The sequence below is a fragment of the Tasmannia lanceolata genome, unplaced genomic scaffold (assembly GCF_043159265.1).
Source record: "Tasmannia lanceolata isolate RefF3 unplaced genomic scaffold, GAP_Taslan_0.1 ptg000003l, whole genome shotgun sequence".
NCBI lineage: Eukaryota > Viridiplantae > Streptophyta > Magnoliopsida > Canellales > Winteraceae > Tasmannia > Tasmannia lanceolata.
The window spans coordinates 44,204,195-44,276,283 of NW_027518680.1; the positions used below are offsets into that span (position 1 = coordinate 44,204,195).

The 72,089-nt window shown below is 39.5% G+C and overlaps 2 long non-coding RNA genes and 2 pseudogenes across 7 annotated transcripts; 2 read left to right on the top strand and 2 right to left on the bottom strand.

Annotated features, from left to right (window-relative positions):
- Nucleotides 1-12,360: 12,360 nt before the first annotated feature.
- Nucleotides 12,361-24,686, top strand: LOC143854813 (uncharacterized). Of its 4 annotated transcripts, none has more exons than XR_013237599.1 (2): nucleotides 12,361-13,092; nucleotides 22,924-24,686. It is a non-coding gene; the product is annotated as an uncharacterized LOC143854813 (long non-coding RNA). The 4 variants fall into 4 exon arrangements; XR_013237595.1 differs by having other exon boundaries at nucleotides 12,361-13,052; XR_013237596.1 differs by lacking the exon at nucleotides 22,924-24,686 and adding an exon at nucleotides 21,505-22,710 and having other exon boundaries at nucleotides 12,361-13,052.
- On the top strand, nucleotides 13,101-16,757 carry LOC143854804 (nudix hydrolase 10 pseudogene; annotated as a pseudogene).
- A 3,972-nt stretch (nucleotides 24,687-28,658) lies between the features above and the next one.
- On the bottom strand, nucleotides 28,659-50,132 carry LOC143862431 (uncharacterized). 3 transcript variants are annotated; one of them, XR_013240307.1, is made up of 5 exons: nucleotides 50,075-50,132; nucleotides 49,928-49,957; nucleotides 31,175-31,279; nucleotides 30,929-31,056; nucleotides 28,659-28,747 (listed from the first exon to the last, which is right to left on the bottom strand). It is a non-coding gene; the product is annotated as an uncharacterized LOC143862431 (long non-coding RNA). The 3 variants fall into 3 exon arrangements; XR_013240308.1 differs by lacking the exon at nucleotides 49,928-49,957; XR_013240309.1 differs by lacking the exons at nucleotides 49,928-49,957; nucleotides 50,075-50,132 and adding an exon at nucleotides 31,407-31,527.
- Nucleotides 50,133-55,491: 5,359 nt separating this feature from the next.
- Nucleotides 55,492-56,097, bottom strand: LOC143869809 (putative LRR receptor-like serine/threonine-protein kinase At3g47570 pseudogene; annotated as a pseudogene).
- Between the last annotated feature and the right edge of the window lie 15,992 nt (nucleotides 56,098-72,089).

The window sequence follows — 72,089 nt, forward strand, 5'->3', positions numbered from 1 at the left end:
ACTCATTGCACCCTACTTTCAAAGCATAAATCATAGAATTTTCAGTGGGGGGGACCACAACATTTGCACATCTGCAGTGGCAGACCCCTATTTTCAATCCAAAATACATGGATTCTCCAGGGGGACCACAACATATGCACCCTACTTTCAAAGCAAAAAAAACACTGAATCTCCAGTGGGGGAACACAACATGCTTAATGTGAAAGACAGATAGCACAAAAAGCCCTAAAAAATGAGGACCACACTAACACCATATGCAAGACAGATAGCACAAAAAGCCTTAAAAATGGGGCAAAATGACATCTTTCTCACAAATTGGGACCACAACATAGTGTTTCTCCACAAAAAAATTCGACATTCCACAAAAACCAATAAAATACTCATAAACCCTAACTAATATTACACTTTACATCGAAAGAACACCTAACCCGACAATTTTCCATTAAAAAATCACAGAAACTTTGTTTTAAGTGGGAACTTTGGAATCAAGCCTTTAAAACTTCCTAAAATATTTACAGACAAAAGGGTTTGTAAATTATTTTAACACCTACCAATCATTTTCTACAATATTCCCACAACACGACATTAAAAGACAGAAATCTTCCAAACCTGAAACGCTTGGAGAAGACGAATGTTTTAGAAACCCTCGAATCGATGGTTCCAAGGTTGAAGATGACAGGAAATAGTCGTTCGTCTTCCACAAATTGCAAACCCTAGTTCCGTCGAGTAAAACCCCAGAGATAAAAAAACCCAAAGATAAAAAACCCAACTGTTGTCGACTTAAAACAGAGGGCAAATGGGTCATTTCACGCGCGCCGTTTGCACCGTCCAGTTAAAAAAACTCAACGAAACTAGAGGGGAGGTCTTTGTCACTTTTTAAACCACAGGGGTAGAAGTGGATGTGTCAGAAACTAGAGGGGAGGTAAATGTATTTATCCCTAAAAATAAAAAAGAGGTGAATTTATCATGGCCCTACTTTTAATCTCTCTACAATAACAGAGCATCAATGAACCTAACACTCTTACCTCTATTAAAATATCCTAAATAAGAAAGTCACTCTACACTCATTTTGCCCTTATCCGCGGCTATTTTACCGAAAATTGCCTTTTACGAAAGAGAATTACTAAACAATCATACTCCATCTCAATCGAAACCCAGAGAACTTATTTTTTAGTCATTCTGTTAAAAACCAATCCAAAACTCAAAATTTTCATTATTCTCTCCAAAACCTAAAATAAGAAACAGCACTCATCCTTGTTTTCACCCAAATACGAATAATTTTTCACCCCTATTTTTTAGTGGAGGTGGAAGATTGAGAGACCAAAAGTCCGAATTACAGATTAAACCTGTAAAGAAGAAGAAATTAGTGAGTAAAGTAACCTGTAAAGAGAAGCAAAAGAATGGAATGGAAATAGAGAAAACCACAAACCCAAAATTACAAAGGAGAAAGAGTTCTATGGAAAATGGGAACTACAGAAGTACATATTGTATATTGATTAGAACTGGAACGCATGGCTTTTGGGTGTGTTTGGAATTCCAAAAAAGCTACCGTTTCAAATGGTGGAGAGAGACGAAAAGCCATGCGAGAGAGTGAGAGTTGAGAGAGAGGGAGAGATTTTCCGAGGATTTATTTGCTAAATTAAAGGGATGTTACAGCCTAATTAAAGAAAACGTGGAGGTGAAAAGATACAGAGGATTATTTGCTAAATTAAATGACCAAATTACTTGCTAAATTAAATGACTGCTTAAAGCCATTATTGGAGAGGGGCTGACACGTGGCACCACCATGGCTTAGAGGATTCCGCTTTTCTTATATACTAGTAAAAAACCCGTGCGATGCACCGGCCGACAAAGAACTGTATGAACCACGTCATAGGTTGATCCAAACCGTCCATGTGATGGAACACAACATAAATAGGTTGTGCCCCAAAAATCATTTCCATAGGCTGATCCTAGCCCTCCAATCTAGGATCATAATTCCTCTTAAATCGGATGGTTAAGATCACCCTATAGATTTTTTATTAAAAAACCAACGGACCACGTCATAGGTTGATCCAAACCGTCCATGTGATGGAACACAACATAAATAGGTTGTGCCCCAAAAATCATTTCCATAGACCGATCCTAGCCCTCCAATCTATAGATGTTTCCATAATTCCTCTTATCTTAAATCGGATGGTCAAGATCACCCTATAGTTTTTTAATTAAAAAACCATAAAGGAGGGGGGTAAGATCGAAATTATATGGCTTTAATGGGTGCCTTTGTTAAAAGCATAAAGGAGGGGATAGGATTGAAATTATATGATTTAATGGGTGCCTTTGTTAAAAGCATAAAGGGGGGGGGGGGGGGGTAGGATTGAAATTATATGAGTTGAATGGGTGCATTTGTTCAAAAAAGTCAAAAAATGTGACATGTAATTCTCCCGTGATTTTCAAAAAAATGGAAAAAACTCTCCTCTTTTCATCCCAGCTTATTGTATTAGATATAGGATGATTGGACCATTGAATAAGTAGGATCCCCTTGTACTAAAAGCCACTCATATTTGTCCATGGAAAAATATGCATATTCATTAATACATCCGAGTTATCATATGATGTATATACATATTTTAAAAAATATTTTAGCAGTCAAAATTACAATTGAGGACTACTTGTCCAATGATCCAAATCATTTATCTACTAGAACTTATAATGGATGAGCTCTGCACCAAATTCCAGTGGGTAATTCTAACCTGCCAACTGGTGGGAGTCTTTTTGATCAATGTAAAACGTTGCCTACTTATTTTCTAACTAATCATTTAAAATCCAAAACTAGAGACTTAGAATCATCCGATGTGACTTGTGAGTGACTTTTGTTCATGACCTGTGCATAAAGGCGTATTATATAAGAGAAATTATATGATGCCCGACCGTCAAAATAAAGGGCAGAGAGAGGCAAACCCTCCCCCCTTGATTTGTGTTCCAGCAAAAAGTCAAAAAAGGCAGCTTTTGCTGGATTGCAAATCAAGGGTGGAGGGGTTCTCTATCTCCGCCCTTCATGTTTTGACGGTCGGGCACCATATAAGTTCTCTTTCTATAAATGGTTAGGATCACTGTACCACTTAAACCCCTTCCAAATAGCAACCACCTCTTTGGATGCTAACAAAATTAACTCTAATTTGCAAATAAAATTGTTTTAACCTTACTTTAAAATTGGTGCATTAAGGCACCTTTGGAAGCCATCAACCATATCATTTCCAAAAACTAATATTATGATTATTTGCAAAAACTCATATTTGACTTCAAAACCATTTGCATATAAGATTATGAGAAATTATGTGATGGATGGCCTTACAAACCCATATTTTTCAAAAAGTATGGTATGGCCCACTCCATAGGATGATCCAAACCGTCCATTTGTTGGGCCACAATGTAATTAGGTTGTGCCCCAAAAATTATTTCCATAGGTTGATCCTAACCCTCTGTTCTATAGAAGTTTGATCTATATAGTTTTCATGATGTGCAGTCCCTCTGTAGATCGGAGGGTTAGGATCATCCCATGGAAATGACATTTGGGGCACAACCTATTTACTGCCAACAAATGGACGGTTTGGATCATCCTATGGAGTGTGCCGTACCATACTTTTTGAAAAATACAGGTTTAGACGCCCACACACCATTTAAAATATCCTAAGATCATCATTAAAAAAAAGGCCGAAGTTTCGAAACTCAACAACCGTTTCTTGTGTCGTCTTCTGGTCCACGTATTCTTTGTGGCACATTCCCCTTTGATTCCAACAGAAATCTTCTGTTTTGTCACTCCAGTGTAAACGGTTTCGTAGTCTGCATGATGGCATCAATTGGTGGTCCTGCGGCATTTTTGTGAGACCACGTTTGTTACATGGCAATTCATTTTTGGGATTTTTGCTGATTAGTCCTTTCAGCAAAATAACTGCTTATTAGTCCCTAAGAAAAGTATATTTTGCTTAACGGTCCTATTTTTAGAAAATATTTGCTAAAAGATCCCTAAAACTCACGAACTTCAATTTTCTCTGTTAAAAATTTTAAAATGACAAATTTACCCCCCAACCCATTTAATCATTTTTAGCATTTTTGGATTTCCCTTCCATTTTTTTAGGAAAAAATCTAGGAAATAAGCAACAATATTATCTCTTCCAATATTTACTTTCCCTTTGACATTCTCCCTTCTTCTTCTCCTAAGATTAGAAGCCAAACCCTAGTTCTTATTCCCAAAACAAAACTAAAACCCTATCATATTGCAACCGGTGGAAGTGATCAAGAACACCGAGACCTCCAACTGTTTGAAATTTTCCTAGTAAGATTGTTTAGTGCTTCTCTTACAAAATGCCTTCTACTTAGGCCCTGTTGGATTGTAAGAATTTTATTGGAAAAGTTCGGATAGGAAAAAAAATCTAAAATTTCTTATTTCTTATGCATAAAAAAAAGACAAGGTAAACCAACCCTATTCAATTTTTCAGTTAGGGACCTTTGTTTTATGATGTTATCCCTCTAAATTGATGAGACATAATTCCTCAATGAAAAAAAATTCCATAGAAATAATTTTCCATGAGAGATATTTTCTTGCAATCCAACCAAGATAGGAATTTCTTAAAAAAATTAGAAATGAAAAATATTCATAAAATTTCTTACTTTATTTATCTACGAAGAAAAGATAACTCAAACCGGCCGTATTTCATTTATTTTAAAGGGATTTTTATTTTTTTTAATTCCTAAAACAATTTTTTTGTTGAAGGTTTTTTGACAAGAATATTGGAAGAGATAATACTGTTGCTTATTTCCTAAGTTTTTTCCTAAAAATTTGGAAGGAAAATCCAAAAACGCTAAAAAAGATTAGATGGGTTGGGGGTTAAATTTGCCATTTTAAAATTTCTCACGGAGAAAATTGAAGTTCGTGAATTTTAGGGACCTTTTAGCAAATATTTTCTAAAAGTATGACCGTTAAGCAAATATGCTTTTCTTAGGGACTAATAAGCAATTATTTTGTCACGTAGGGACTAATCAGCAAAAATCCCTTCATTTTTTTTGGGAGAAATGATATATTCGCCCCCTTTTGTTAATGGGATAGTGCCACCTAATCATAAAAACTAGGGTTGGGCTCGGGTTGAGGCCAACCCGACCCGACCCGAGGAACCCATTAGTAGACAATGATAGGGAAACACCTAGGGGAATCCTGACCATCGGTTCATTGATCTTGAAATAAACTATCAAAGAGAAAAGCAGTATGCGATTCTATTCAATAAGTAGAGGTGCATTGAATTGAATGGGCACATCAACCAATCAATGTGACTAGTTTCAACAAAGAGAGGTGCTAGAAAGATGAGTCGCAAAATAGCAATATTGTCCTTCAATCTGCCTTTCTCCTTTTGCAGCTCAAACTGTTTTTGTTCAGTTTAAAATCGAGCAACAACCACACAATGACACATGGCCTCTGGGCCCATGACAGACTTTGAAGCAAATAGTGCCACATGGCAAGACATGTCACACCCTAGTTATGATGACCCTTCTGCAAGCACGGCAGCTCTGTAGGATGAATGAGGGATTCAAGCGCGGCAGAAGAAGTCGGGGAAGATATGGAAGCAAAAAAATTTCCTCATTCTTTAACCCAGAATCCTAAATTACTAGATTATCAATGGTGACGTAAATAAAAATACAGGAGATCAATAAAACTTTACCAATTTGGTTACCTGACTAGTAACCTTTGCTTGATCCACTCCCGGCTAGGTTCTTTGAGTGCGAACACCCCGAAAGATGGAGTGATGGCTCCTCTAAATCGCACAACTAGAATATTTGAAGAAGAACACTTCTTCTCTAGTTACCAACTAGAAGAAAGAGCAATTCTAATTGCAAATAAATAATGGAGAGAGACTTGAGAGAGATGGATTTTTTGGGGAAAGAGAAAACATCCAGAACCATTGCTCTCCTTCTCTTTCCCTTTTTATAAGAGAGTAAACTACCAACAGAAGTCGGGCATTTTTCTCCCTCAATTTTAGCAACTTTTCAATGTATTAGCTGACCTTTATCTTTCATTTTATGATCTCCACCAAATTAGAATTTCCTTCTAACTAAATTTCTCTTTAACTAATTAACTAATCTAATCTAATTAATTAATTAGCAATATACATTGGATATCCACAAGAGTGCATACATCATACATACGGTACAAATCCTCCCTATATCTAATACAGTAGATCTGATCCGTCAAAGCAATCTATAAATTTGGGACCCCGATCCTCCAAGGATCGTAATGGGTCAAGTGAGTTATGAGTGGGATCGATGCAAGGATCCAATGGCCAATCCTTTTTTTTATCGGTTGCAATGGCCAATCCTTCAAAGCCTAAGATGGGCCCCATTGTGACCCCACACAATGCAGTTCAACTATGGTCGTATAGGAAAGAGGTTCCCCTCAGTACATTACCCGGAAGATGACCGCCAGATCAAATACCCATAATCACATCTAAGGTGTACGTCCTTCCTCCAATCTACATTCACTGGGTTGGGCCCTATGACAGGGTGTGGGGGTGGGGGTGGGGGTGGACATTAATTACCCCTACGGCCACCATGTGTTATACCTTCCAATCTATCATCTTAGGCCCGCAAATGCATTGCAAATCCTTTGAAAAACAAACAATTGTTTTCATAATCCATTTAATAAACACTTTATCAAATCTGTCTGGCCAGACATATTTCAAAGGCTTAGCTAAGATAGAAATTGTAAATGACTTTCCTCTTAAACAAAAGTGGAGGATTCCTTGTTGGGCATCCCTATTGATCCCATGGGTTACCCTAAGACCGAGTACTACCTGTAAATCACCTGAAACCCCGAACTACTCTGAGATAGACTAAATCCACAAGGAAGGCCCACGACCAATATGACCCCTCAGGTCTAAGGAGATATAGAGGGTCTCGACTAACAGAATAGCCTTATCCATATCATTGTCCACAGGCTATTCTGTAAATGATCCAGTTTAATGAGTGAACCATTCACTACACCCATACTACCTGCTAAGGGTCAACAGCCCCGGTGATCGAGATAAGCCACCCCAAATCATTATGAAGGCAGGTCTGATGCTGGTTATGTACATGAAGAGATGTCCAGTCTTAACCCTGGCCAAGAATGTTTTAGGTCTGCAAAGAGCTGGAACGTCATATCTCCCGCCCTTAGGATCTATGAATCCATGGGCATGACCATTCCTACGATGTTGCCTAAGGAGGGACGTGTGTCAATAAGCACATCACACTCCAGTAAAGTACGCAGTAGATGCCATGAAATAAAATAAAAGAAGGTTCAACACACCAAACACCAACTTTTATGGCATGCACTCTAACAATCTCCCACTTGCACTCAAAAGCAGTTATGCATATATCTAAGAGACATGCCCTCGAGATGTTTCCCAAACATTTTATATGTAGAGCCTTGGTCAATGGATCCACCGCTTCATCCGATGAAGCTATTTTCTTGATGGCTACATCTCATCTGCTGATGATCCCACATGTCCCATAATACTATCGAAGGTTGTGCTTCAACTTTGGGTGCGATAGCCTTTCCAGAGTCAAATGGAGGAGAGTTTTGGAGGTGAGCACTAGTGAATCCGAGAGCAGTGTGAATCCATGAGAAGAAGTTGTACAGTAGTGACAAAGCCTAGTATTTTCATTGTGCGGTTGTTTTAGAGGATGGTTATAGCACATTATGATGTATTTATAATTTGGTGTGTGTTGTGTAAAAATGAATGATGAGACCACTCTAGAATATACCTACTTGTATATGATGTATAGTATGGGTTGTTCTCATCGAAAGTTTTTTTATTGTTTAGATCATTAATATACTCTGAACCATGGATTAAATGTTTCTGAATATCCCACTCCGGGGTTCAGGTTAACATCCAGGTCATGGGCGTAAAACAATGTGGGAGATGTTTCTACGGCTAGGGGTGGAGGTGCAAATTATAGCTAGCGCTCACCTTTATTTCTGCATTTCTTATAGATAGAGAGACAAGGTAAATGACACCCTGCTGATCGTTCGGTTGGAGGACCTCTTTCTTAATTAAGATATTCTGACTAAACCTGCATGTGAAATAACGTCGAATCACTCACCCCTCTTTCACCCTAGGGAACTAGATGATTAACAGTTGACTGGGTGTGGCACACAACAGACATGGTTCATTAGTCTTACAAGCTATTAGACAGTGAAGGTGAATAATTTCATTTTATTTCTTCTAAAAAAATATTAGGTATTCAAATCTCTAAGCCATCCACTCTGTTGCGAAAGTGTCTTGTTTCCCTCGTAGTTGGGTTTTTTCTTTTAGTGGGAAACCAAAATGGGAAATCACTCTCTTTCACCATTGACTATAAAAAGAAAATAATGTTAGAGTAGGTGCCCTAAAACCCAGTATATTTCGCATGTTAATTAATAAAAGTTTCTTTTCATGACAATTAATGAGTAACTAAAAGTTAAATATGTGTGAAATGGTACTTGTTGTTGACAAGTATTTGTCCTTAATTAGCAAAGTAGGAAACCCATGCTCATGGATTCACAGATCCTTGGGAGCAAGGAGATATGGGATTTTGGTTCTTTGCAGACCATAATTGTTCCTAGTTGGGGTTGAGGTTGGACACCTCCTTTTATATACAACTAGCATCTATCTTATCGACATGCACGTGATGTGGAGTGACTTATCTCAATCACTGGGGTAGTGGACCCTAAGCAAGATAGAATGAGTATGACAATGAGATTGCGTACTGAACGAGATAATATTAGAATAGCTTGTGGACAGGAGATAGTTGAGCTATTCTACCAAACAAGATCCTTTACATGTCCTTTGACCTGAGGAGTCATATTGGTCTATTGGCTAGTCTCTCATTCTTGGTCTATCTAACCGTGATTATCTTGGAGTCACTAGAGGGTAGTACTAGTGTTGGACAAACCTTCGAGGTCAATAGTGGTACCCGACATGAAATTCTCCACCTATTTCATAAGATAACATCTACTGTTTTGGTCAGAGCCGTAGGCCTAGAAAAATACCTGGCCAGGTGGATTTGATAAAATGTTTATCAAAAGAATTTCACAAAATAAGTTTTGAAATATTTTCAGCAAATGCATTTGCGGGCCAACACTGCTTGACTGAAATGTATATCGTGAGTGAGCACAGGGGGTAGTTGATGTCCACCCCCCGTAGGACTCAACTCAATAGATGTGGACTTGGAGAAAGGACTTGCACATTTGATGTGATTAGGGGTATGATTATTTGACGGTTATCTTCAAGGTTACGTCTCGATGGAGGTCACTGACTCAATCCGATTGTAGCATTGACAACGGAGCAATAATCACAATAGGGCCCACTTGTGGGTTTTGCAGGATCTACCTTTGAATCCATACTACGATGCCTCTCACTACTCGATTGACATATTATTATCTATTAGATAGAGGTCCCGCATTTATTTGGTTGCTTACACGAGCTAGTTTCGTGGCATTGGAACGTATTAAAAGGATATATACAATGTATATAGTGTATATGCACTATGGGATACATTGGGAATACCAAAATGGTTAAGTATAAACCATAAGGGTATTTTGGGAATTATAGAAAAATATGGATGGAGCCTTTTATCCCATTGTGAAATCCCAAAGGGCAACACACGAGAGGGGGTGAATTGGGTGTTTTAAAAAATTTCTACTAAAAAAGATAGGGCTTATGAAATTAACCTAGTTAGTTCTAACTCTTGTTCAAAATTATATACAAATAGAAAAGGAAAGAGATTACCAAACACCACAATAGAGAGGAGGAAGAGTAAGGAGACCACACAATCATTTTTATAGTGGTTCAGTCAAACCTTGACCTACTCCAGTACCCAAGTACTTGGTATTTCCTTGAAATTTTCTTCACTACGGTAAGACTCCTCAATGCCACCTCACAAAGCGTATACAAATTCACCACCTCAACAAGGGGACACACCCTTGGACACACTTCGCCTCGGAGGACGTTCTTCTTCGTTGTACCACTGCCTTGAAGAAAGAAACTCCTCTTTGCAACTCCAAATACAAATAAGGAAATAAGAAAAGGAATGAAAAGCTCTCAAGCCTCTTTAAGGCATATACAACTCTCAAGTTCACAATAAACTTCCAAGGATTGAAACTAAATGCTTAGGGGAGTACCTCTTGGCAAGGAATGAATGCAAGTTTAAATGCTCAAGAGATTTGAAGAAGAATCATTTTGATTTCAAGAAGAAAAGTTCTTATAGTTTGATAAATGTTCAAAATGTGTGAATGGAGAAGGTCTTTGATGGGGTATAAATAGCCCTAGTTCATTTGAGAAGAATCAAGGGCAAAACTATAATAAAACTGGGTGGTTGTACCTACCCACTAAAACCCCAACGTCTCTTTTGCGAGACCGGCGCGGTCGACTGAGCCACCGTGATCGCCCACCCATATCTGGCGCCTCTTTTTTTATTTTCAAAATTCAAACCGCCACGGTCGACCGGGGTCACCGCGGTCGCCCACCGAGGACAACCTGTTTCAAAATAATTTTGCTCGAAAAAGAGTTCCGCGGTCGATCGAAGGGATCGCGACCGCCCGCCAAAACCAACCTGGATGTTTTCTAGATTTTCAAAAAACAAATCCGCGGTCGACCGGTTTGGAACGGTCGACCAGCTCGATAAATTTCGAGATGCCCTGGAATTCCAGGTGACATCATGCGGTCGCCCGGCTTAGCCCAGTCGACCGGCCCTGCTTTAAAAATCTTGTTTTAAAATGTTTATGTGAGGGACTTTGGGTCATGGTCTTTGGGCTTTAAACATGTGTTTTCAAATACATTAATGCACTTAGAAAAATAGTTTTAAAGATGATTTGAAAACATCAAAACATGCAAACATTAAATGCCAAGAGGACTCCTATGCATTCTAAACATATGAACATTGAGTCTTCTTGATCTTCAATCTTCTTGGGTGCTTACATGAGCTTCTTCTTGTCTTGAGATAGTCTTTGAACATGTTCTTGCACTTGTGGTTCCTTTGATTCTTTGATATACCATACGGCTTGAAGGATAACCACTAAGACTTGACTTTCTCCAAGACTAGCCCTTGTTCTTCTTGCTCCAAGTGTTGATATGAATGAAACCTGTCTTAATCACAACACCAGAGCAACCATTAGCAAACTACCATCAATTTAGGTTTGTTGATCATCAAAACAAGAGTGGGATGTACCCTTGGGCTTACACATTGGATGGGAGGAAATATGTTTATTTAATTAAAAGAATTAAATAAATAATTGTAAGTTTAGCTTATAGACTGGTTTTACTAAAATAGTCATAACTTACTCATCTCTTGTCAAAAAATAATGTGTAAGTACTCGTTCCTAATTGTGGCTAGTTTCCATGTTTTGTGAGATTTCTCTAGAAGCTTTGGGTTGTGTATATGGAAATTGAGAAGTCTATAAATACAAGACAAATGAATAGAGTTTGCAAGAGCTCTTCCATAATTCGCTCCACCTCTGTATGTGAAACGCTCCACCTCTTAGCCTAGCACTTTTAAGTGTATAAAACGAGTTCTGATTCGTGCCCACATACCTTAATGCTGGGATTCTCGGCTAGTATATCAGACCATGAACTCGTGCTAAGAGGTAAATTTGGGCTGTCCTATTGCATACCCCAGCATATTCACAAAGCATTATACCATGCCCATTTAGGGTATGGAGCCAGACTAGGTTTGCCATAACCCATGTTGAGTGATGTGAGGATTTCAAATGATAGGGGCACACCTAAGCCTCTGGCCCATGTAGGGCATGTCCATTGAGTCTAAAAAGGTGTCCGCGGGTTACCAGTTCTCGCTAAGGATTTCACCACCATAATCTGAATGCGCACTCAGTCGTAGTATTTTGTGTTTTGCCTAGGTTTGGATCCTGCGATTCGGGAACAAGGTTCGCAAGGACACCCCACCCTCAGACCGCCCCACGCGGTCTTGTCACTCGTGGCGTGTCGTGTTATTTGTCTGTAGACACCCCATTTTAACCAGACCCGTGTTCGCGGTATTTGTGCGAAGCCTTACGCAATCAATGAGTTAGGACCCCAATTTCTACCCTAAGTTAGGTTAGGGTCTCACCAAGGCTCCCGCCAAATTTCATCAAAATCCAATCTGATTGGTCAAATAAGACGAGCCAGGAAAGAGGGGGTATCCATGCATAAGGGGAGTGATTTATCCTGCAGTGGGCCAACCTAATTTATAATAGGACAAGAATGGCGGGCGCGCCTTATCAAAATCCGCGCGCCTCATCAAGTGAGGGTGCGGATATCAACCTGTTTGTTTTAATATAAAAAAATCAAAAAAAGAAGAGGCACTGTTGATCTTTTGTAAAAGAAAAAAGAAGAAGAAGAAGAGCAGAGAGCGAGAGCGGAGAAGGATTTGGGGTTTTTTTTTTTATTTCTGCCGATCGCTTCTCCGATCGTTGGTCGGAGATCCAAACTCCGGTCATCTTCCATCTAAATTCCGACCGGTTCACCATTTCCGGTAGGCTTGATCTTTGTTCAGACCTTATCTCCTTCTTCTCTTAGTGCTTAAGCATCGGATCTAAGATTTTTAAAACCGAAGATCTCCAAATCTTTTCATCTCTTCATCTTTCCTTATTAGAAATCCTATCTCTATTTCTTAGATCTGTTACAAATTATTTGAAAAATCTCTTAGATCTAAGGTATTGGAGGAATTTCTGAAGTTTATAGAGAAGAGTGAGAGAGATCTGAGATCTCAGATCTTAAAAAAAATATTTATAAAAGAGCAGAGAGAGAGTAGATCTGAACTAGAAACCCTCGTCTGAAACTCTAACTCTCAGTTTTTCTTATCCTCCGATCGATCTTGCCTGAGATCCGATTTAGTTCCGATTTTTCCTCCTCCAATCTTCAGATCCAGCTACCTCTGTTGCCGCGGCTAGGATCCGACCTCCTCTTTCTCCAAGTGTCGTTTCAAAGTTTCCTCTCCGGCAAACCTCACTGTAAATTGGAGCTTAGATAACGGAGGGAGTGCGAGAAAGCTAGCTATCTTCTTCCTCGGTAAGATTATCTTGAATTTGGAGAAATCATATTAAATTTGGTAAGATTCTTATCATCATTTTGCATGATTTTTAGGATCCATTTGATCTCCTGCTTTAAAAATTTCTCTTATGATTGTTTAATGGTTGATCTAGCTTGATTTTGCTTTCCCTGATAAAAATTATTAAATCAAGTTTTGATAATCATTCCCTCTATATTCGAAATGTTAATCTTATTCTTTAAAAGCCTACTTACTCATTGGAATGATGGATCTGTGGTTCTGTTTATAAGGATTTTTTTATCACAGAGTCATGACATGAAGATCAACTGTGTACATGATCTCTTTAATTTTGAATGTGTTGCTGTCTGAACTAGAATATTTACATGACAGTGAGGTTATCAGTGGTGCATGTCTTTCTTTTGTTGCCATATTACCTAAACAATTACTCTTAATTGTTGATCTACTCTGTGTATGAGAATATATACCTGTGTAGAAGGGTGTGCGCATGTGCAGAGGTATGTGTTTCAAAGTCTAAAAAGTGTGCGTATGCGTATCCATTTTCTGTGTGTGTCTGTACATGTTTATGAATGTATCAATGTCTATGAGAATAAGTATATGTGCATAGGTGGCTGTACATGTGTACATGTATGTATATATGTATAGAGTTGTGTTCATTGCATGTGTAAGACTTGTATAAATGTGTCTAGATATACAGGGGTGCATTTAAAGTTTATGTTTTAGATCCCTGTTATCATAACACCATCCATGTTTTCATCCTAATTTCTGGCACAATTTAGCCTAGGTTACAAATTCTTGCGGGCACAGTACAAGTCCATGATTTGATCTCAGTTTTATACAAGATTTAACCCATGTTTTAATCCCTATTTATTTCAGCTTCTGTTTGAATCAATCTTTGTCTCAGCTCCTGTTTGAGTCAGCTTTTGTTCTAACCAAATGCTCTGATTATGATAACATTGAAAGGCGAGATAGTAAGTTTGTGTAATTACCAGAGGATAGGTGCATTAATGCCATCTCTTCATATTCTCATGTGTATATGATTAGATTTTGAGCTATGTTCACTTTCACACAGACTAAATGGGCACAAGGTTTAGTTTTGAGCTGTGTTTATGTTCCTTCATAAATAAAGACTAATTTTGAATTGTGTAGGTTGCTATAGCCAAAATAAAGTGATTTTGAGTCATGAGTAAATTATCAGGGGTATAATTTTTATCTTATGGTTGTTGTGAAAGTTGAATTATAAGAAGTTGTCCAGATTATCATGTACGCTATTTTAAATCCTACTGTCTTGCACACTTATTACAGCTCTATTTGATCTTGGAACGATGAAAAGCGCTTCTATGCATGTTTTCTTATTGATTGCACAACACAAGGTGGAGGGTTTCATACTATAAAACTGTTTTCTCATCTTTTCTCATGATAAAATCACTTTTGGTGTGTGAAACCTTTTGAGAGCCCACTTCTAGTGGTGCTGAGTTGGGGGGAGGTTTTGTATTTAGTTGATCATTTTGAATTTTCAGCTTATTATAACTGTTGACAAGAGAGATTTACCTCCCCTGTTTTAGACAAGAACTACTTTTAGTTCTAATAGGATATTCTTAAAATGTTCCAGATGTTAGTGTGCATGTTTGTGATGACCTCAATGAGGAGTTCCTCTAGCTTTAAGCTTTGATTTAGTATTACCATTTGCATGGCTGAACCTGCCATTTACCCAAAAGTTTCATTTGCTTTGAGAATTAAGCATATTCACATCATTTATAATAGTGTGGATATGATCGCAACTTAGGTAAACTATCTCATCGCAGGTTGTGTGTTCTATAGTTGTATTTTGGTTGGGTTAAATGATATGTAGTTACTAGTCATTAAGTATAGAATGAATATGCTCTGATATTCCGTGTACTTGATGAGGCTGATGAAATGCTGAGGATAGGTTTCGTTGAAGATGTTGAGCTTATTCTTGAAAAGATTAAGAATATAAGCAAAGTTCAGACGCTTCTCTTTAGTACTACCTTACCTCCGTGGGTGAAGCAGATTGCTTATAAGTTTCTTAATTCTCAGAAGAAAACCATTGATCTTGTTGGTAATGAGAAAATGAAAACTAGTACCAGTATTAGACATATTGCCCTTCCCTGCTTTCATTCAGTGAGAACCAAGCTTATCCCGGATATTATTCGTTGTTATAGCAGTGGAGGCCATGCCATTATTTTTGTCGAGGCAAAGAATGCTGCCTTTGGGCTTGTTCCCTGGAGCCCGAGCATTGCTTGGAGGCATACAGCAGTCTCAGCGTGAATCTGCCCCTGCTGGATTCATATCTGGCAAGTTTCAGGTTCTGGTGGCCACAAATGTGGCAGCGAGTGGGTTGGACATCGATCATGTCCAATTAATTATTCAGTGTGAGCTACCCCGAGATGTGGAAGCCTACATCCATCGGTCAAGACGCGCAGGGAGAGCTGGCAATACTGGAGTTGCTGTGCTACTCTATAAAAAAATGATGACAGGTTTAGAGGTCAGATCTGTGGGTATCAGATCCATGTCAGCCTCAGCATGTTCAGTTGAAATTCTTACCGCTGTAAATGACAGATATAGAGACATCGCTGTTGGCATAAGGGAGCCTATGGATATAGGAGCCTTTGTTTCTTCACTAAGAGTGTCAATATCCAAATGGAGGCAGCAGGGAAAGAAAGGTGTTTGGATCAAATTGCCCATTGAACATACAAACCTTGTTCAAGCTGCAGTTCAGGAAGGGTTTTAGTAACCATCATGCAGAGCCAAATTACTTGATGCTTGTTTATTGGATTCCTGAGATTGTTCATTCTCTCCCTGTAAATGCTACGCACACAGTGAGTGTTGGTGGTTTTGTGATGAATGATAGAAGAGAGGTGCTTGTAGTACAGGAAAAGTTTGGCATTCTCCAGGGCACTGGTATGTGGAAGTTTCCTACTAGAGTTGTTAACCAAGGTGAAGATATTTTGCTGGCGCAATAAGGAAAGTCAAAGAAGAGACAGGAATCGACACAGAGTTTGTGGAAGTACTTGCGTTCAAGCAAAGCCACAAGTCTTTATTTGGGAAGTAAGATTTATTCTTTATATGCACGCTGCACCCTCTCTCCTTTGACATTGAGAAACAAGATTTAGAAATAGAGGCAGCCCAGCGGATGCCGATTAAGGATTTTGCATCCCAGTCTTTTCTCCACAAGCGCAAGGCTCTCAGGTTCATAGTTGATATTTGCGTTGAGAAGAGTGGAAAGGGCGATGAAGGTGTTAGCCCAAGCCCATCATTGGAGGGACTTACCTGGTTGTGGTAATGCCCTCTTCTCTCTTCTTCTCCTCTCGGGAGCCTTTAAATCTTAGGTGACCCTTTCTCTGGAAAGGGCAATGTTGGCGATAGTCGGAGCCTCCCCTTTAGAGAGACAATTTGGGTCTCTATAGAGCTAGCCCAGCCTCGTGGGACTTGCTTAGTCCAAATAGTGTTCCCCTCGCTATTTAGTAAGCTTTCCAAGTCTTTTAGACACCCTTAGATAGATCTTTTCCCTCATTTAGAAGACCCTAGTGGTCTCATTAGTGTTTTCCTTTTTAGAGACATTGGTTGTCTTGCTAGGCAGCTCCCCTCTGGTAGCAAGCCTCGTTGTTTAGAGTGGCTCCTTTTGGAGAGTCTTTGACTCATTCCTCCTTTGAGTTGTAGTATTAGAGAGCCTTTGGCTCATTCATTTTCGTTAGTGGTTTTTTTTTTTTTTTTTAGAGAGTCGTTGACTCACTTGTCTTTTAGATAGTGTTATTAGAAAGTCTTTGGCTCAGTTGTTTTAGTTGGTATTATTAGAGAGTCTTTGACTCATTCGTCTTTTAGTTGGTATTATTAGAGAGTCTTTGACTCATTCGTCTTTGACGCTTTCGTCTCTTTAGCGATATTATCGGAGAGTCTTCGATTCCTTCATCTTTTCTTGGTATTATTCGAGAGCCTCTGTCTCAGTTGTATTCCCTCTTTAGTGTTATTAGTTAGGAGTTTCTCCTTTAGAGTTGTCATTGAATACTTTGATTAGAGACTAACTCAGTCTTATTAGAGCTTTGCTTGTTTGAGATCTTAGATTCGTTTTCTCTGTTCTTGGAGCACTTCTTTATGTGTTGTGGTTCGTCTCTTTGAGACGCTTGTTGTTTGTTCGGGGTTTCCCCTTTTGATTTAGGGCTTTGCCCTAGTTTGTGGTTATGCTTGCGTGTCCCCTTGAAGGATGAAAACATTTAAGAATCAAAAAGCATTGGAATATTTTAAAATCCAAAAAACATCAGAAATTCGAAACTCAAAAACATTTGAAAACGTTAAAAATCTCAAAAACATTTGAAAACGTTAAAAATGTCAAAAACATTGAAAACTTTAAAAATGTCAAAAACATTTGAAAAACTTTAAAAACCTTAAATCTTTTGGATTGTTAGGTAGTATTAAGAGAGTTCGTTTCGAACTACGTTGGCTTGATCCTCCCTCACGAGGTACGTAGTGCAGCTTGGGATTTACATCCCAAGTCCAGCCAAACTTTTTGTAAATAATATTTTAAACTTTCTTCAAAAACCTTTAAAACCTTATTTTTCAAAAGATCTCCCTCTAGAGTTAGGATTTTCTCCTAGATAGAGAGTTTTAGAGTTAGGTGTTTCTTTTGATAGGTTGTTTGTTTGTTGTGTGCTTGTTTTAGAGTTAGGGGTCTGTCCTAGAGTTATAGGAGCGCCTCCGTCCGGTCAGTCGGCGATCCACATCGCCGACTGATGACTAGAGTAGGATGCGTTAGTCCACCCTTTGTTTTCCTTAGGAAACACAGCCTAGTTACACATAGGTTGTAGGAACCACCTGCATTAGCTTAGGGCTAATCTGCATTTAGTTAGGGCATATAGGGTGTCCTAAAATCCATAATTCACTGGAATTTAAATAATCGTACAAGAAACTTTAATAACTGGTCCGGTCTTTTAGATCTAGTCTAAGATAGAGGTATAGGTGTCTTAGGCATCCTAGTTTAGAATAGGCGCGAAGAACTACGTTGCCTTGATTCTCGTGGAGGCGGGGATACGTAGGCTTCTTTGGATGAATACCAGACCATCCTATGACTCGGGCTAATAATTTAGAGTCTTAGGATTTGTTGTGTAGTCATCGTATGTTTTGATGTGTTTTCTTACTTTCTTGTACTGATCCTATACCTTTAGCTATAGCTTGCATGTTTGCACATCAGAATTTAGACACCCATTAGGCATGTCACTCATAACCTAGCTATGCTTAGGTGACACATCTTTCATTTTATTTTATGTGTGCTTATTATTTTATCCTCAGGAAATGCATGCTTAGGTAGACGACTCCCGAGGATTGTTCCCATTTCACATGATTTTTACCCAAACTTCTTTGGAGTTAATAATAAATGGCATAAGAGACCAAGTGCTTGCACTCGGACGAATTGGGGGTGCTCTCAGACCTTCTCCTTTCGTAACCAGGCGCGAACCCATATATATTTCTGGTTATCCATTGCACAGAGGATTTGATTTTAGGGTTCCATGGCATATCCATGGATGGCGACTCTGAGTTTATTTTAGGTATGTCTCGGTTTCAAACCTCGGTTCCGGATCAAGACATATCTCTTTCTTTTTATATCGTCACTCGTGCTATGCTATGGGGGTGGCATCCGTTTTGAGAGTTCCTTGGCAGAGCTCTCATTCACGTTGTGGAGATCCAGAGGGTGTTAGGGACCCGTTCCCTCACTCGTCCTTGGATCGGGGTCCACATTGTCGCTCTTGGTTTGCGAGAGTCACGGGTGTGTGTGAATGAAGTATGGACTCGAGTACGGTTCTCTGTCAACCCGTTTGGGCAGATAAGCGAATTGTAATGGTTTCCCCTATTCGTAATGACGAGTGGAAATGTGCTTGCCCCTCCTGTGAACTTGGGATAAGAAACTGAATTCTATAGGATATCAAATTTCAGAGTCACTACCTAGGTTAGGGCCTAGGACCCATAATTAACTCCGTTTCAAGCATGGTCTTGACAGAAATCTGAGTAAGGGATATTGTTACATTTAGGGAAGGTGTCAGGCACCCCTCATGCCGGGGTAAACCCGGTCTCTTAACTTGACTTGGCATATATAGGAAAACTTTAGCAAAGTTGGTTTTAAAACACTTGTTATGATAGGGCTTATTCTCAGGTTAGGGTTTTGAATAGAAAATGAAAAGAGAGTGAAGAGAAGGGAAAATGGTTTTTTGCTGCAAACGGGAAGAGGATTTATATTACATGACCCAGGACTATTGGATCCTCGGATCCTATAACTAACGTAGCCCGAAAGCAATAAAGAAAGCAGTAATACCTAAAAACTGAGAGCCTCATTATATGATTCGAGACTACCGGCCCTCCAAACGTTATAGCTATCCTCAATCTAGATATTACAGAATATAAATAACGAAAAGTAAATGATAGAAATTAAATTACAAAAAGTAAACAAAAAAATTAAATGACAGGAAGTAAAGAAATGGATTCAGTTCTCTCCGTTTGTCCAACACCGTAGGAGTATAGACTCACTTTTGTACCTCTCCTGACCTATAGTGGGGCTTGAGAAAGAGTGTTGGGATAAGGAGAGAGAGAAAAAAACCTATTTGTGAAGGAGAGGATTTAGGCTATAGGACTTGGGGGAAAAAGGTTCCCAAATCCTATAGCAACCTGTTTCTGGTTTTTTAATTGAAAGGCAGAAAGTTGTAAATCATCTAAAAATTGAGAGCTTCACTATATGATTCGGGACCGTCGGCCCTCCAAACCTTATTGCTATCCTCAATCTAAATGGAATGTAAATGAAATAAAGCTGAAAAACATCTAAAAATTGAAACCTTCACTATATGATTCGGGACCACCGGCCCTTCAAACCTTATAGCTATCCTCAATCTAGATGAGTTGGAATGTAAAAGAAAAAGGTTTCGTTCTTTATACTTTTTCATCGCCGTAGGAGTGCATGGCCTACTTATCTAGCTCTCACGACCTATGGTGGGCCTGACATGGAATGGCTGGACCAGCAGAGATAAAAGAACTACTTTTATGAAAAAGGTGAGGATTTAGGCTGTAGGGTTTGGGGCTAGAAGGATCCCTAAACCATGTAGCTACCCGCTACTGGTATTGTAATTGAAAGTACGAGAAGCTTGTAAAAGCACCTAGTCTAGGGTTGGTGTCTCTTTGATTCCTTAGAAATTCGGCAGAGTACCGGCGTCCAAGTTATTTTTGAAAGAGATTTCTACAAAAACTGGATAGTCAAGGGTTTGACCATTCCCGATTTCAGCAGAACCTCAACTAGTTTCTATAGGTTCTCTCTGTAGTTTCTCTCTCTATTTCTCTAGGGTTTCCACCAAAAACTAGGGAAACTAATTAAAAAGGGGTAAAGGGGGATGAAAGAGGGAAAAAGAAGGTGAATAGCCTAAAAGGGAGGAAGGAGGGAGAGAAAAGTTGAAAATGAAGGATGGGGTGGTTCCCTATTTATAGGGGTGAGCCCCAAAATCGGAGGGCATACCCAAAATCGTGTCCTGCAATTTTGGGGGACTCCCTACGATTTCAAAATCGCAGGGGTGGGTCTAGGGCCCCCTCAAAGTGGATTTTGGGTCCCGGTTTTGGGTTTTGGGTCTTCGGTTCAGGGTTCAGGGTTCCTGGGAGTGGGTTTTGGGTTCTGGAAGTGGTTATGGGTTACCGATTGTGGTTCCCTATTCCCGATTTGTGGTTTTTGGTTTCCAAAAGGTGGTTTCTTGTAGCCGAAAGTCGTTTTTGGTTGAGTTTCTCTGAGTTTAGGGGTCTGATCTTTGGGATCTGGGGTTGCCGTAAGAGGTAGGGTGTCGTGTGCTAACGGGCTAAGAGGTCGGATCTCAAGGATCTCACTTTGACCAACTCAGGACTCGGTCGAAAGGTTTTGGTGACTTCGGGTGGTTTTGAATGCAGAATTAGTTGCCGGGGTTACTAGTTTTTTAGTAGTTGTGTAAACCTAGAGAGATATCGATAGAAATGTTGAGAGAGAGACCAAAGAAGCTACGTGACTCGTCATAGGGATCGTCATTGCGACAACCTATCATTAGTCCGGTCTTGACAAAATGGGGTGTCATCACTAGGGTACATGATTGAGACCCATATTTTCAAATCTAATCTCTGTGGTAAACAATCATGGACCCTAGGGGAGGGTGTAGGCCTTATAGTCAGTTCCTTCATTCCGAAGTCCCACACCCTAACTTGGGCACTTTTTTACCACCTTTCTTTACTGAAATTCGATTTCGAGTCCCGACTTTGGGATCATTTTTCACCAGATTTCTTAGTTTTTAAGTTCAGATCGATTCCCTGGTCGTTGATTCTTACTACCCCATCTCTTCCTAAAAATACCTTTAATCTTTAAAAGAAAAAGAAAGGAAAAAATAAAAAGATTTTTCATAGACCTCCTAGTGTTTTATCACCCCTGACTCCTTATCTTCTGTATAGGGCAGCACATGGCTTCGAGGGGACTACCTGAGTGGAACCAGTGTTCCCATTGTCTTGAGAATTACGAGTTCCTCGGATGGTAATCCTAATGAGAAGTTCTTCCCTTTACTTGCCCCCATCCAAATAGACTGGAATCTTCTCCGAGCAGCAGCTAAATTCTGGGACCCCTGTTATCATGTCTTCCATTTCGCCATCGAAGAAATTTGTCCCACTTTCAAAGGATACCGTACTTTATTGAAACTCCCTCTTGACGGACCCGTGATCAAACCAACGATCAAAGGCGGGTACCGCACCATGTTCCAGCAGTTGATCGGCATGCCCTATTACAATCTCATAACCTTCGTAACTGACCGGGGCATCCTTACTGATCAGCTTATCCGAGCCTTCGCTCCTGATGATGACCTTGAGGCTCTCACCTATCAGTCATGTCAGCGTAGGGTATTGGTTTTCTGTGTATACGCCAGATACCTTATATGTCAGAGTTCCAACGTTGCTTCACCAGCCATTCTCATTATAGTGGAGTAGCTCCCTCAGAGAGCCAATCCTGTTCCAACCATCATTGCAGAAACTCTGAATGGACTGGACGAGGCCTTCAAGTCTCCTCGGCGTCCATTTGCCGGTAGCTTCCGCTATCCAAATTGGATGTCTCCATCTACAATTTCGACTCTTGGGGATGCCTCAATCATTGTGACAGTGAAGCTGGATGGACCGCTTTGCTAGGAACCCACACTCTAGATGACATACCTTAGAAGATGCGCGGGTTCCATAGGGCCACCTTGGCGACTCGAGGATCTCATTATATCTGATTGCTTGGTCTGGAAAACACGTCCTTCTATATCCCTGATCGTGTTGTTTGTAAGTACAACGCCAGGCAAAAAACTTGTGATGTCCTTACCCAGTTTCATCCTCCAGAGGAGTAAAAATATCCGAAGTTGTCGCATCTGCCTGGAAGAACAGAAACAGCATCATTCTCCTTGACATTGCTTCTGCTCATGGAGATGAAGTAGACCCAGACTACTACCCATGGCTCCAGAAGGAGGTCATCTCCGAGGACCTGGCCCTTAAATCTTGAGTCCGCTGCTACAAGAGATATCTGGGGGTCGCTTTGTTTTTTTTGTCTTTTTGTGTTTTTTAACCTGATACAGGCTTTGTAAAAAGAGAAAATAAGAAGAAAAATGTAAATTGAATCAAAAGTCTTTCTTCAAATCCTTGTGTCATTTTTTCTCATATGGATTTTGCCATAATCTTTCATTGCATAAATCTGATTCAAACAACTGCTCAAGCTAGTGAATTTGCTTCCATTTTTCAAGAAGAAAAGGACGCTTTACCATAGCGCCCAGAAAATAAAATAACCTGGTCACGAACATTTCCTTGCTCAGTCAGAGCTTCAAAATCATCTATTTTCAACACCTTGGACAGTTGGAAGAAGCCATCGAAGAATCCTCAGTTGTTCAGGAGTTGCGTCAGATAATAGATGATATGTCTTGCAAGTTCAAAGTGATGACCGAAGAAAATGTTCAGTTAATGGACCGGCTCTAGCATATCTTGAGATCTGGAACCTCTTGGGAACCCAAGCCACCCAGTGTTCAGGAGGTTCGACCAGCAGTTCAACCAATGGAATCACCGAGAGATCCATTTTAGGAAGAGTAGTGTTCATACGAGAGTCAACTGCAACCCTTCGCAGAGATGCAGAATTCGTGGGAAGAAAATTTTGCAAAAGTGACCCAGGATATCAAAGGAATCAGAAACCAGGAGACAACAGGACTGACCATGCGAGATGTGTCCTTATTACCACATCTGCAATTGTCGGCAGACTTCAAGTGGCTCGATATTGACAAGTTCGATGGAACTGGCTGTCATCCGATGCATCTCAAGATGTATGATGGCATGCTCCGAACCTAGGGGCTATCTCCGAAATAGTTGGCCTTGGTTTCTCTAGAATTCTCTAAAGGGAATAGCAAGGGAATGGGTCTTGAGTCTGACTGATTTACCGACTGTGGGTTGGAATGGCATTATGGATCAGTTTGTTAAGCAATTCTTGTATGATGATGGTACAGAGACCACCCGGCGAGATCTTGAAACCACAAAGCAGGAACCAAAGGAATCGTCCTCAGAATTTGTGAAGCGATGGCATCAGAAGACAATCCAGATGCTCAAGCGACCGTATGAAGAAGGGCAGATTCAAATGATGCAACAGAATTTGACTCCCCCCTTCCAACTTCACATGACCAACTAAAGTTACACCAGCTTCAAGCACCTCATCGATACCGGAAATATGGTAGAAAATTCCGTGGCTCATGGATGGATCGCCAGAACTATGGCAGATTTGAAGAACTCTGTCCCCATAAAGCCAGCAACATCAAAAGAAGTAAGTGTTATGAAGGCCACCCCAGAACCCCCTAACCTGTCGGTGGTCTGGCAACAAGACAGGAACCCTCCCAAACCAGGACCTAGGGAAAGAATATACAGAGAGTTCACTACTTTGCTTGCTAGCCTTCCTTCAATCATGAGAATCCTTTTGAAAAGGAAAAAACTTATTTTACACACACCCCGCTCACCTCCGAATCCACTTCCTCCTAACTTCAATGAGAACGAATTCTGCGAATTCCACCAAGGGAATGGCCATTCGATGGATAGGTGTTTTGCTTTGAAGCATGCTATCCAGGATCTCATTGAGAAAAAAGACTTTGTCCTTCCAAAGCCAAATATAACTTCCAACCCTCTCTCGAACCATAACCCTTCATTCTCAATAATGCCATCTTTACTGAACCTCCATCTACAGACTTTTCATCCCTCATCTACGTCATTGAACCCTTTGTCTGGGGTGTCGATGATGAAGAATCTGAATCTGACCCATATGTGTTTCACTTTATAGCTGGTTATTTAGAGGTGCATGGTGATTTGAAAAGCCTGTAAAATTGAGTTCTACGTAGTTAAACATTGATAGTTTGATGGAAAGGGCAGTTTCTCCCTATTGCATGTGAGGGTTAATTGCATCCTTGTTCAACAAGGCCTAGCTAAAGTATTGAAGGAAAAGATGGAGAAGGTATTGACAGATGGGGAAGGTATCGAAGGAATTGAAAGATGACGAGTGGGAAGATATTATGTCAAAGGTAGTCTTCATTATCCAATGGATAATATTATATTTAACGTTATCGAAGAAGAATCAACATCTAAATTATGGGAGGAGTTGGAGAAACTTTACATGTGAAAATGCAATCTTAGACCCAAGTGACAACCCAAGAGGGGGTGAGTTGGGTTTCTAAAAACCAAATACCCTTTTTGAAAACCTAACCAATTTTAAGCTTAATTACAAGTTAGAAGATCAATTAAGCAATTGATGCAAATAAAGATAAATTCAAAGTGAAATACAAATTAAAGAGCAAAGCAAATAAATTGTGCACTCGGGATTTATAGTGGTTCGGTCCTTTAAACTCAAAGGCCTACTTCAGTCCCACCAACAAAATAGTTGATGGCTTTCACTATTCGATCTTCTTAAGAACAGTGAAGATCTTACTGATACAATCCGATCACTTTAACCTTGGTAATGATCCTCACCACGGAGAAGGCTTCATGTCCCCGAGCACTCGCCAATTACATGTCATGATCAAAGAAAGAAAGAACCAAAAATCCCTTTGCAAGGGTACAATCAAAGTAAAGAAGATTTAAAAATGAATCCTAGCTCCAATACTTATCTTAGATCTCAAGGAGGCACAAATAGGTTTTTTTCACTGTAAATATATTCCAAGGTAGCTTAGGAGTGTTAGAGTTGAGATCTAAGGGTTGTGGAACCCTTAAATAGGCCAATCATCACAAAATTGGCCGTTATAGCTCTCCAATAGTACACTATGTCAACTCCTTAGCGGACTATCCAGTTGGGTACTATAAAAAACCAAAAATATGCTGCTCAGTTGACTATCCATTCCTCGGTCGACTATCCATGCCTTGGTCGACTTCAAGTCGACTATCCATGGGTCGGTTGACTATCCAGTGTATTTTCTAGATTTTGCCCATTTTGCATAGTTTGGTTGTAAAATCCATATCAACATCGTTTCTTATCGGATTTCGACGTTCTTGTGCTCTACGGATATGAGAAAATGGAGTAATATCTGTTAAAAATATTAAAATAATTATTAAAATATAATATGGCTATTATCCTTAAGGGAATGTCCAATGGTCAACTAAGTAAGTGCCAATTTGGTTCTTTTTCATTTCAAAGCTTTCTTTGGCATTTAGGATTTATTACTATTAATTTTCCATTGTAATATAATGTTATTTGGGACTTTATTTCCTATTCCTTTGTTCCTCTAATTAGACTTAACTTAGGACTGGATATATACAATCTAAAAGACTTGAGAAACTTGATCTTCAATAAGAGTTCTTTACTTCAAGTCCTTTGCATACTTGGATCATCTAAGGCTTCTTTGAACTTCTTTTGATACTCCAATTAATCACCAATTACCTTGATCCAAGCTCCCTTGATTTGATCACATGAACATATAAATCTATAGCTTAATGAACAAGCACATTAGTAACACAAAATCACTTGTGTTTGGAATCCTCAAAACAAGAATGCAAGATAGCCAAGGGTTGAACCATTGTGCTAACAACATGTTGAAAAGCTTGGCAACCGATTGCATTTGAAGTAACAGTTGTACGTACTGAAGATGCAAGAAGTTAGAAACCTTCTAGAACACATGAGTTTGTTCAACAGGCTTGTGGATTAGCTCCGCAAGGTTGAAGAAAAGATGAAAGAATAAAAAAGACTTTATTACTTCTTACGTCACTTTTTGATTAATACAACAATCTAGTGACTACATTATTATTTGATAAGGTTAACGTGAAGATGGGAGAAGTCACGATAGTGCTCTTATCAAGTGAGACTAGAAGGAATCCTAATCAAGATGTTGGTTAAGAGCAAGGGTTGATTGCTTATGGAGAGAATCAAAGAGGATGGTCACCTGGCATGGGTTCAAGAAAAGATAGGTGACCTAATAAAATTAGATTAGGCAACACAAGAGGGGGGGGGGGGGGTGTGAATTGTATTTTCTTAGAAATTTAGGGATTTTAGATCTTATTAATTTGAAATTAGGATTAGAACTATTCCTTGTTACCTTAGATTAACGATTATAATAAAAGGAAAGATCTTACCAAGCACAAGTGAAGAATGTAGAGAAGAAGAGACCACACAAGGAATTTTATAGTGGTTCAACCTCTGTTCCCACTAAGGTCTACGTCCACTTGCCAAGACCTCCTTGGCTTCTCCACTAAGTGATCCTCCTTTCTTATCGGGCTGGATCAAGGAACCCTCTTACAATGATTCACCTCTTTTATCGAGCCAAATCGAAGACCCTCGCTACAATGATTGAAGAAGAAGAAGAATGAACTCTCTTGGCCTCTTGAAGGCTTGATGTACAATGAATCTCACAAATCTCTCTCAAAAGAAACTACAAATGAGCCTAAAGAGATCCTCTTGTCAAATGATTGAATGCAAAGTAATGCTCTTAAATATGGTTGTTGGAAAACTTGTTGAAGCTTTGAATGTAAGGAGTAAATGTTTTCTCAACTTGACAAAAGGTGTAAATGCTTGGATTTAATACATATTTAGGGGTATTTTTAGCATAAAACATAGTGTAAAGAACGCATTTAAAAAACTAGCCGTTATGGCATCCAACAGTTACAAATGTTACCGTTAGCAGTTGACTGGTATAACAAGTAGGCTGGCCAATGCCCTCTGTCGGAGTATTTTAAAAAAACAAGTTCATGTCGCTCCAGTTGGCTGGTCTAGCCAGTCGGCTACCCCGGCAACATTTTTTCAACAGGTTATGAAAACCCTTTCAGGCCAGTCGACTGGTCTCGTTTTCACTTTCTGGGAATCCAGAAGGTGAAAACCATTTGGGGCCAGTCGGCTGGATTCTTCCAGTCGACTAGGATTCACGTGCTGGAAATCCAGCAGGTGAACTCCCCATTGGGCCAGTTGGCTGGAGGTGTCCAGTCGACTGCCCAGCCCTTAAGTTGAGTTTTTATTTAAGCTTTCAATTGAAACTTCAGGGTTTGATTCTTGGGCTTTGGTCTTTGTTTTTAAAACATGTTTATCTACCTATAAGGGTCATTTCCAATAAATGCTTTTAGGTCAAGGTTTATTTTAAAATCAAAATATGAATGCATGCAACCATGACTTGAGGAATCTACAATACACACTACAGGAAAAGTGACATTCACCGACGGTCATGGCCATCGGTGCATATACCAATGAATGTCGGTATAACTTACACCGACACTTTTAGTGAACGTCACTGACACTACCGTGCCTAAAGGTATTTACCGACGTTTATTGCAAAGTGTCGGTGATACCATTTATACCGGCGTTTATGAATGTCGTTAAAAATAAAAAACAAACGTTGGTGTTAAGGCTATCACCGATGTTTTAAGTAAACCATCGGTGTATGTAATATTACACCGACGGTCAAGACCGTCATTAAAAGATCCACATGGGCCTTTGGATACGTGTCTTTAGCGACGGTTAATGCAGCGACGTTTTGGACCATTGGTGAATACCTTATTCAACGACGTTTTGTGAGCGTCGGTAACTACACCGACGCTAAAGACCATCGGTGAATAGCAAATTTAGCGACATTTTCTGAGCGTCGGTGAATATACCGACGGTTAAGGACCATCGGTGAATATGCTCATTCAAGAACGTTTTGTGAATGTTGGTATAAACACTGACGCTAACATGACCGTTGCTGAAAATGTATGGCCGTAGTTTGATTGTGAGAATCACCGTCGGTCCTGACCGTCGGTAAATATGGATATATATATTTTTTTAAATTCCCTTTATCAAAATATTGGGATACAACCTGTAATATGGCATTCAAACAACCCCACACTACAATGGCATTGAATCTCACACTACAATGGGATACAATCTTATTATACAAACAACCTGTAATACATGTAATATGGGATACAATTTTAAAACCTGTAATACATGTAATACCTGTAATACAGAATCAAGCCTCATTTCCAATTTTACAATAGAAAAAAGTCTCAGTTCCCTAAGAAAGAGTGAAGCAATAGAAAAAGCAAAAAAAAAAAAAAAAAGGCACCATCTCCACTGCGTTCTCTTCCACTAACGAATTCAACCCCTATCTCGTTATTCCTATCGATCAAAAAAAGGCCATCCTCATGTTCATTGGCAGTGCCCACAATGTCTACGGGGCCTGAATTACTAAAGGTTGACCTGTTCAATGGGCTTTGTTAGATTTAAAGAATCATAACGCTGACAACGGAAAGGTAAAATGAACATACACAAAATTAGAAAGATGTACAGAATCAATGAATGATTTATTGGTAACTTTGAAATATATCAATTGCATTTCAAAGTATAATGCAGAGAAAGGGGTAAGATGCAATCAATAAAAAAAATTACAAATGATCCTAATAATAACACCTTCTTATATTATAAAGTTCTTATTACCCTCTATAGTGGAGATGGACAGAGAAATCCAATGGCTTTGGGTGACTTTTAGCTTAATTGAAATTGGTTAATTTAGAGGAATATTATCAGTCATTGAAGGTCCCTCTAATTAAAAAATTGAATAGGATTGGTTCAAGTTATCTTTTTAGCATGCTAGAAAGTTGGGAAATTTTATAAATGGGATTTGCTAGTGTCCATCGCAGAAGGCATTTCACGGATGACCTGTTGCATCTGAGAGCAGCCACCTAATGAATAGAGACAAAATCTGCTAAAAAGTAAGCCTGCGTGGCTGCTCTCAGATGCAACAGGCCATCCATGAAATGCCTTCTGCAATAGACGCTACAAATCCCTTAATAAATACTTTCCTTTCCAAACTTTTCCAGAAAATTCCTGCAATCCAAACAGGGCCAAAGTAATCAAAAAATAATACAAAACAAGCCCATTTACTTTGGGATAAAAGTATAATGTGAAATGGTCAGAACTCATGAGTATAGATCATGCACATTCATTGGTTTTGTCTCTCGGCCACAAACCATTTATCATCAAGATCCAATTAACAAGAAAATGGAAGAGAACCAAACTGGACCAAATCTCCGAACCAGAGAACCAATTAACAAGGAAATGGAAGTAAAAGAAGTAAAAGGATTGGGAATTCTAGACAGGAGCTACAGTAATTAATTATCACAACATCCATCCATATAAAAAGAATACCTCGAGCGAGATTTTCCTACAATTTAATGCCTGTGGTTTCTTTTTTGTACAGAAAGCTATGAAATCAGATTTTTTTTTTGAACTGGAGCTACAAGAAACAAATATACAAGGAATTTCTAAGAGTCACATTTGCCATTGAGTTGCCCATACCTTATTAGCAGACACAAAAAAGGATTTAGTGTTACTTTTCTTAGAGTACAAACATCTGATAATAGCCTTGAATAAGAGGTATTTGTTTTCTTTCATTATACATTTCTCACTTGTGAGTAAACCCAAGAGAACTATGTAAAATATATACAGCAGAATTTTCTTATAGATAGCAAATTAGCAAGGATAAAACTAAAAAAAATCAGGTTTTTTGCTGAAACCGTATCCATCTCTAATTCTCCATCAGTCGCCAATGAGGAAAAAACCCAAAAAGGCTTGGTTTGGGACTTGCAATCGGTTCTCAAAGTTCGAAAGGCTTGGTTTGGTACTCCAAATCTGTTCTCAAAATCCAAAAGGGAAAAGGCCTTCTACTTCTAATAGGTTTTAAAAATCCAAAATAAATAGAGATGAGAGAGAGAGAGAGAGAGAGAGAGAGAGAGAGAGAGAGAGAGAGAGATTGAGAGAGAGCATACACAGAATGAATGAAAACCATCCACTGGAAAACAACATGAAAGGAAATAATGGGGGATCGAGATTGAGAGACTGAAGGAGGGAGAGATGGAGAGATATGACAAAATAGTAAGATATTCAAATCGTGAAGAACGATTTTTTTGGAAACAAAACCCTAAAAGATAGAGCGTTGTTATCTTGGAAACTCAGGATTCTGCTTTGGAATGAAAAGGGCAATGTAATTAAAAGAAATACATTTGTCCCTTCACTAAAATTGAGAAATTGAAAGAGGGCAAAGGGTATTATTGGAAATATGGCGCCTATATTAAAAAGGGATGTTGCAAATCATTGGGGGGGGGGGGGGAGGGGGGGGGGGGGAGGGCATGGGCGTGCCTCCTTCACGCTATACGTGGTTCCGCCCCTGCATGTATCAACATATAGTTGTGTTGAAATCATTTCCCTACATCAAACCACAAGTTCTTCCTACAGATTCTTCCTATTTAACACTATAAGTTACCGGAATATTATGAACATATGTTCTATTTAGATTGTATCAATTAAATAAGCCATTATTTTGCAAGATAAAATAAATTATATATTTCTATCAATAGAGAAGATTAGACCAACAGATGGTACCTAGATTCTCCAACGTAGAAGCCATTCATTGGATTGGAGCCCTCCGGATATCCTTAATTAGGTGGTGGGGGATAATTGTATCCCTGATCCAAATTCCTCATATTCCCAATGACATGAGATTCGTCAATCTATTCAACATACAAAGCACATTAGGTCAATATTAAAACTATAGAAATGACATAGCACTTGACTCCACACGAGATTCATCTATCTATTCAACATAAAAGCATGTGTATGGAGATTTACATCATTCATTCGATTGAAGCCCTCCTGATCTCCTTGATTAGGTGGTGGGGGATAAATGCACCGCTGATCCAAACTCCTCATATTCATGGGATGAGCTTCATCAAACTATTCAACATAGAAAGCATATTAATTAGATCAATATTAAAACTAGAGAAATCATATAGCACTTGACACCACACCGACCTTAATTCATGAATAATTCTTCAAAAATATAGGGAAAACCCCTCCTTACTGGGTTGATCATGGCTGGATTTTGGTTTTGAAACCCCCCAAAATGTGGCTGACTCGACGGCGAAAAACCCCGAAATTGTGGCAACTATATATTGTTGTTGCTCTAGATGCTGCTGGAGCTCTCTCTGGAGCTCTCTCTGCAATCTCCCATATCATCACTGGTCCACAAGCCTTTTCTTTAAATGTTTGGATTTAAAGGAAAGAGTACTCATGAGCGAATATCTTCATATGGATTCTTCCAACTTCCATGACTATTCCATCATGTCATGGTCTTTATCCTTAGTGGATGAGATGCTCCCTACGCATTACACCCTCATTTTTGTTCTTAAATAAGAATAAGAATTCTCTAGTGCTTCAAAGTAGTTCTAGGTTAAGCTTTGTTTAGGTTACTTATAATTGTAGCAATCAGTTGACATAAACCAAGTTTCCTTGATTCTCGTCATAGAATAACAAATGAAGGACTTGGGACAGTTTAATTTGTCCAAGATCTGACAAGAATTGTATAAGAAAAGGGAAACAACCCTTATACTAAAGACATCCCCTGTGATGTAAAATGCAAATTTTACACCATGACCATATTGTATAATTCAAGAAACCCACTAACTTAGATGCTTGCTACATATATCTATACTACACTTTTCCAAAGAGAGTGAATAGAGACCACAGACGTCATTCTAAATAATTTTCCTCCATCATCTCAGATCTATCTAGGCCTTACTAGTTCCAGACACACATGAATAAAAAAAAACAATTCACTCAATTAATTACCTTGAGTCACAAATAGGGTTCCAAATGAGATATGATTCTCTCATGAAATCACTTCATATGAAGAAATCAATTGATTCTTGTAAAAAAAAAATGGATGACTCTGATGATCAAGAAAGTAGGTATAGTAGTATGTGTACAGACGTTTTTATTCTATTCTACTACTTGTACAGATTTTAAGCACAAGTCCACCAAAGAAAATGAGCAATATTCCAATGCAATCAAATAACATATGAAAACCATTTTTAACTTGAACTGTAAGCATAGTAATTTGCATTGAAAAATAATCCTGCTAAGGTAAAACATATATAGCAAATATCATTTAGCAATTGTCATATCAGGCATAATTTTGTTTAAAGAAAATCACCAAATCAAATGAAGCGATCAGAATTCCTAACATATCATGAAACAATTTATTTGTTATTGTTAACTTACCAACTTCTCCAAAAGCTTAAGCTGTTGGAGAAAGGCAGTATATATCTTTTATACTTTTAACACTCCCCCGCACATGTGGCCCACTTGGCAAACACGTGGCACATGTGGTCCCACTTTGGGCCGACCATCGCATGTGGATTTTTGCTATCCGGGAGGTTTGAACTCAAGACCTTTGGCTTTGATACCATGTTAACTTACCAACTTCTCCAAAAGCTTAAGCTGTTGGAGAAAGGCGTTATTTATTGTGGACCCCGATCCGAGAGAGGGCGCGGGGGACGGGCCCCACACTAGCAGTCTCACTGGATCATCCACGTGAATGGAGAGCTCTACCAAGGAACTCTCGAAAGAAGTGTCCCTCACAGCATGAGTGGCGATACAAAGGGTGAGATACCTCTCGATTCGGAGACTAGCTCAGATTCGAGGCGTACCTTTAAACAAAGAAGAGTCGCCATCCAAGGAAGTGGGCCAAGGATCCCATACTATGCTCTGTTGCAACGGATAACCAGAGATATAAAAGAAGGTTCGTGCGTGGTTACGAATTTGGAAGGTCCGAATAGCACCTCGTCCGCCCAAGTGCAAGCACCTGGTCTCTTATGTCATTTATTATTAATTTTGAAGAGTTTTGAGCGAAAGTCATGTGAAATGGGAACTAATATCTCCGAGAATACGTCTATCTAATCATGCATGTTTCGGAGATGAATAATAAGCACATATAAAAGAAATGAAAGTAGTGTCGCCTAAGAATAGCTAGGTTATGAATGTCATACCTAATTGGTGTCTAAATTCTGGTGTGCAAACACATGCATGCTACAGCTAAAAGTATAGGATCTGTACATGAAAGTAAGAAAACACAGCAAAACATACAACACAAATCAACTCTATATATGACTGGACAAGATGAATCCTAAAACTCTAATGCGACTTGACTCGGACCAAGATGGCCGTCCATCCCAGCTGCTCTACGTATCCCGGCCTCGGGAAGAATCGGAGTCAACATAGTTCGATGACCTATTCTATACTACAATGCCTAACCATCTAGAACCGCTATCCTAGACTCGACTGATTTTTAAAGCTTTTTGTACGATTGCATTAAGTTCATGTGAATTGTAATTTTTAGGACTCTCTATATGACCTAACTAATGCAAGTTGATTAGCCTTAAGCTAATGCAGGTGGGCCCTACATCCTATGTGTATTTAGGCTGTGCAACCTAATGAAAAGCATGGGCTGACTATATGCTTCCTAGTCTAGCCATCGATTCGACTAAATGTCTAACCGATCGACTCGACGCCTCCTAACTCTAGGAACACTCACACGACAGGACACACCATATCAATACAAATCAGGACAGCCTCCTAACTCTAAAACACCCCAACTATCTAGGACAGACTCCTAACTCTAGGGGAAGATCTTTTTGAAAAAGTTTTGAAGAATTTTTATATTTTTTTGAAGGTTTCAAATGTTTATTTTGAAAAGTTTGGCTGGACCTGGGATAAAGATCCCAAGCTGCACTACGTACCCTGTGGAAAGGGATCAAGCCAACGTAGTTCGGAAAAGAAATTCCTAACTACTCTCCTAATGACTCAAGATTTTTGAGATTTTTGATTTTTCAGATGTTTTTGATGTTTTTGACACAAGAGGATAAAATCCTATCATCATAAGGGTAGGATGGACTCCTGATATCCCGCAAAGATTGGACAGCATCCTATGCTTTGCGGGGGGGAATGAACAGAATAACAACTCTGCAAGGGTTGGACAGCATCATATACCTTCCAAGAGTGGATAAAAAAATCATATGATTTGATGAGAGGTTGGAAAGAATCCTAACCCCTATGATGATAGGACAGACTCTTGAAAGAAAGACTCTCTAGCTAAGGACAGACTCCTATGCTAACGACTCTAAGAAGGGCTCTAATGAGACATGACATGTCTCCTAAGACAAAAAGATAACTAGGGCTAATGAGACAAAGCCTGTCTCCAAAGGGTTTGAACTTTTTGTATGAGACATAGCCTGTCTTCCTAAATGGGTATGACTATCTGTATGAGACATAGCTTGTCTCCTATAAGGGTGGGCTCTAAATATCTCTTTCATTGCCCATGCAATGAATGGGCTCATAAGGTTTATGGGTATCTAAAAGACTGAGCCAGTCTTAAAAATAAATGAGGGGAATGCTAATTGGACTAAGCAAGTCCCTTAATGATGGGCTTGGGCTAACGCCTTCATCGCCCTTGCAATGAGAGGGACCTAAGGTTTAAGGAATGTCTAAAAAAAAACTAAGAAACTTCTATCTAAAGAAGGAGAAAGAAAAACAGGGGATTTGTTGAAGACAACCAAAATGACAGATACAACTTGAATGAAACCAAGAATGGAAAGAATAATACAGAGAGGTCACATGATTTTGCTAAAAGCTTATATTCTAATTCTATGCCATCAGGATACCTTTAGATCCAATCGAGAAATGCGACCCAAAATGTAAAAACCTAATATTGTGCTACCTGTGCAGAGGGAAATTAAGCTTGTAGTGCTGCCTGTGTGGCTGTTATCTCTTGTAAAGGTGGGCTAACAAATGGTTTTCCTCAAAAATTACTAGCAAATCCTTAAAACTATGTATAAGAGCATATGCGAATGCATAATGACAAATATGACCTGAGATTTAACAGTTGCAAAACAGCAGTGGGGGATCATATACTCGTGGCTATAAGGCTTGACTTTAATAATATCATCAACGAATCCAACTAATGACTAGCTAGGTATTTTACATTTATTATAAGAAGGAAAGATTGGAATATAATCACTCATAAGGAACACCAACAGAGGAGCCTGACATCGACAGTACACATGAGTTTACAAAAGAAATACATTTCTAAGGAAATCCCTTTCTACACCTTAGCTGTGAGAAAATTAATAATAATAATAAAATTAATACAAGTTGATTATGTACTTATTAAATCCTGAAAAATATAGCTTTCCTACAAACTAGAAAATATAAATGAACACAATGTCTCTTAATAAGTGCTCTATCCTGATCAAAAGATCATTTGAGAAAAACCCCAACATATAAAAAAAAACAAAAATCTCGCTGGTCATTAACCATAAATATCATAATGTTCAGAATCAAGATGAATGACAGAGCATGGATTAAGAAAATATTAAAAGAGATCAAGGTAACTTCAATTCTCCATTTAGCTTAATTAAGAGAGATCAGGATAAGCTACAAAATTCATTCTACAGAGATCGATTCCTTAAATAAATAAAAAATTGAGATAAATCACAGAGCCCAGATTACATGTTTCAATTTTTGCTCAAGATAAAATTACAACAAATCAACAGCAACTAATTTTATACAAAAGGAAATCAATCAAATATAAAATCCTTCATTTTCTTGATCATATTAGGTAATTATCTCCCTACAGCGCTCATTCTAAACAGGAAATACTTAATAAAACACTTACTTGGTTTCTGAAGTTTGCTAGAAAAGAAAATCTCCAGAGAAGATCTCAGCCCTCCTTCTCCTTGCTATGGCCAAAAGCAATTGATGATCGGAGCTGAGAAATTGCTAACAACTTTCCAACTTGATGAAGATTATCCCAAATTGCAAGAGATCAAACTTACTAAGCCCGAAAATTACGAAAGCTCTGATTCACAAAGGAATAATCAAAATTTTCTTCAGATCTACATTAACAGAGGCTTGATCTGAAGCTTGATAGGATTATTCTTTGATTTATATCATGGATCTAACATTCTCTCGGAGGCTAAGGTTTATAGATGAGCTAGAATTTCTAGATTAGAAAAATGGAGAGAATGATGACAAAGAGGTTACAAATGGAGGCAAGGAAGTGATAAACTAAGAAGATGATCGCCCAGAAGATGACCAGAGAAGATGAAATTGGATCGGAGAAGAAAAATCGAGGTAAGGTTTGAAATTTGGGTTTTCTCTTTTTCTCTCTAATTTCTGGAAAATGAGATCTCTTGCTTGGATCTGAACTTGCTTTCCACAGATCTTTTTTTTTTTTAAATTTCTTCCCTGATTGGAGCTGATCTTGGAGCTGATCGAAGCTTTGCCGGAGGCTAACCGGAGAAAATGGGTTTTGGCCATGGATCTCTCGGAAAATGACGATAGTGATAAAGATAGGGGATGGAAAAGTGTGGTGGCTAGCCGGTGGTGAAGTGAAGAAGGGTTGGCCGGAAGTCAAGCTCACCGAAGGAGGTGGACTTGCTGGAGAAGAGGAGATCGGAGAGGAAGAAGAAGGGAGAGTTAGGGTTTTGCACAGATCTCACTCTCTCTCTCGGATTTTTTTTTTTTAAAGACTTAAAACTCGTATTTATAGAGAATATGGGGAGGTTGATATTGGCACAACCAGCTTGATGGGCGCGCGGTTCGCGCGATTTTTTTTTTTTTTTGATGAGCGTACGACACAATCGTGTCTTATTCTGAGTTAAATCGCCCCCCTCTCAGGATAAACTCACCCCCCTTTCTGATTTACACTACGAACACCTCTTTGGTTCGTTCGCTAGGCAAACGCACTCGGATTTCGACGAAATTTTACTAGGACCTTGGTGAGTCCCTAACCTAGCTAAGGGTGAAGTTTGAGGTCCTATCTCCATGGTTTGATGGGTTTTTGCACAAAATTGGATGGTTTAGGGTATGATCAAAATGGGGTGTCTACAGATGCCCCTCTTTGACAGAGCGTGCTTGTCACGAGAATGTCAAAGCTGAACAGACAGCTCATTTTGACTGGCCCAAAATTTATTGTAGAGAAAGAAGAATGAAGAAGATGATTTTGTGAATATTGGACTTTTGGAAGAATTAAATACCTCAGGGGTTGTGATATGGAAGGGATGCCTCTGGGGTTTGAAAATGGAACGGGTGCCTCAGGGGTCTTGAAATGGAATAGGCTTCGGTACTTCTCAGATTTCTACGCTTGGGGCGGATGCTTTCAAAGAATTTGGTTTTAAAATTTCTCATTCAACTTGACTTATGGGTAATTTGGTGAAACGCTGGACACATAACTCAGCATTCAAAACATATTGGTGAGATAGCCTCCCACCAGACATATAACTCGAGTAACACATCAATCACACAGGTATTCCTGACTCGACACTTGGGTGACAGTACACTGTGGAACAACGGACCATGACTTGACTTTTCTTTGCCAACAACAAAATAACTAGATAGAGTTGCGGTCCAGCTTTTCACCAAACTAGACAAGAAAGATCGACAGTTGAATGAAAATTTTGATCAAGGGTCTATGGCAATAAGCCACAAAGAGCCTTGCAGAGAACGAGAGAACAAGGGTCCACGGTGATAAACCGCGAAGAGCCAAGCAAACGGGAATCGAGGGTCCATGGTAATAAATCACAAAGAGCCCCGCAAACAGAAATCGAGGGTCCATGATAATAAGCCACGAAGAGCCTCGCTAGAAAGATATGAGGGGGTTGGTAGGTTAGAAAATTGGGAATCAAGGGTCCATAGCCATAAGCTATGAAGAGCCAAGAAGTAATCGAGGGTCCATGGTTACAAGTTGTGAAGAGTCACGCAATGAATCTAGGGTCCATGGCAAGAAACCATGAAGAGCCCAGCAAAAAGGAATTAAGGGTCCACGGCAATACTCCGTGAAGAGCCAAGCATTGAATCTGAGGTCCATGACAATAAGCCACGAAGAGCCCAGCATGTAGAAACAATGACATGTAAAAGATATGAATGGAATGATTATGAATAGTGGGTCCATGATATATCTGGAAGGACACATCACGAAGAGCCACTCGGGGAGCAAGGGTCCATGGTGTACCCAAATGGTAAACCATGAAGAGCCAAGAAAGGACAAGGATAGTGGGTCCATGATACATCGTAGAAGACAGATCACGAAGAGCCACTCAGGAAGCAAGGGTCCATGGTATACCTGAATAGTAGACCACGAAGAGCCTTGGGAACCAACGAGTATTGCTGAGAATTGATTGATTTTGAATGATTTTTTTTTTTTTTTAGATTGATTGCCTCTTGCCGAGAAAATTGGGAGTACGAGCTCCTTGCTGAGAATTGGACTCAGATAAGTTGTAGGGATTTGGATATTGGCCCTTCTTTGACAGGTGAAAAGCATTTTGCTGAGGTTTTGAAAGTTGTGGGAGCAAATTCTAGACTCCGCTGGTGAATTTGATTTTCTTTGGAAATTGACTCTTTTAGAAAGAGGGCTCATTTGAGGAGTTTAGAGATTTGGCTTTAGATGTGCACGCATCTCTCTTATCTCAATTTGTTATAAACATTGGCACTGATTGCCTTTGTGCGTTCAATATCTTTTATGACGCAAGTCATAAAAGATGCCCCTAGTGTATTATACTTCCATGACAAGAGTTCCAAGGAAAGTAAAACCAGGATAGGTAGGAAAATTTGGGTTTGCATAGGTTCTTTCTTTGGAATAAGGATGGGATAATGGCTAAGCGCAAAGACTTCTCATTTCGTTGACCACTATTTGAGGTTCGTTCTTTCCACCACCATCTGCTTGAAACTTGACATCTTCATCATGTCAGAACATAATGTTTCTTGCCTTTCTCTGATACCTAAACCAGGGTCTATTCATTTTTTTATCACTTCAGAAGGTATACACCCATTCTTCCAGTGCCAGACGACTTGGACCTTGAAAGGAAAATGAATAGGAATGAGGGACAGACTTTCAAAGACTCTATCAAAGAAGACGTACATTATTCGAGGGACTCGACTCACTTTTGATTCACCCTTAGACCTGATGTGTGTTTTTAAATGGTAAGGCTAGCCGCTCTCAGAATAATTTCGAAAACCATGTCAAGAAGCACTAATTTCCTCCATCAGGATTTTTGTCATGGTTATTTACCCCCTTTGGATTGCTCAGTTTCAATGCCCCTAGTTTAGAAAGGAGTCAAAGTAAATCTCACTGACACTACTTGGATTCCAAGATCCTGCCCTGTGTAGTGATTGTTTCTCCATCTCTTCGAATTTCCTCTGGTGGGAACTCATGATTATTGCATTCCAGGTTTCTGGTCTAGCAAACCATTTGCCTCAGCTTTTGCCTGGAATTCTCATACTACTCAAACTTCAGAGTTCTCCATAATTGAGGAACTCCTTCCATGTCTTATCAACTCACTTTTTGGGAAGTCTTTGCCCCTGACTGGATTGCCTCTTCAAGTTTTCAATCCAGTAGACCGCTACCCTCATTTTGCATAAGCCATCTCATTTGGTTATCGACTTAGCAAACGCATGATTCTAGGCTGCCCTTTTGGGTTTTCAACCTAGTGGGTCTTCAGACTCTCGTTTTTTTCACTTCTTTCTGTTTTTGTTTTCAATTGTCTTGAACCTTTGCTCGTTTCACCAGAAGAACTTTATAGGTAGGCTCGGGTTCAAAAGGGTTAGATATCAAAAGTTCAAACGATTTGGACCGAATCTTGTCTTGCCAGACTACCTACGTACCCCAAAAATGGAGGATCAGATCCGCGTAGTTTGCTTTGGGGTTTAACAAAGAATGGTTTAGCATTTTAGCTTCAAAATTTTGAAAGGGGGATGATTTAGCTTTTATCCCCAAGGTTTGACCAAACCTGAGTTAATCAAGTTGCCTACGTACCCCTGAAGAGGTGGGGATCAGGTCCGCGTAGTTCGGGTGCATAATATGCCCCTGGTTTATAATGTGGTTGAAAGAAATATTTAGCTTAACTTTTCAAAGGGCTCACAAAAAGATTTTTTTTAAACGTTGGGATTTTGGCTATAAAGGCTCAAACGTCCAAGGATGGCCTCCTGGTATTTTGATGTACAAGCTCTTGAGGAATAAGGTTCAACGGCTTTGAATATTTTTGTCGAAGAGTCTGGCGGTACTCTTAGGCAAGACTTCCATCACAATGCTTCACTTGAATTTGCACTTCTCAAATATCTTGAATTTATACTCAAGGTTATACAGCTCTCGATAGTCTCCAAATGTTGGAGACAATTCTGATATTCAGTCTATCTCATAGACTCCATCACTTGGGTCTTTGATTTTTCTAAGATTCTGTCTTAGGGACACGTTCTCTTCTCCTTCTATTCTTTTTTTTCAGGCTCTTGTTTCTTTTAGATGTGCTCTTTCTTTTGGACATAAGAATTGTCCCTACTATCTTACTATAATGACTTGAAATCCCACCAAGATGTACAACTCAAATGTTCTTCTTGGGGATCAAGTTCTATGAATACAACTTTGCATCTGAAAACCTTCTCTCGATGTTCTCATCAACTTCACTTGATGTCTGATGTTCATATCTCTCTCGAATTTTGCCTTTTGACTGAATGTCTAAAGCTGATGGAGTCTTGTTTTTCATCATAACAGGGCGTTCACCCGGTTTATCATTACAGGATCAAGCAAGACTACTTCGAATCCCCTCTAAATAGGTTTATCAATTCTTTGTGCTCCTCGGGAGATAAAGTTTTGCCAATCCATCTTTCCCGAGTTTCGGATTTCAATACCACTATCAACAGCTTTGATTTCTTTTTTGAGTGGCTATGCTCGACGCTCTTCCTCTCGTTTGATCATGTTTCAGATCTCGAGGGGAATTTCGTCTGCATTCTCATCCGAGAAGGGTGTGTTTAATCATTTAAACATTAGATCTAAAAGTGAATCATAGAACATCAAAGATACAAAGTGAACAACTTTATTGAATTGAAGACTCTTAAGTACATCAATAACTCTCTTCTTTTTTTCGACGCGCCTCAATGGGCTCTTCATTGAACTTGACAAAGGATGGAAGCAACTGACTATGAATGAACACGACTAACAAACATGACACTTCTTTTTTTTTCTTTTTTTCTTTTTACATCGATACAATAAGACTTACCAACTTTGAGAGAAGAAAGTTGGTGTACACTCAACGAAAGACAAACAACACATGACACTTCTTCGATGGTAAATGAACTGGCACTGAAAGGTTACGGGTGGCACTCCTTTCTCCATGATGTCCATAACTGGGGGTTCAACCCTGGTATAGGTCCTGTTGACCTGGCATCATCTGATCTTCACTAACTGGCATTGGCGACATTTTTCTTGACATATAACCACCTCCTGACATTTCAAGCTCTAACATTCCCAAGTTTGAAGATGAAGAACGCTCTGACTCAAAACTGGGATGCATGATGATGGAGGGATCTTCAAAAGGCTCAACTATCAAGTTAGCTTTAGCAACAACTGGAGGAATATCAACACATTTAGGTGAAGGATTCTGATTAGCATTAAATCCGGGTCAAATAGGACGGTCCCTATCTATGAGGTCCTGGATCGCAAATCTAAGGGAACGACAACGATTGGTGATGTGACCAGGGCCTTGGTGATATTCACAGTATTCCTCCATGATGTAGAACCTTGGAAGAACCTTAGGAGGTGGCTTCTGAGCCATGAGTTTCAACTGTCCATCCTTAACAAGCTTTCGGAGAATGACCGCCGGAGGTTTCGGTAATGGAGTGAACTTCTTCTTAGGCTTCTGTGCTGGGTTCTCATCTCATGGACCAGACCTCTGCATGACAGGTTGAGGTGCTTGATGAGATGACTCAATAATGTTGATCTTCTTAGAATCAACAACTAATTTGCTATCGTTTCTTGGATTCTTCACGCTTTGGTGATCAAAGGTCAATTCTTCAATTTCTTTAACACGTTCTTTCACTTTCCCTGCTGAGGCGGGAGATGGGAGACACTTGTCTTCGACATGTTGCTTGCTCTTGGAATTATCAATATGTGATACCGGGACCGAGACAGGAATAGGAATCATAGGAGACAGCTTCTCAACCTCGTCAGCAAATTCTTTCTCCTTTCCTACGACAGTAGGAGGTGTAAAACACTTATCTTCAATAAATTCTTCTTCAGAATCACCAATATGTGCTATCATGGCGTTAGTAAGATCAAGGGTCACAGGAGGATGATGTTGGACTACAGAGTCCTCAGAAATCACAGATTTATCATCATCTTTTGTTTTCAAAAATGCCACTTCCTCCTTCACACTTGACATTTCTCTAAATACTTCATTCAGTAATTCTACCATTTCAGAAATCACGGATTGTCCATCATCTTTTGTTTTCAAAAGGGCCACTTCCTCCTTCATACTTGACACTTCTCTAGATACTTTCCTCAAAACTTCTACCACTTCCGCTAGGATGTCCATAGGTAGAGCCATTTTATCAGGGTAAAATGAAAGGAAACCGGTGCAGCAGATGGGTAAAGTCAATTAGGTCTGACTCCTGTCATGGAAATGACAAACACTAATTTTAGTGTGAGACAATCTCGTTGAATGTTATACACAAGTTGAAACAAGAGATAATACAAACACATCTCTCCCTTAGGTAAGAACCAAAAGCATAACAATTGGAAGAAGGGTTATGGTAAGATAAACACATGACTCATCAACAATCCCAAACGATGGCGATCACACTGAAAATGTGTTGGGTAAAATCCGGCAGCATGACAGCCATATAAAGAGATCCCCATAACTCAACATAAGGGTATATGGATAAACTCGGTAGTATAGGACTCCCAGCAAGGATATTTGCACTCAAATGATGGTGGCAAGATGCAAGATAAGCACACAATCGATAGAAGGAATATGGTCATCGAAGAGATGTACTCACATAAAGGACTGACCATGAATGACGACGCTTGGCCATGGGTTGGATTTGCGACGAAAAGACTGAAGGATAGATCATGACAATAAGAATGGTGACGAAAAGCTATCGATCTTATCATATTCCAAAAAATGAATGGATAAGGATAATTGATTAGATTAGGAAGGAAAATCTAACTGAGAAGTAAACCCTAATCTAATAATGTAAATACACGATGGAAAAAAGGATCAATTTTATGAACAATAGATCACGAGATAGATTACGGATAAAGAGCCAATAATCTGATAATTATCCACATAATGGATAAATAGAAAGAATTAATTAGATTAAGAAGGAAAACCTAACTAAGAAATAGGCCCTAATCTAAATATATGGAATATGGATCAATGATACAAGGTATGAATCAGATCTATGATCAAAAGATCAGAAAAAAGACCATGGTCATAACGATGACAAGTAGAAGTCACCGACCAAATCTAAATCTCAAAGACCATGGTCACTAATGAGTTGGCTCTAATCTAATAATCAAGATATAGATATATATACATATATATCCTAACCAGGGGCACCTGTCCTAAATATAATCCCACAGCGTCAAGACACTTGACTCAAGACAGACATGTGAGTGTACTAGGACTGCGTTGTAGCCACATACGGTGAGCTACAATAATCTATGGATAGGACATGGTTCCTAAATCTAGGCTCCAACATGTATACGCAACACATGTTCGTCCTTATATGAATGCAATATATATATAAGCATATGCAGATCCTAATTGGGTTTTACTAAATCAACAGATATATCCATGTACATAATATATGCAAAATGAAAGTAGAGCTCCGGACTCAATATATCGGGCACTATGCATATGATCCATACTTTAAGTATATAACACAAGTACACCGAGTGTTATATACAGTATGCTTCATTGCTCACCGGCTGCTGTAAACACAAGTACACCGAGTGTTTACGACTGCAGCACTGGCGCATAGCTTGGAAATAAATACAACAGCACCAACAGGGTAATGACATCTCATGTGGCACCCATTGTATCTATCCCGTGGAGCCAATAATAATAAAATCAATAAAAGAAAATAAAGAACAAAATGATGCATGTTGTGAAGTGTGTGAATCTCTTGTTTTAAACACCTATTTGGTGTCCCTGGATTCTAAGCGATTAAATTCCCATTTATAATGATTTTAGCCCAAAATTCTTCAAAATTAATAATAAATGGCATTTTAACAGAGTTAGGCAATATCTCGAAAGCATTCCCCAGTAGAGTCGCCAGCCTGTGGACCCCGATCCGAGAGAGGGCGCGGGGGACGGGCCCCACACTAGCAGTCTCACTGGATCATCCACGTGAATGGAGAGCTCTACCAAGGAACTCTCGAAAGAAGTGCCCCTCAAAGCATGAGTGGCGATACAAAGGGTGAGATACCTCTCGATTCGGGGACTAGCCCAGATTCGAGGCGTACCTTTAAACAAAGAAGAGTCGTCATTCAAGGAAGTGGGCCAAGGATCCCATACTATGCTCTGTTGGAACGAATAACCAGAGATATAAAAGAAGGTTCGTGCCTGGTTATGAATTTGGAAGGTCCGAATAGCACCTCGTCCGCCCAAGTGCAAGCACCTGGTCTCTTATGTCATTTATTATTAATTTTGAAGAGTTTTGGGCGAAAGTCATGTGAAATGGGAACTAATATCTCCGAGAATACGTCTATCTAATCATGCATGTTTCGGAGATGAATAATAAGCACATATAAAAGAAATGAAAGTAGTGTCGCCTAAGAATAGCTAGGTTATGAATGTCATACCTAATTGGTGTCTAAATTCTGGTGTGCAAACACATGCATGCTACAGCTAAAGGTATAGGATCTGTACATGAAAGTAAGAAAACACAGCAAAACATACAACACAAATCAACTCTATATATGACTGGACAAGATGAATCCTAAAACTCTAATGCGACTTGACTCGGACCAAGATGGCCGTCCATCCCAGCTGCTCTACGTATCCCGGCCTCGGGAAGAATCGGAGTCAACGTAGTTCGATGACCTATTCTATACTACAATGCCTAACCATCTAGAACCGCTATCCTAGACTCGACCCACTAGACTCGACTGATTTTTAAAGTTTTTTGTACGATTGCATTAAGTTCATGTGAATTGTAATTTTTAGGACTCTCTATATGCCCTAACTAATGCAAGTTGATTAGCCTTAAGCTAATGCAGGTGGGCCCTACATCCTATGTGTATTTAGGCTGTGCAACCTAATGAAAACCATGGGCTGACTATATGCTTCCTAGTCTAGCCATCGGTTCGACTAAATGTCTAACCGATCGACTCGACGCCTCCTAACTCTAGGGACACTCACACGACAGGACACACCATATCAATACAAATCAGGACAGCCTCCTAACTCTAAAACACCCCAACTATCTAGGACAGACTCCTAACTCTAGGGGAAGATCTTTTTGAAAAGGTTTTGAAGAATTTTTATATTTTTTTGAAGGTTTCAAATGTTTATTTTGAAAAGTTTGGCTGGACCTGGGATAAAGATCCCAAGCTGCACTACGTACCCTGTGGAAAGGGATCAAGCCAACGTAGTTCGGTAAAGAAATTCCTAACTACTCTCCTAATGACTCAAGATTTTTGAGATTTTTGGTTTTTCAGATGTTTTTGACACAAAATGACAAAATCCTATCATCATAAGGGTAGGATGGACTCCTGATATCCCGCAAAGGTTGGACAGCATCCTATGCTTTGCGGGGGGAATGAACAGAATAACAACTCTGCAAGGGTTGGACAGCATCATATACCTTGCAAGAGTGGATAAAAAAATCATATGATTTGATGAGAGGTTGGAAAGAATCCTAACCCCTATGATGATAGGACAGACTCCTGAAAGAAAGACTCTCTAACTAAGGACAGACTCCTATGCTAACGACTCTGAGAAGGGCTCTAATGAGACCTGACATGTCTCCTAAGACAAAAAGATAACTAGGGCTAATGAGACAAAGCCTGTCTCCAAAGGGTTTGAACTTTCTGTATGAGACATAGCCTGTCTCCCTAAATGGGTATGACTATCTGTATGAGACATAGCTTGTCTCCTATAAGGGTGGGCTCTAGATATCTCTTTCATTGCCCATGCAATGAATGGGCTCATAAGGTTTAAGGGTATCTAAAAGACTGGGCCAGTCTTAAAAATAAATGAGCGGAGTGCTAATTGGACTAAGCAAGTCCCTTAATGATGGGCTTGGGCTAACGCCTTCATCGCCCTTGCAATGAGAGGGACCTAAGGTTTAAGGAATGAAAGAAACTTCTATCTAAAGAAGGAGAAAGAAAAACAGGGGATTTGTTGAAGACAACCAAAATGACAGATACAACTTGAATGAAACCAAGAATGGAAACAATAATACACAGAGGTCACATGATTTTGCTAAAAGCTTATATTCTAATTCTATGTCATCAGGATACCTTTAGATCCAATCGAGAAATGCGACCCAAAATGTAAAAACCCAATATTGTGCTACCTGTGCAGAGGGAAATTAAGCTTGTAGTGCTGCCTGTGTGGCTGTTATCTCCTGTAAAGGTGGGCTAACAAATGGTTTTCCTCCAAAATTACTAGCAAATCCTTAAAACTATGTATAAGAGCATATGCGAATGCATAATGACAAATATGACCTGAGATTTAACAGTTGCAAAACAGCAGTGGGGGATCATATACTCGTGGCTATAAGGCTTGACTTTAATAATATCATCAACGAATCCAACTAATGACTAGCTAGGTATTTTACATTTATTATAAGAACGAAAGATTGGAATATAATCACTCATAAGGAACACCAACAGAGGAGCCTGACATCGACAGTACACATGAGTTTACAAAAGAAATACATTTCTAAAGAAATCCCTTTCTACACTTTAGCTGTGAGAAAATTAATAATAATAATAAAATTAATACAAGTTGATTATGTACTTATTAAATCTTGAAAAATATAACTTTCCTGCAAACAAGAAAATATAAATGAACACAATGTCTCTTAATAAGTGCTCTATCCTGATCAAAAGATCATTTGAGAAAAACCCCAACATATAAAAACAAAAAACAAAAATCTCACTGGTCATTAACCATAAGTATCATAATGTTCAGAATCAAGATGAATTACATAGCATGGATTAAGAAAATATTAAAAGAGATCAAGGTAACTTCAATTCTCCAATTAGCTTAATTAAGAGAGATCAGGATAAGCTACAAAATTCATTCTACAGAGATCGATTCTTTAAATAAAAAAAAATTGAGATAAATCAGAGAGCCCAGATTACATGTTTCAATTTTTGCTCAAGATAAAATTACAATAAATCAACAGCAACTAATTTTATACAAAAGGAAATCAATCAAATATAAAATCCTTCATTTTCTTGATCATATTAGGTAATTATCTCCCTACAGCGCTCATTCTAAACAGGAAATGCTTAATAAAACACTTGGTTTCTGAAGTTTGCTAGAAAAGAAAATCTTCAGAGAAGATCTCAGCCCTCCTTCTCCTTGCTATGGCCAAAAGCAATTGATGATCGGAGCTGAGAAATTGCTAACAACTTTCCAACTTGATGAAGATTATCCCAAATTGCAAGAGATCAAACTTACTAAGCCTGAAAATTACGAAAGCTCTGATTCACAAAGGAATAATCAAAATTTTCTTCAGATCTACATTAACAGAGGCTTGATCTGAAGCTTGATAGGATTATTCTCTGATTTATATCATGGATCTAACATTCTCTCGGAGGCTAAGGTTTATAGCTGAGCTAGAATTTCTAGATTAGAAAAATGGCGAGAATGATGACAAAGAGGTTACAAATGGAGGCAAGGAAGTGATAAACTAAGAAGATGATCGGCCAGAAGATGACCAGAGAAGATGAAATTGGATCGGAGAAGAAAAATCGAGGTAAGGTTTGAAATTTGGGTTTTCTCTTTTTCTCTCTAATTTCTGGAAAATGAGATCTCTTGCTTGGATCTGAACTTGCTTTCCACAGATCTTCTTTTTTTAAAAAAAAATTTCTTCCCTGATTGGAGCTGATCGGAGCTTTGCCGGAGGCTAGCTGGAGAAAATGGGTTTTGGCCGTGGATCTCTCGGAAAATGACGATAGTGATGAAGATAGGGGATGGAAAAGTGCGGTGGCTAGCCGGTGGTGAAGTGAAGAAGGGTTGGCAGGAACTCAAGCTCACCGGAGGAGGTGGACTTGCCGGAGAAGAGGAGATCGGAGAGGAAGAAGAAGGGAGAGTTAGGGTTTTGCACAGATCTCACTCTCTCTCTCGGAATTTTTTTTTTTAAAGACTTAAAACTCGTATTTATAGAGAATCTGGGGAGGTTGATATTGGCACAACCAGCTTGATGGGCGCGCGGTTCGTGCGATTTTTTTTTTTTGATGAGCGCACGACACAATCGTGTCTTATTCTGATTTAAATCGCCCCCCTCTCAGGATAAACTCACCCCCCTTTCTGATTTACACTACGAACATCTATTTGGTTCGTTCGCTAGGTAAACGCACTCGGATTTCGACAAAATTTTACAGGGACCTTGGTGAGTCCCTAACGTAGCTAAGGGTGAAGTTTGAGGTCCTATCTCCATGGTTTGATGGGTTTTTGCACAAAATTGGATGGTTTAGGGTACGATCAAAATGGGGTGTCTACATTTATCTTTTATACTTTAACACTCCCCCGCACGTGTGGCCCACTTGGAAAACACGTGGCACATGTGGTCCCACTTTGGGCCGACCATCGCATGTGGATTTTTGCTATCCGGGAGGTTTGAACTTGAGACCTTTGGCTCTGATACCATGTTAACTGACCAACTTCTCCAAAAGCTTCTGATACCATGTGCCACGTGTTTGCCAAAGTGGGTCACACGTGCAGGGGAGTGTAAAAGTATAACAGATAAATAATGCCCATCTAAAATGAGGAAAAATTCTTTGTTAAGTCAACAACTGCAATTCCACTAATATATTATCATTACACAATCATAAAGAACCTTTTAGCAAATCAATTCAACTATTGCTTAACCCATATCATGGGGTTCAGAAACTCACTACTCCTTGAGATTGAAAAAATGGACATGTAAAGCCAACCCAAAAAAGGCCGGGGGCAGACGTGAGGGAGATTTATGAAGTATAAATGATTAAATAACACCAACTCTAACAGCTTAAGCTTTTCGAGTAACTGGTTGTTTCACAAAACATGAAACTAACCACTAAAAACTAAGGATGGGCTGTTACATGTGAGAGCAGCCACACCGGCTCACTTCTCAGAGACTCTTGCGATCCAAGTCACTATTTGAGAGTTAGATTTGAAAAAAAAAAAAAAAAAAAGCTTACTTCAAAATGTGATATCAAATTTGCAGCACAGAGGAAACATGAAATTAAATTGAGCTATGTGCTGAAATCTGCTCATAACATCAGATAACAGCCACATGTAGATCAAGATCCAAGAGGAAGAAAAGGATTCTTGAGAAAATGAGAAGGAGCTTCTATGTTGGATAATAGTTGCTGAAAATCACACTTGTTATCCAACACTTAATGGCAGACAAATCACGGAATAGTTCATTTTAACATAGGGCAGAATCCTAACGATAGAGTGCGGATAGAATGGAGCTTCTCTGTAACAAGAATTTAAGCACAAGACGGAGAACAATTAAAATTTCTTCAAGAAAGTGGAAGAAACTGCTTACATTGAAGGCTCATCTTGCTTGCCACCGACCCTGTTTAAGATGCATGACATTTCAACTCAACAGGAAGCTATTACTTTGACTATTTGTGAAGAATTCCAGGGTTGCCAAAAGTAAAACAACATCAATTATAGAGGATTTGGGGCTTACCTTGTCACTTAATCGTAAATTGAAGCTCCCCTCGAGAAACGGATGGTTTTTCTGCAAATTTGGATGAGAGTAAGAATTTTACAAAGGTTGTACAGATGGAAAAAAAACTAATCAGTTATTGTTGTGACCAGGATGTCAATGACTACAAAACTAGTGCTTCCATAGCTATTTTGAAGGGAAATGACTATCAATGGGTGTAACATAATGAGGAAATTGATTACCATTCGAGAAGATCTTGTAGAAATTGCAAGTTGAAATAGGAAAAAAGAATCAAATAGCCAAACAAACCTACTTTTGTCAGATCTATGACAAATAGCTCATTGTGACTAGACAGTCAGGAACACAAATCGAAAATGAACAGACCTAAAATGAAAGACAATAGTCAATTACAGACACCCCTACCAGCAAGCATTTTGTAGACATCAAAAAATACTTTGATGTGATCATCAAAACATTGAAAGGGGAACAACAAGCCTTTTGTCACTAAGAACAGTAGACATCCAAAGACACATTATGACAAGACAACACATACACAACTCTTTGCAAAGTGTGAAACAACCAGTTGCTCCAGAGACACATTGTGTCTAGGGAGTTGTCTAGTGGAATAATGTTGCTTCAATTATAAATGTTCCAATGATTTGAGGGCCCTTCTATGATACTCATTAATCACATTCGGTTTACACAGCTTTGCACCCTGGAAATTAAATGTCAAGCCTCCCGGTCTTCAGATCAAATTTTTAAGGAATCCATCATTCCCTCGATGCTTGATAACATAGTCCAGAGCCTATTTAGTGGTGGTGTTGCCCATCCTGGTAAGTTTTAAATGATACACTTTGGTAGCTCTAAAAGACATTATTTTATGACTTAAAATGAACATCTTTTGTAGCACGTCCATAACTCCCAAAATTTTGACTGATGCCCGACTTCCCAGATTACCTACCTTTCGGCTGAATCGAAACAATTCCATTGAACCACAAACAAATCAAGATAAGAAATTAGACACCATTTAAGTTCGAACCTAGAAAGGCATTCCTACAAGAAACTGCAGAGCAACATTCTGTTGGGGTTCCAAGCAAAAGCAACTAGTTCCACATCGGATAAGTTTGGATGGGGATGGGTTATAAGGGAATGGGCATCCTCCTCTAAAGGCTAGCTTTTAGGGGTAAGTTCTACCTGGTTAAATTCCCCACACATTCGACGCCATTAGAACAATTCATGCATGCTGATGTTCGAAAAATAATGAAATATATTCAGCAGTTACAATTGATGTTGAGAAATTAGATATTTGTAAATTCACTTGTGAGTAAAAGGGTGTCATTGGATAACCCTAAAATAATATGCGCATAATCATTCATGCATTTAGTCGTCACTTATATATAAATTTACACGCAAATAATGTTTATATCATAGTTAATGCCTTCTAAATTGGCCTTAATGTCCTATTTGCAAATAAGACTAACTTAAAATAATCTTATTTGCAAATAAGGACCCATTTTGGTGGTATCCTAAGAGGCCATAAATCTATTACACAAGCAGAAAACAACACCCTATCTCTTCAATTTTCAGCATCATGTAGCTAATTCTACTTAACCAATAGACTAAAATATCATAATTGCAAGGGAAACAAAAACATCACAACAGAATCTATATACATATTAACTAAAATAAGCAGAAAAATACATCAGTAATGGGAAATCTGGATTTAAGTTGACAGAAAATTTCACAATATGAAAAAAAATTCTAGGTGTTCGATAATTAAGCAGGTATTTCAAAAACTATAGAAGAAATTACAAGAAAAGAAAGAAGCCGATCTTTTCTGTGATTTCCTTAGTCAAGTGCAAGAAGCCGAGCTTGAAGTCGAAATACGCCACGATTTGCCAAAGAAATAGGGTTCTGGAAAGGAAAGATGAAAAATGAAAATCTAAGATGAAAAGCCAAAAATCAAGATGAAACTAGCTAGAAAATAATAGAGCCCTAGAACTTAGACCATTAGATGAATACTAAAAGAAGAAAGAAGAAAACTATACATAAGAGATTATACCTATTTGCTTGACCTCCTCCTCTTCTTCGTTTAGAAACTGTCAGCGAGATGAAGATCATATCTTCATTTTCTTCTTCTTACGATTGTAGGAGAGAGTTGAAGAAAAATGCAGAGACGAGAAATCGCCCAAAACCCCCAAAAATTGCAATGACGAGGAAGAAAATGGAGATTCCATGGCTCGTTTCTGGTATGGGGAAGCAAAAAACCAAAGTTCTCAGGGTACAAACTAAGCAAAACACAAAGTTTTAAGGAAGACATGAAGTTTTTAGGGCTCGTTTATGTTTTTAGGGCACGAACAGAAACAAGCTGAGAAGTGAACTCCGCTCGAGGGGTATATAGTTCCCCGACTTATTTGGGAGTGAAATCACGGACGTTCTAAAACTCACGCCGGTGGTTCTCATCATCAGCGACGTTTCCTAAATGTCGGTAACTCATAATCCAAATTAGCGACGTTTTATTTAGCAAACGTCGGTAATTAATCAGTTTTAGTGATGTTCACAGAACGTTGGTATTTCCAAGGCATATTTTTTTGGGCGGGGCGCGGGAATAATTCTTCATTGTCGTTCCATGTACGAACGTCGGTGCATATAGCCTATTAGCGACGTTTTTCTAAAACGCCGAAAGAAGAACGTTGGTAATAGTCCCTTTTCTTGTAGTGACAATCTAAAAAGATAACTAACTAGGTTCTTGATTGTGTTAGCTTCTCTTGCACCTCCATGTATAAGGGTGTAAACGAGCCGAGCCGAGCCGAGCTTGGCCAGGCTCGGCTCTGCTCGTTAAGCTCACAAGTGAGGCTCGGCTCGGTCAGGCTCGCGAGCCTTACCGAGCTCGGGTTATATTATGTTCACACCCCTCATCTTCCCTGGACAGCCCTACTAGTATAATTTGACTACTTTTTTTACACTATGGGGGGTGGTCCTAGTAACAAATGGGGTTCAAAAAATGAAGTGACATATTTTGCCCCCCCTTTTCACTCCATGGACAACCCTTTTAATGTATATATTAATATATAATATATATATTTAAATATATTAAATTCTTAACGAGCCTTAACGAGCCGAGCCGAGCCGAGCCTGGCCTAACTCGGGCTCGGCTCGTTAAGGATTCGAGCCGAGCTCGAGTGAGCTTCCGAGCCCGAGCCAAAATTGACACCCCTATCCATGTAGGCTCTTGAGCTTGTGAATAGACTCTTAAATATGCTCTAGGGGCTTGTGACTTTCTTCATTTCCTTGGACTTCTTGTAGTGCATGGGAAGTTCACCAACATGAAGATCAATTCCAAGCTAGCCCTATTTGACTTTTAGCTAGAAGTGTTGACTTTGATTTTATCTGTCTAAATCACAATACTAGAAAAGCCATTAGCAACATATAACCAATTTGGGTTTGTTGAGCATCAAAACAAGGAAGGGTTGAACCCTTGGGCTTACACCTAAGGTCATAATAAAAGCCTGCAATATTTTCATTGTAAGAGATACAGCCACATCAAAAGGTATTTTTTGAAATGAGCTAATAAATCGAACAATGGTGCTAAAAATGATGGGAAAAATGGATGAGCAGAGTAAAATGTCTAGAGATGATCTTAACGTCTCCACAAGTAATTACACTTCTTCTCATGATGAGTAGATTTTAGATTCCAGGGACTTTGTTCATGTACGCTCTTAGAGGAGACATTTTGATATCTTCTAGAAAATAAGGACCTATGTAGTGTCCTGGGGTGGTGAGTAAACTTGTGACACGATGGGAATTGGAACAGTAAAGGTCAAGGTATTCAATGGAGTGGTTCATACATTTTGTATGGCATGTGTCCCAAGGATACTGAAGAACATAGCATAACTTAGCTAATTAGTCTCCAGGGTTTGCATGTATTCAATTATGGGGGGATCCATGTAAATCACAAGTCGTATGGTTTTGATGACATGAGAGAAGTGTGGCAAATTGTATCGTCTTGTTGGTGCAGAGAAGAGTTTCTAGATTACAGACAATGGTAAAGAGGTGGTAGTTCTTGCGATGAGGAAGACGGATCGAGATCCCTCTTTTAGGATGATTGGGTGAGTCAACTAATTGGCAACTACAAATGTACATTTGTCGTGTTAATAGAGTAAGGTGGAGTTAAAATAAAGATTATTCGATGGTCGGTAGTTGGTACTTTGGAAGGCCAATGTTGGTTTACTGCGACAATGAAGCGGTGATAATGCCCATAGAAAATCTTCAGGTAGCTTAGAAAAAGCCAATGTGAAATTTATTGGGAATGTGTTTTGTTTGCTACGTAGTAATGTTCTTTTAGTAGGAAACCAAAATGGGAAACTCTCTCTTGGACCAATGACTAAAAAAATGAAAGAGTCCCTACAAAGAGAGGAAAATTTGACTTAGCGTGTAGGTGAGTGGAACAAGAGAGAGAGAGAGAGAGAGAGAGAGAGAGAGAGAGAGTGTGTGTACTTTCTCTTGTCGAGTCTTCACTTGGGTACTCTAGTGTACAATCTTGGTTGAGAGAACAAGGGGAAAGGTTGCAGTTTACAGGTTTATGACTTAATGCCGCTGGAATCCTTGTATTTTTATTTTTGGGAGATCAATTTTTCAACCCCTGTAGGATAATGCGCCCCCCTTTTAACGCATTTTGATGTCAAATCACCTTAAAAGGTGGGGGGGGGGCATTATCTTACGGGGGCGAGAAAATCATCTCCCTTATTTATTTATTTTAGTGGAAGATTATGTTCTTTCCTATGGATGTAAGCATCTTGGCCGAACCATATAAAAATTTGGTGTTCATATTGCGGCTTGATTTTATTTCTATTATTGCCTTTCTCTTGTGCACGATCAGATCAGATTTTGCTTAACAAATTTCTCAACACACGATTTCTTTTCTACTATTTCCACACAAATAGTTAGAGAAAAAAAGGAAAAAATACAACAAATATCAATAACCTAGAGATGCATTAAAGATTATGCAAATCAAATTGACATTGACCACATGTAACCTCTCCACGACACTTGCACATCTCTTAGAGGATGAGAAATTTTATGTTTAGCGACTCCTTTAGTGGCGAACCACCCTATTTTGATTAATACTCTAGTATTTATTGAGATAAAATGATCCTTCATATAAGGCCATACCTCCTATTTCACATACCACGATAGACCCTGGTACCAAGATATACATCCTTAATCTCATGCAATTCCATGACAACATCTCCCATCCCCATTCGTTCTCTCGGTGATTCTTTACAACATGATACACCAACACCGACAACAAACAATCATGGATTCTATTTCCCATGTTGCTTTGAATTTCGTTGTCCTTGTTGTTGATGATAGTTTCAACTTCTTCAGAAAGTAGTTGTGGATACACAATCTTCATCACTCGATCAGGCAAAGCCATCTTAGCAAATTGATAGACTTTGACTGTCTGTAAATATGTTATCAGTAGGTCTCTTTCCTGTAAATATTTCCAGCAAAAGGATCCCATAACTATACACATCTCCATGCGTCGATGCCTTTCCACCTATCCCATGCTCTGTCATTTAAACATTAATACAGTAATCAAAATCTTGATCTTGTGAGAAGGAAAGCATGGCGTTATGAAAATTTAAGCTTCATCATAAATCCATGTTATTGAAAAATCAGTTATAAGATGAGAAATAACTAAATAAAAAATATTATAATTGTTTACCTGGAGCAATATATCCTATAGATCCCTTTATCCCCATTGAGTTGGTTTGATTTTCTGAGCGACTATCGTTGGCTTTGAAAAGGAACTTTGCCAATCCAAAATCACTCAAATGGGCATTCATGTCATCATTAAGAAGAATGTTGCTTGGTTTTAAATCGCGATGAATAATTGGTGTTTGGCCATGGTGATGAAGATAATCCAATGCAGAAGCCACATCAATGGCTATGTTTAGCCTTTGAATAAGGGTCAAGTTCCTCAATGGATATCGCCCATCTCCTCCTTGATGCAACCACCTCTCCAAATTCCCATTAGGCATGTACTCAAAAACTAAAGCTTTGAAATCATTCCCATGGAAATCGATACTTGAGCAAGAAGTTAATATCCTAATGAGATTTCGATGCCGGATATTCTTAGGGCTTCACAGTCAGCATCAAGCTGTTATAAGCTCCTCGTTGTTGAAGGTTGAGTACCTTCACTGCAATAGTTGTTTGCATGTGGTCCAAAATTCCTTTATATACAGAACCATAACTTCCTCACCAATCAAATTGTCCAAAGAAAACCCATTAGTTGCTCTAAGAAGCTCGGCATAAGAAACTTTTGAACATTGTTCCTCGAAAGAAGATGTGGTGAAATGTTCCTTTCTCGATTCCTTTCATGACTTTCTTATGTAATAAAAAATTGAGAAGAAACATGAGAATAAAATTAAGCATAAAACCGAACTTGCTATTGAAATTATTGCTTTTAGAGAGTGGGACCGTCCACGTTTCCTGTAAACTTGTACAGAACATGCGGGCAACTGTAGCTCTAATATACAACCACAAAGTTTGTTGTTTCCCTGGACTGAAATTGCACTTGCATTTTTGAAGATCCCTTCTTTTGGCATTTCACCCTCAAGATCATTAAAAGAGAGATTTAGATGCTCAAGGAAATGAAACTTCTCCAAGTATTTTGGAATCTTTCCTGAAAAGTTATTGTGTGAAAGATCTAGCTCCCGCATACTTTTTAAAGTACTCAATGATGATGGAATGATTCCTTGAAGAAAGTTATTATCCATATAAAGGTAGTCTAAACCAAGACAGTTGTCCAACACACTAGGAATTTCACCAGATAAATTGTTGTAAGAAATGAGCAATGTCCCAAGTTGGTTCAAGTTTCGGACTTCTGATGGTAGGGACCCTGTGAAAGAATTATAAGTCAAATTGAGTGATTTTGATAGGGCGGAAAGCATAAGAATTTGTATGGGTATGGTACCACTAAGGTTATTATTGGAAAGATCTAATTCTTCCAAATGTTCGCACTTTCCCAGACTTGACGGAATGCTTCCTTGTAAGTTGTTTCCATCTAAACCGAGTTGCGACAATTGACTTATATTTCCAATGGAAGGTGGGATTTGGCCAAAAAATTCATTTTGGGATGAGCTTAGTGCTATCAATTTGTTAAGCTTTCCAATTCCAGTAGGAATAGTACCTGTTAAAGAATTCCCCTACAAACCCAATGCAATTAAGGTCACGAGATTCTCAATCCCTAAAGGGATGCTCCCAGATATCTGGTTTCTTCCTAAAATCAATTTTATCATTTGGGTTGAGAAATTAGCTATGGAGTTTGGCAATAGACCGCTTATGTAATTGGCAGATAGACTTAACAATTCTAGTCTAGAGCAATTACTCAAAGAAGTGAGAAAAATCAAGTCATTGGATTTTCCGTTGCTTCCTAGTCGATTACTTTGAAAGCTGAGCAAGTTGAGGCCTTGAAGGCTTCCGAAATTCATAGGCAGGGATCCACTAAAGCGGTTGTAGCCAAAATCATTTTTTGTTAGTCGTGGAGCATTAGCTAATGAGATTGGTATGGGTCCTATAAATAGGTTGATAGCAACATAAAGCTCCTCTAAATTGGGGAGAGTGAGGCCCATGTCTGGTGGAAGGCTACTGTATAGTTGATTATCAACCACGCTGAATATTACCAATGACGAGATATTAAAAATTGAGAGAGGAATCATACCAGACAATTTATTCTCACCAAGAGAAAGTAACTTTAGGCTTGACAGTCTTCCTAGTTCATGGGGGATGCTTCCTTCCAAATTATTTGATCTTAGATCGAGGGCGATGAGAGAGGAAAGGTTGCCAAGCGAAGGGGGAAGGCTTCCCATGAGTTTGTTCTTTTGAAACAAGAAAAAAGATAGCCTTGAGAGTGGGTGGAACTTTTCTGGAACTCTCCCAATAAGTTCATTGGAACTTAAACCCATGTATTCAAGTTTTGGGCTATAGAGAAAGACGGATTTCACAACACCGGAAAATCCTCTTCTCAAATAGTGAAACCAAAGTTTACACTAGCCCAAGATGAACAACCAAGTAGAAGAAGAACAATGCCCAAAAGAGATGTGTTTAATATATGATAGAAAGAACAACACTACAAGATAAACAACAATAAAAAGAAGAAAGCTTCAAGAGGAAAGCTTGCACACCAGAGAGCTTCAATGGAGCTTCAATGGAGGTCTAGGTTGTGGAGAATCTCTACCAAAATGAAGTTAATGAGAATAGGCTTGGTCAAGGAAAGTAAAGAGAAGATAGCTTAGGTAAGTGGTAGTGGGTATGGGAAAGTGGTGTATTAAATGCTTAGGAAAGTAGTGGGTTTGGAGTTCCAAGTAAAGGTTTGAATTTGAAATAGGTAGGTAGTGGGAAAAGATGGAGCAAACATGTGTGGCTCACACCTGTGCAAGCTAGGCAAAAAGACCAACATGCCTATGGACACAAAAGTACATATTTGCCCTCACTACAACACTCAAAATAAAAATAAAATAAAGCTACCAAAAAAACACACTTTAAAATTTAACACTCCCCGTTAAAGTGATTTTTTGGAAACTACTCCAAGCTTATCCCAAAGTAGCTCAAATGGTCCTTTGAAAAGTGACTTAGTAAAGATTTCGGCAATGTTCTCTTTGCTCCTCACTTCCGCTACCCCAATTGTACCATCTAACACCTTTTCACGAATGAAATGATGCTCGATCTCAATATGCTTTGTTCTTGCATGACAAACCGGATTTGTGGCAAGTTTGAGCGCACTTTGGCTGTCACCAAGAATAGTCGTCGCCTTGTGGATAGGTAAATGGACATCTTCAATCAACCGCCGCAACCAAACACATTCTTGAGACGTAAGAGCGACGGCCTTATATTCCGCTTCCGTTGTTGAAAGAGACACCGAGTCTTGTTTCTTACTACACCAAGAAACACCCGCCGATCCACACAAAAACACATAACCGAAAGTAGATCTCCGATCATCCAAGTCCCCTCCATAGTCGGCATCAGTAAATCCATTCAACACAAAATCAGCCCCTTTCTTGTAAAGCAACCCAAAGTCAAGGGTAGAATTCACATACTTCAAAATTCTCTTTGCCGCTTCCAAGTGTGGTTTCCGTGGCGCTTGCATATAGCGACTAACAAGCCCAACGGAAAAAGAAATGTCCAGTCTTGTGATAGTCAAGTAGATGAGACTACCCACAAGAGCACGATATGGCCGTGCATCCGGAAGAAGCTTGCCTTCTCCCCGCGTTATCTTTATGTTGGGATCAAGAGGAGTAGATGATCTTTTATTTTGACTCATCCCAAATCTTCCAACCAATTTCTTCGCATAGCCTTTTTGAAAAACTAGAACATCATCCTTCAAGGTCTCCACCTCCAAGCCAAGAAAGTGACTTAGCTCTCCCAAGTCTTTCATCTCAAAACGAATAGATAGCTCCTCCCTTAGCTCTGCAACCTCAACATCATTGTTGCCGGTAACTATCATGTCGTCGACGTAAAGAAGCACAATAACAAGCAAGCCTTTGTCTTTCTTCACAAATAAACTAGAATCGGAGTTAGATGCAAAATAACCACAAAATTACAAGTATTCGACAATCTTACCATACCACGCCCTTGGAGCTTGCTTCAACCCATAAAGAGCTTTCTTGAGCTTGCAAACATGAGTCGGATGATCACTTGAATTGTAACTCGGCGGTTGCTCCATGTAGATGTCTTTGTCAATCTCACCATACAAAAATGCATTTTTCACATCAAGTTGAAACAATTTCCAACCATGACAAGCGGCCAATGAAATTACAACTCGAACGGAAGTCATCTTGGCAACGGGACTAAAGGTCTCCTCATAATCCTCTCCATACTTTTGAGAGAACCCTCTAGCCACCAACCTTGCTTTGATTCTATCCACACTCCCATTCGCTTTCCGCTTCAATTTGTACACCCATTTACATGTAACCAGATTCACATCTTTAGGCTTAGGAACAAGATCCAAAGTCTCATTTTTCACAAGTGCCTTCATCTCCTCATTCATAGCATATTTCCATTCTCTCACCCCTTTTGCTTCATCAAAGCAAGAAGGCTCATTATCATCAAATGGACTAGAAAGAAAACAAGAATAAGTGCTCACCATGTTTTCATCCCGATACCGTGCCGGCTTGACAATCTTTCTTTTTGATCTTCTAAGATGTGATGTACTACACTCCTCTTCATTAGTTTCTTCATTTTGCTCATCTTCTTGAACGTGACATGCAACATCACTCCCCCTATCACCTTGCTCCCCCATCGGCAAAGAAGAGAAAGACTCAAATTCCATTAGAACATTTGGTGTCACCGGCAAGTTCATTGTTGCTTGAGGCTCAACCTCAACAAGGATGTGCTCACCTACACCCACACCATTAGTGAAACCACCATCCAAAGCATAATAAGAAGAAACTTCATCAAACACAACATCTCTTGAAACAATGGACTTGTGAGTTGTAGGATCATGCACTTCCAACCTTTCTTCCTTTCATCATACCCAATGAAAATACACTTCTTCGCCTTAGCATCCAACTTGGTTCTCCTTTCATCTGGCACATGCACATAGCAAATTGAACCAAAAATCTTAAAATGCTTGACACTAGGCTTCACTCCAAACATCAACTCATAAGGAGACTTCATATTAATCGGACTAAGAGGCACCCGATTAATCACATAAGTTGTACATGCCATACCTTCCGCCCATAAGGCCTTGGGTAAGTTCTTTGCATGCAACCAACTTTTACAAGTTTCCACAAGATGCTTAATCTTCCTCTCTGCGACTCCATTTTGTTGAGGCGTATAGGCACAAGTTAGATCCCTTTGTATACCATGATCATGACAAAATATAGAAAAGACATCGGAAGTAAACTCCCCACCATTATCGGTTCTCAACCGCTTGATCTTCTTGTGAAGTACACCTTCAATGGTCTTCTTGAACTCAACAAACTTAGACAATGCATCGGATTTCTCCCTTATAAAATACACCCATGTGAATCTAGTAAAATCATCAACAAATAACAACATATAGCGGAAGCTGAAAAGTGAAGGTGTCCTACAAGGTCCCATTACATCACTATGGATAAGCTCTAATGAGGCCTTGCACCTTGAAAGAGACTTATCAAATGGAAGACGATATGCCTTACCATATTGACAACCCTCACACACCTTTCCACTACCAAAGGAATTTAAATTTGGTAGTCCATTCACTAGATTCTTAATCACCATGACCTTCAATTTATCCATGCTAATATGACCCAATCTAGCATGCCAAATTGAAGCACCATCATTTGTACTCATTTTATCAACATATAAAGTTGAAGCCGATAAAACAAATAAATCTTTAACTCTCTTACCGGTATAGACAACATCCGCCTTCAAGCTTGAAATATTCCGAAGAAATTTCACCTCCTTAGGCCCGAACAAAACATAATTTCCTGCGTCAACCGCATTTGCGACCGAGAAAAGATTCTTCTTCATATCGGGAACATGAAACACACTCTTAAGTGTAATAGGATCCTCATTCACTCCACCAATGGTGATGACCTCTTCTTTCTCTACCGGATGTATGGTGTTGTCCACCGTGATGATAGCATCATTGCCTTCATATTTTCGAAATTTTGAGAACTTGGATTCATCGCCGGTAAGATGATGCCCACAACCGGAATCAACAATCCAATCATCCTCAAAATTGATGGATGCCAAAGCACCCACCGTAGTAGTTTCGGCCATGAAACACCTACCCCAATCTTCTTCATTTTTTCTGCCATCAATATTTTCGGCTACATTACCATCCTTCAATTTCACATGACAATTCTTTTGTATATGCCCAAGTTTACCACATCGGTAACACTTGATACCCTTCCGATTTCCATTACTCATAACGGATGATCCACCTTCCTCTTCACCTTTACTTGAAATATTTTTTTTCTCTTTATATTTGTTGGAAGGCTTCTTGTTGCTTGAAAATAATGCTTCTCCTTCACTCCCGGATATTGAACAACCCGCCATTTGTCTAGCTAAAGACTCTTGTGAAGCAAGAAGATTCTCAAACTCCACCAAAGAAGGTTGCCGATCCCACCCTTGAATCGACGTAACATATGGAATGTACTCTCTTTTCAACCCACGAATAATATGCCGCTTCATTCGTGCCTCCGAAATAGGATCTTCCGGATCCAATAAAGAAATCTCCGAACAAAGATTCTTGATCTTCAAAAAGAATTGAGAAATAGAAAGACCACCTTATGTAGTATTCACCAACTCATTCTCCAACATTTGTAGACGAGCCATATTCTTCTTGTTAAGCAATCCATCAAGGGTAGTCCAAATCTCACTCGCCGATTTACACCCAATGATGTGCTCAAACAAGTCATGTGAAATAGACCTCTTCAAAAGAAATTCGGCCTTGGCATTCTTCATCCTCCACGCCTTCAACACATCGCCATTTTCTTGTGTATCTTCCGGAGCCACATTTGCATCTCCACAAACAACATCCCATAAATCTTCTCACACAAGATAAGACTCCATACATGTTCTCCATATCTTGTAATTTGATTGATGAGAATAATTTCAATTCTTTGTACCCGATTGATCTAATTTGATCTAATTTGAAGGAGACAAAATAAGAGTAGCTCCAGCTCAAAGCAATCATCGAATAAAAAATATGCCCATATCCATATCCCTTTCCTAACAAGGCCCATGGATTTAGGAGTAGCTCTCATATACGCTTTTCTAAAGAAATCAGCAAAAACAAACCAGAAATCCCAAGAAATCCAAAGAAGAGTGGAACATTGAGCAACCCAAGAAGATTAGCATGAGAAACTGAATGGAAATTGAAGCAAAGTCCATGAATAAAAATCAATATGCTGGAAAGAATAGCCTCAGAAATCAAACAAGTATAACAGGCACACTCTATATACGAAACAAGAAATTAAGAAAATGGAATTACCTGAAATTTATGACAAAATAGACTCTGACTTTGGATTTAGATGCTTGCCGTGCTCCGAAACCGAACCAGCTCTTCGTTTTTGGAGATGACAAATGCTCTATGCCGATCTCCTCTCTCTCTCTCTCTCTCTCTCTCTCTGTTGGTATTCTTCAACAAAATTAGGGAGGCTTCCCTGCTTCTCTCGAAAACAAGTTTTGGAATCTTGCGAGAAGGGGTTGCAGAGACGATGGAATGGGGAAGGTAGATGTGGGTTTTATTGGCTAATTTGAGGTCTGATGGTGGCGGTGCCGGATTCAATGGTGGGTTTGCCGGATTCCGGCGGGGTATGGTTAGACCACGAAAAGGGTGACCGGAGAAGGAGGTTTCCAAGGTTAGAGAGGGTATTTGAGATGCGTTTGGGGGAATGAGTAATGGTTGAGATGCGTTAATGGTGGAGATGGAGGTGCAAATGAGGGTGGGTTGCAGAGGGATGGTGCCGGAATTAATGGAGGAGGAGGTGGTGGCTGATGGAGTGGTTGGTGGTGTTGGAGGAGGGAAGATGGCCGGCTGCGATGGTGGGTGGTCTGGAAGGTTGAAAATAGTGATGGTAATGAAGATGATGTGCAGAGGCTGGCCGGAGTGGGGTCTAGACCGGAGTGGACGAAGGATTGGGGTTTGGGTTTTATAGGTCTGGGTGGCCGGAATCCATGGTGGAGGTGGAAGAGAAGGGTTTCAAGGGCAGAGATGGGTTTGAAGAGGTAGTGAAGATGGCTTGGCCGGATTTGGAGTACGGCTGGAGGAGGAGTGGCCGGAGAAGAGGGGTTGGTCGGAGATGGGTTTGTGAAGGATGGTCGGATTCCGGCAAGCTTGCCGGAATCAATGGGGATGGTGGTTGCTGCAAATGGAAAAAATAAAACAAATGGGTTTTGATGGTGGAGTTGAGGATGGTGGTGGTGGATGACGGTGGTGGCCGTTGTGGACCCCGATCCGAGAGAGGCGGGGGGACGAGCCCCCACGCGAGTCTCAGGATCATCCACGTGAAGGAGAGCTCCGCCAAGGAACTCTCGAAAGAGTGCCCCTCACAACATGAGCGGCGATGTAAAGTAAGATACCTCTCGATTCGGGGACTGGCCCGGATTCGAGACACACCTTAGACAAAGAAAGAGTCGCCATCCAAGGAAGTGGGCCCTGGATCCCATGCTGTGCTCTGTCGCAACAGATAACCAGAGATACAAAGGGTCCGTGCCTGATGACGAATGGGGAAGGGGTTAGGCGCCCCCAATTCACCCAAGTGCAAGCACCTGGTCTCTTATGCCATTTATTATTAACTTTGAAGAGTTTTGGGCAAAAATCATGTGAAATGGGAACAATCATCCCCGAGAAAAATGTCTATCTAAGCATGCATGACCCGGGGATGGGCAAAGAAAGTGAACATCCAAATCCTAACTCATCGCATCTAATCCTAACTCATCACATCTAAGAAAGCAATAAACAATCGCACGCATAGCTACAGCTAAGCAGATTATGACAGATATAATGAGATAAGGAAAGCAAATATCTAAGTTTTAGACAGATAATCAAGCTAAGATGAATGGATAAATGCTATAGCTAAGCAATCAAAGCAGTAAAGTAAACACACTAGCATGCGAGCCTATGCAAGAGATAAGACTAAGAAAATGACAATCGATCGCACGCTAGAAGAACAAACAAACTAGAATGCATGAGAAATCTAAGATAAGCACACAGCAAGCTAAAAGGTGTAAGAAAAGAAAGAAATTGGAAAATCAACGGCATGTGAGAACCAAAAATACCAGGGGAAAGAAGATGGAACACACGATAGGCTCAGAGGGCGATTCAAAAGGAATCAAGCCCAGAGATCCTAATCTGCTGAAGATCGGACAAGTCTCGCGATCGTCATGACCTATCGTTGGGCTCAGCGAGGACAATCCCTGTAAAGGGACCACGCTAAGTCATCGCCCGTCCCAAAACTCGATAAACGTCAGAAAACCGATGGAAACCGAAAAATCACGATGAAAACCAGAAATGGAATGAAAAGAGGGCTCCAAGTGACCTGACAATCACCATCCTTGCCCATTTTTGCTTTTGTTTTGAAATGTTTGAAAATATTTATTAAAAAGGTTTGACTGAACTTGGGTGGACCCAAGCTACCTACGTACCCTGCGGAGAGGGATCAAGCCAACGTAGTTCGGACGAAAAGGTGAGAAATATTTGTAAAATGGTGTAAAAAAAAGGGTGACTGGACTCAGGATGCCAGATGCACGCCTGAGCTGCCTATGTACCCCTCAACTAGGGATCAAGCCATCCGTAGTTCGGACTAGAATTTCCTAACTACTCTCCTAATGACTCTTGATTTTTGAGATTTTTTGGTTTTTTAAATGTTTTTAATGTTTTTTGACTCAACAGGACAGAATCCTATCATCATAAAGGGTAGGACGGACTCCTGAATATCCCACAAAGGTTGGACAGCATCCTATGCTTTGCGAGGGAATTGGACAGATTCACGACTCTGCAAGGGTTGGACAGCATCCTATGCCTTGTAAGAGTGGATAAAAATCACATGACTTGATGAGGGGATGGACAGAATCCTAACCCCTATGATGATAGGACAAACTCCTGAAAGACTGAAGGACTGACTCTTATGCTGAAGACTGACTCTGAAAGATGGAAGGACGGAACCCTAAACTCTCTATGACAGACTCTAAAGAGGAAGAAATCCCTTAACCTACGGAAACTCTAAGGTAGGAAGGGAAGGGGTTGGCTCAAAAAGCATTCCGTCATAGCCTACGAGATCAATAAAGCTCTCTACTTCATAACACGAAACACCTTGACATTTTCCTAGCTAAGATGCAAAGCCAATCTACCTCACGAGACATGTTTGGCAACAATGATCAATAACCCTTAGCAAAGCTACTATTCTCAAGGTTCCTTGTAGATGAATCCAATGATATGAAAGGATTATTACAGCAGACATGAATGTTAAACAATGCATCTACCGAGGTAATCACGAAGAGAGCTCATACAATCAATGTTTGCCACAACTATATCCTAATGCTCCTTCCACACTATGAGATTATTCCCATCTACTGTGATCATATACCCCAATAAGTAGATGGCGACATACAAATCCAGGGATAGGGCCAGCAATTTAATGATGAAGCACATCATCTAAAATAAAAGGGAAGCAATCTAGGGCCGGGCATGCTTTCGACCATGGTTATGCCTATTTGACCTCTCAAGAGGACTGAATATAACCAAAGATGGGGTTCTTGAATTACTTACGGGTAGGAACTCAGGGGCTAAAAATACAGAATTACAACCCAACCCCTTTGATTGAAACCAGACAAAACTGCCCTGAGATATTGTCATGCTTTAATTTTTGCACTAAATTCTTTCATCTCCTTCACCCGACACAAACACGAAAAATCATCACGATTTCAAAGAACAGGTTAAGAAACACTCAGCACAATGAGATGGCAAACTAATTGACCGAGGAAATCTGATGAAATAAATGGATCCTAAACGGGTAATCAATAATAAAAAAAATCACAGATCATAAACTGACTTAATCACTTTGATTTGCATCCCAAAGAAAAATTAAACAGGGAGGAAGAGGGTTACCTGGACTCAATTTGAAGTATGGCCTCTTCTTCTTCAAGTCCTTTGCTGAAATTTTTGCTTTCCTCTTTGGCAATCTTAATGATCAAAATGTTCAAAACCCATTTCTTGAACCCTCTTTTCTTCCCTTTTTTTTTTTGCAGCCCCAACCCAGAGAGAACCGAGGGTGAGAAAGAGATGAAATGGGCAATGAATTGAAATATCCGAATGTTAGAAAAGGGGTTTAGTAGAGTGAAAAAAAAATGTGACCGGTGGCCAGGAGCCTGGTATGGCAAGTGGGTTGGTAGGAGATGACAATGGTCAAGGCAAAAATAGTGTAGAGGTAGAAGATGGTGGTGGTGAGATTATATAAGAGATGGGGTTTTAATGGTAGCTAGTAAGAGAAATGGAAGGGATTGCAGATGAAATGAAGATGGAATCCGGTGGTGGAAGAAATGGTAGTGGTGGTGGTGGTAATCGGATTCCGGCAAGCTTGCCGGAATCAATGGGGATGTTGGTTATGGAAGTGGAAGATGGGTTTGCAAAAATGGGTTTTAGATTTAAGAAAATCAGGGAGATGGGTTCGGTGGTTGGTAGCAAGGGAAAAGGAAACAAAATGGGTTTGATGTGTAGATGATGGCTGGGGTGGAGGAGAGGGTTTGGATGGGGTTTGAGATGGTCAGTGGCGATGGTGGAATGATATGGGTTTCAACAGGGTTCGCCGGATTCCGGTGAGGATGACCGGAGAGGATGGCTCCTCGAAACCCCCTTTCTCCTCTCTTTTTTGCTGCTCTCTCTCTTTCTCTCACCCTCTATTGCTCTATCCTCTGTTCTCTGGTGTGGCTGAGATTTGGAGGTGGATGGTTGATGAAGAAGGTGGGGTTTGGTGGAGAGAACTATGGCTCCAACAGCCGCGGATCGGAAGTTGAATCTCCGATTAACGATCGGAGGAACGATCGCCGGAGGAAGAAAAGAAAACCCAAATCTCTCAGCTCTCGCTCTCTCTTTTCTCTCTTTTTAACGAGAATGAACAGTGTCTCCCTCTTTGATTTTTTTTATATATTTAAAATAGAAATGTTGATATTCGCACCCTCCCTTGATGAGGCGTGTGGAAACTGATGAGGCGCGCCCGCCAGATTTGTCCTATTAGGTCTGGGCGCGCCCATCACAGGATAAATCGCCCTCCTTCTCAACCGGATATTCCCTGTTGCGGATAAATCACCCCCCTTCGGATTGCATTGTGCGCACCGCCCTGGTTCGTTCACTGAGCAAATGCGCTCGGATCTCGATGAAATTTTACGGAAACCTAAGGGAGACATTAAGCTACCCTAGGGTTCAATTTGGGATCCCAACTCACTGATTTGACGAGGCTTTGCACAAGCAATGCGAACTCGGGTCCGGTCAAAATGGGGTGTCTACACGCACAAGTTGAGGTCCAAACTCCCTTTCTGCCCAATATTCACCATAATCGATTGGGTTGATTAATTTTTAATTAATACACAACCATTCTGATCTTCATTTGAATCATCATCATATAATTTTATATGATCTAAGAAATCACCATAATTTTGGGCGAAAACAATATCTTTTGATAGGAAAAACAAAAATTTGTCCTGTACGAGGGACATAATCCGGATAGCATAACCTTTCGGATAATTTTGAGTGGGATTCTGAAATACCGGTGTGGCAATCCAAGAGGGGGGGTGAATTGGCCAATTAGAAATTTTAGGCTTAATTAATGAAAGATTAAAAATTAATCCTCTAATTAAACACTAATTAGTCTAACCCTTGTTCAAATAGTCATATTAGTGAAATCTAGGATTTAGACATTCTAATCATACACATTTGCTAACCCTTGTTCAAATAGGCATTATAATGCAATTAGGGTTTAAACATTTCAATCAAGTGCATTTACTAACCGTTGTTCAATTAAAAGTACAAATAAAAGTTAGGGTTAGAGATTACCAATCACCACACGTACAAGAGAAAAGGAAAAGAGACATCCACAAGGAACACAAGATTTATAGTGGTTCGGTCCCAACTTGACCTACTCCACTTTTCCAAGTTTACCTCCTAGGGATCTCCACTAAAATGATGAAGCCATACACCCGACTCCTTCATCTCCAAAGGGAACAAACCCTTGCTTTTCCATTCTCAAGGGCCAAAGCAAAGCCCAACTGCACGAAGCCTTCGACACGGGGACAAACCCTGATATGCCGTCTTCACCTTTCTTGGGCTGAAGAAGAGACCCTTGTCTTCACCTTTGTTCATCGGCCGAAGAGAAGACCCTCTTCTTCACAATTCTTACCGGGGCGAAGAGAAGACCCTCAATGAAGAACAAAAGAAAATGAAAAACACTCAATGCCTCTTAATAGGCGGATTACAACATTAATGGCTCACAATCACTCCCAAGAAATAGCAAAAGAAAAGCCCTATGGAGTGCCTCTTGATAAGATGTAGAAATGGCAGATCAAAGAGATTTTAGCTTTTGAAATAAAATATTGAAGCTCAAAGAGAAATGAGATTTAATCTTTCTCAAATGTTCAAAAGCTTGTAGAGATTGGTTTTAATCATGTATATATAGAGTATTTGAAAATATGACCGTTTTGGGTAAAACTGTAAATAAATGGCTTGAAAAAATCAAGCAGAAAAAGGCCCAACGGCTAGTTTGCTCGACCGCGGCGGTCGGCCAGGCTACGGCTGTCGTCCGCCCTTATCGGGCGCTCTATTCTATTTTCAAATTTCTTACTGCCGCGGTCGACTGGCCCCATGACGGTCGCCCGGCGAGGCTTGACTTAAATGCTCAAAAAATTTGGCTCAAAAACCTATCTCGGTCGACCGACCCACGGAGGTCTCTCGCCCAAACCCGTGACGGATTGTTCTGTTTGAAACAGAGACATATCCGCGGTCGCCCGGCTTAACCCGGTCGACCGCCCCGATAAAATTCGAGATGGCCTGGATTTCCAGGTTCCATCCTGCGGTCGATCGTCCCTGAGTGAAATTCCATTTTAACTTTAAAATCCAACAGCTTTTGGGCTATGGTCTTTAGGCTTAAGGCCAAGGTTTTCAAACACATTTTTGGATGTGTGTATGGTTTTCAAAGATGTAAAATGTTAAGTATGAAAACCATTTTGAAAACCTTTTGAAAGTGCATTTAAACATAAAATCAAGAGGACTCCAAATACATTCTAAAAATAAGAACCTTGAGTCTTCTTGGAATGTCTTGGCTCCTTTGCACTTTCTTGAACTTCTTCGGCTTGAGTGAACATCTTGAACTTTGTCATGGCTCTTGTGACTTCCTCCAATCTTCACTGCATGTTGAGAGGTCCATGAGGTGTCACCATGGTATGTTCAACTCCAAGCTCCTTCTTGACACTTGCTTAGGAACTTGTGGAATCTTCATGTTGAGGTACTTTACTTGAGCATCTTTAAATGAGGATGACTCCAATGTAGGTGCAAGCTCTTGGTTCCTTTGATCTTGATCCACAAGTCATGTGTTGTGAAGAGTTGTGTAATGGCAATTATGACATGAAAATCCTGTATACAACACAACACCTCAAAGCAACACATCAGTCCATAAATGCTAATCAATTTGGTTTGCTAGCATCAAAACAATAAGGTAAGATGAATGATTAACCCATGGAAACCCTTGGGCTTACATTCTCCCCCTGTTTTTATGGTGGCAAACAAATTGATTAGGGAGGCAGGAGATATTAAACAAATATATGAATGAGCATTTAAACACTATAAACAATTAAGCGATGCTCCCCCTCACTATATGCACAAGTGTAATATATGAATGTAAACCATGAAGTGCATATAAGATATGGACTACCTAATCAATTCTCAAAATTCTCCCCCTTTTGGCAACAGCAAAAAGGTAGGGATATGCAAGTGTGAGTGCAAGTGAGGCGTCAAGATGAATAATAGCTTATCTAAGCTATATACCAAGATATTATATTGCATTAAGGCTCATATGATGCTTATCAAAATGTAAAACAAAGTAAAGAGCATGATAAGCAGATTTTTTTTGTTTCAAAAGATATGCAAGTTAAGCACAATTATGGGGGCAATAGACTATGTAAGCATATCACAATGGTCTATATAAACATGAAAAAGCAACCATTTGGCTCTTCCCCTATTTATTTGTCATTGGCCCTAGGTGAAACCTATGTGAAAGGGGCATGACAAGACAAAATGGTTGAAAAGGTGAGTGATTTAAACACTTGGGCTTCATTTGCAACTTGCAAGAAGATGAGTCTTTACCTGAGCAAGAATATGCTCAGATTGATGACATAACCACTTAAGTTCACAAGTTGCTTCGAATTGGTGTTTTCTTATCATAGGGCAGACAAGTCTCTTCCTGAGCATGAACATGCTCAGAACTATAAAATAACTTTTGAGTTCCAGTGGCTTGCCCTTAGAGAATTGTATATTTGCAAGTGAAAGCTCCCCCTGACAATGTGCATCTAATTTAAATGTAATAGTTCAAGGCACATAGAACCCATGATTTAATTAATAACCTTTAACCATTCAGATTGCTCCATTCATAAAACAATCACACTTTGAATATGAATGGATGATTATTAGGCAGAGAATATGAGTTTAAGGAGATGGTCTAATAAACACATGGATAAGAGAATGAAATCAATGAGGTACATATCCATGGCAACCAAAAGATCATGTACACATAGATAAGAACCATAAAGCTCTATATACATTATCAAAATAGAAGATTAATACCACATTGCTTTTATCACTTCAAGAAATGATAAAAGTGGTATTTGAAAATCTCTCGAAAGAAGTAAAACTGAGCTTATTTCCTTCTATCCGGAACTCTTCTACAGATGAATGTTTAGAAGAGCTTAGATCAATGCTTGACCCTTTCTTCCATGCAATGGTAGCATCTTTAAAAGTTCTTTCCGGATTGAGAGATTAGGTACTTGTTTTAACTCTTCTCCTTCATCAAAGGGTCATCCTTGAGAGGATGATCATGAAGTGCACATGCCAGCCTTTAGACAGTCTTCAATTTCCTTAGTCTATGTTCATCCTTCACAGTGGAAGAATATAGAGATAGACAAAGGAAAATTGAGTACATCTACCATCTTATTACATCTGGCATTATGGAAGGAGACAAGTACCATAAATAAGCTACGAAGGACATGATCTGAGTGGGGTCCTCCGAAGCTAAAATCTTGGAAGAGATGATGGGACATGACAAACTCAAAAATATTTAAATCATCCCTCTTCTAATAAATTGTCATTGGCCTTTGATAATTCTTATAATGCAAGGCCTGACAATACACAATGGCTATAGATAAGAATGTAAAAGCACATCGATTGGAACTTATCATGATTAAAGATGTTCTTATCTTTAAGAGCACATGATAAGAGATTACTTCATACGAGATAGGATGATCATCTCAATCACTATTCTATGAAGAAGAGTTCTAGAGA